We start from the raw sequence: 66,759 nt of genomic DNA, 5'->3' as shown, positions 1-66,759 counted from the left end.
TCCTTGGAACCATCTGTAAATAAGGGTTTCTAATTGCTATATATATTTTTTAATCGATTATATTCTTGTTTATATTGTAATTCATTAGTTTCTGATTTTTAAATAAGTTAAAGTTCGGTCGCCTTGTGGCCTAACCAGTTGCCAAGGAGGAGAAGAAAGAAGACGGGAAAGCGATATACTTTCCAGCTCAATGCCAGCAGAAGAAATAAATGGTTTAATTCTGTGCCCTAGAGACGGAACAAGAGAAGATGTTTTGTTATACAAATTCTCGTAAAGGGGATTGAAACCACAGTTATAGGCAGGGATAGATTAATGAGAATATAATTTAGTAAGGTACTGTAAAGACAATTTTATACGAGATGGTTTATCGGCCTCAACGTAGAGACTGTCGACAGGGGAGATTTTCTCAAGGACCCAAGACAAAGTTTTAAACCTTGGTGGTGGACAGTATCAAGACTGTCGACAGGGGAGATTTTCTCAAGGACCCAAGACAAAGTTTTAAACCTTGGTGGTGGACAGTATCAAGAAGGTTAATGCTGCCTTTACAGGCTCCACCATATACGATGGAGCCATAATCAAGTTTTGAACGGACCAGTGATCGATTTAAGTGTAAGAGGGTAGGCTGATCCCCTCCCCACTTTGAGTTGGACACAACTTTCAACAAATCTAGTGCCTTCAGGCATTTAGCTTTAGGGGATTAAATGTGCAGCAAGAAGGTTAAATGAGAATCGAAAATTAGTCCCACGAACTTGGCCTCCTTTACAACTTTGATGGGAGTGCCATTTAAAGATAGTTCAGGGTCCTTATGCGGCTTGTATTTTCCACAAAAGTGTATACAATTAGTTAGTTAGAAAATTTAAAGTCGTTTACAAGACACCATTTATTTATTTTGTTTAAAGACAACTGCAGTTGTCTTTCAGTAGTATGCATATTTTTACCGCGACAAGATATATTAAAATCATCCACAAAAAGTGATCCATCAATGGAATCGTTTAAAACCTTGGATAAACTGTTTATCGTAATACTAAATAATGTGCCAGACAAAATACTGCCTTGTGGAACACCCTGATCCTGATTATAATGGTCAGACAGGGTTGAACCCACTTGGACTTGAAACTGTCTATCGGTTAAAAACTGTGATATAAAATGAGGTAAACGACCTCTGAACCCAAATCATGTAAATCCTATTAAATGCCATGCTTCCAGGTGGTATCGTACGCTTTTGCGAGATCAAAGAAAATTGATACAGCATGTTGTTTATTTACTATAGCATTTTTGACAAAGGACATGGACAGTTGGATGACGGCGAAAATAATGTTCTGCCTTTTCCTTGCTTTTCTGGCCTGTGTACAATCTGCATTTTCGTACATGTGGAGTCGTAGAGGACTTTGGTATACATTCATCAGCCATTTCATTTAAAATGTCAGCAAAAGTTTGAATTGGATGAGTTATATCACTGAAACATTCAGGTCGCAGTTGTGATTCACACATAGTTTGATATAAAGACCAAAAGTTCCATCTTGTAAACGATGCAGAATCAGATGGAGTAATTCCTGAGAGATAAATCCAGAGAAGAATAAGTGACGGTTGCAGGATGCAGATAGGTGCTTGAATCATCATTAAATACGCACAGGTCATTATTTCAAATCTTCAAGTATTTTGCCTTTAGTATTAGTGTTAGTACTGCCCCAGAGTGGGTTGTGACCGTTAAGGTCACCCACAATAACACATGTTTTGGGGAGTTGGCCATGGGTGATTGAAGGTCAGTATGTTCAAGTGTTGAAGAAGGCGGAATATACAGAGAACATAATGTAAATGCTACACCCAGAGTCGGTCGCACTGCAACAACTTGGAGATTAGTGTTTAGTATAACAGGGCTATGAATAACATCTTGCCATGTAAGAACAATAGAACCTCCAGTGGCCCAATCACCCGGAGGGTAAAGAGAATGATAGGTGTTAAGCTGGCGTAAGTTAAAATTATCTGTCTGTTTCAGGCGTGTTTCATTCAAACCGAATGCAGATGGTGTGAGATCCTGGACTAAAAGCTGTAGTTCATTGAAATTAGTTCTTAGACCTCTACAATTTCATTATACGATATTAGTTAAATTACCTATCTTCTAGGTGGATGGATAGGGGATCTACCCCTTGCTTTCTTTGAGGGCGACAAGCTATGTGCCCTGGGATGGATGTTTTCTGACACATCCATGTGCTCCAATGAACCATATTTGTTAAATAATTGAAGACGGTTCTCCGAACCTTTAGAAGCTCTGACACCTTTTTTTCACTGTTTCCGCCCTAGTCTTGACTGTATTGGTAACTGCTTTCTTTGAACTTGTTTCTGGACGAGTCTTCCGAGTGGACTGAGGCAATAACTGTGCTTCATCCTGAACTTGGATCTGACTGTTTATACATGACTCCGAAGCCTGAGTAGACTGTTCTTCAGGTATAACAAGGTGAGGGGTGCCGGCTGTTACCCAAGTCAATTCTGTATGACACTCTGTGGAAAACTAGTGACTGCCGAATTTACTCTTGACAAACTTTCAGACGGGGTCTTAATGACTGATGCATATGAAACATTGGGTACTGTTGATTCAACAATCTTTTTAGCATCAGCGAAGCTAATGTTTTGAGTAAATTCAACGTTGTTCCTTTTGTTTTTTCCATACTGTACAGTCTTTGGAAAAGGATGAATGAATACCGGTAGAGTTTGTGCATTTTTTTATCGTTAGGCTTTCGAGAATTTATATTGGACACACAATTTTTCCAAGACTGGCGTTTATTCTGTTTAAATGTACGCTGAGTTTTAGCATTTAAAAGTTTAATTTTTTTTTAAAATTATGCACCATAGGATGGCGACGGAAATAATGCTCAGCTTTCTTACGTGCCTTCCTTGGCTGTTTGCATTCATCAGTGAACAATTGTTTTCGTATGTGTGGAACTGCAGAAGACATTGGGATACACTCGTAATATCATTGCAAAACATTTATTGTATCTGAAAAACATTTATTAGAATCAGGAACAGTACTAAAACGTTCGGGATTAAGTTTGCCAATACAGAGAGATGCATATAGAGTCCATTAGGCCTTTTCAAAATTCCATCGGTGGGGGTTTGGGGGGTGACTGGACTTTTTCGGTGGGCGACAAGCTGTATGCCCTACATCGGACGTTTTCGGATACGTCCATATCCTGAAGAGATCTGTTGAACAACTGAATTCACCTTTTTACTTTCGGTTACCTTAACAAAATCTTGATGTGACTTTGTTGATGACTGAGAAGAGAGGTCGTGATCACGGGATTTCTCTGATTGTATTCCAGATGGGAGTCACCTGTTTGATTAGATGTAGTGGTCGAGAAAAGTGCAAGAGCATCTGTTTCGATCCACGTCAGATTTGTCTGACAAATTGCTGAAACTTTAGTTATGCTAGATGTTGCATCAGCCATTGGTTTGGCAATGGAAGCATAGCTTGCTGTCTGGTCTGAGCTGTGGACTAGCTTCTTGGCCTCTGCAAAACTAATGTTTTGCGTGAATTTTATTTTATTGATTGGCATTTGCTTTTTCCATACGGGGCAGTCCTTAGAGTAAGATGGGTGATTCCCTGCGTGGTTTGTGCATTTTTTGACATTACTGTGTTTAGACGGTCTGACAATGTGTTTAGACGGTCTGAGGTCATCAACAGGGTCATTTTCAAGAGGGCATTTGCTCATTTTAGTGGGGGTTTCGTGAGCCATGGTGAGTTATTTAGGTTTCATCGTCCGAGCTCCCCACCTAGCACGGAGCATCACAAAGGACAATGCTAAAGCAAGCGGGCCTCCAGCTTGCAGCACCAAGAATACCCGGATGATATACTCCAGCAGAAGAATTATAAATAATTAATCCACCAGATTGGCCCTTGAGCCACCATCTTCTGGGCATAAGACTCTATAGTTCAGAACCTCAAAAATACATTCAATTCCAAAACCAGAAAAATCGATGAATAATTCGGGCAAGACCGAAATTGAAAGTCCAAATAAAATTTGTGCAATGGCATATATATATATATATATATATATATATATATCTGTGTGTGTGTATATATTTGTGTGTGTGTGTATATATACATATATGTGTGTGTGTGTGTGTATATATATATATATATATGCCATTGCAAAAATTTATATATATATATATGTGTATATATATGTGTGTGTGTGTGTGTGTGTGTTGTGTGTGTGTGTGTGTGTGTGTGTGTGTGTGTGTGTGTGTGTGTGTGTGTGTGTGTGTATATATATATATATATATATATTCCATGCACAGAGTTTGGCATGACCAGCCGATTGGTTGAATCGGGCACATTCAACCACCTGTCTAGGTGAAGTAAGGGCCGAAGTGGTTTGTTAGGCAAACAGAACATGGTTAAAGGTCCAGTTGCCCTCAACCACCAGGATCCCGTCCTGCACCGACACGGGACGCAATCCACGGCAAACAGGTTGTCCAATTCGGACGCTCCTTGCGACCAGCAATGGACCGTGCTGACCCGGGTCCTCACGGGGGTTGGCGAGCTCATAGCGTTACCCAGCACTCACCACGAGGAGGTGACTCACCACGGGTATCGCGTGAAGTAGTGACACATCTAGGATATATTAATTATCATTAGTCAATGTGTTACTGTTAGTTTGACCATTTACGAAAAGGGAACGACTGATGCAGAACCACCTCATTTGAGTGAGTGAGTTATTATTTAGCGTTACATCGGCAATATTTCATCCATATCGTGACGAGAACAATCTACTTGATATCGATCTGAAAATCAATAAAGATACAACATAAAAACATGTCCACAATATTTGCAAACAAAAGCACTTTTATCATCGCTTGCGATTGGACACGCCTTAATTGAGTGAAAATAATTGGTGCAACGTTTATTCACGTGCACAGGAGATATGGGCTCCATGTACTATAACATTTTGAAGTACAAACATGTCGACACGACTGACCTATGTTTCACTATGAAACATTTGGGGTAAACAACCCGTATTTTCGAATTTACTCGCCCCATTGTAAATACCAAGCATATATAAACTGACCACGCAAACTTACCAAACGTTTTTAATGACACTGTTCATGAACACATATATTAGTTTTTAGAAGGGACGGTGGGTAGCCTAACGATTCAAACATTCACTTCGAAGCCATGGGTCCGATTCGCTACATATGTATGTGTGCGATAGACACATTACTAGTATCCCCTGTCGTGATGTAATACGTCTTTAATATTGCATAAAGTATGTTAAAATCACACTCATTCATAGTTTTTGCGGCATGTGTCTTCCGTATTATGGGATATGTTCCATTTATGTACTTCAACATATTTATTTTAAGATAATTTTTCTTTGAGGAAGTTGCCTTTATAAACGTATAATTATATGCGTGAAGTAATACACCGAAAATCAGAGTTGCGACTTTCTTTTCAATGTTTTACCTCCACGAATGTGTCCAAAGCAGTAATTCAAGCAGTTTCTTCATGTGATCAGGGTACTTAGTGCAGTGTAAAGTAGTTGATCTCGAGAAGGAAACAACAGTCGTTACACACCTTCTTTCAAAGTAGGCACACAGTAATATATCCATCACGTCCGGGGTCCCATGAAACTTTACCGTCGACCCGTTAAGGTACACGCTGCATTGTTTGCACAGGGTGTAAATAATCTCAACAGATCCTTTTCCTGTCACACACTCGGTGCACTGGCATAAAAGTCTCATACAGTCTTATAACACCTTAGCTTGGATCATGAATTTCGACAGCTTTGTATTGTGCTGAGTGTAACTTATTTCTCAGGCGAGGTTATCCTATCATATATAACATTGCAACTGCATTGGGATATTTTCATTGTTAATCATATTCTTTATCAAAAAATCTCCCCGTGACCTTGATGTCCTGCTTGACATGTCCGCACAACGTTGTGGTGGTATACATTCTACTTGTCACCGAGAGTAAGTCCTCATACATTACGAATCACAGTGAGGTCGCCTTTCAGTATTTGCTATATATGAATGCCCCTGTGTTCCTGTTCTTCCGAAGAGACGCGAACTATAGGAATTACTTCCAGATGTCAACATCTAATATATCTGGAGTAATAGTCAACATAACGCAACAAACCTTCCTGTATTACTCACTCACAATATATAAGAAGGTACATGCTTTGTGAAAACGGGATCGTTACTAACTTGTTGCTACATATGTATGTTTACAACTGATCCTAACCTACAAAATAACCATTTATCAATACCTATAGTCGTCTCCAGTAAACAAAATAATTACCACCATTTTAAGGCATGCTGCACAACGGACCACACGTTGTTAACTAACTGGCCTCAAGGCCCGCACAGGGATACAACACGAAGTCACTGCGACCGCAGTACATTATTACATAACGTTAACAGGACATAAACGGTAATCGACACATCATAAACAGGAAACGGCGACCTTTCCAGGACCCAGAGCACCCATGCTGGAGTCACCTAAATCGTGTGCTCTCGAAACAGATTAGATAAACGACAGTTCTTATTGGTGTCCCTCAGAACAACACTTGGTTCAACTCATATCTGCGCTGCACACAAGTGCTGCTGGTATCGTAACATGTTGCTGTGGACTTTGTCTGACCCAGACATGTCTCAACAAATCTGACCAGCATTGTATATGGGACAAACTTTCCAAAAATGAACGCGTGTGACTGCATAAACAGAATAAATACACGTAGTGTCAATACTTATGGCTAGACGTGGTGATAAGTCTTTATTTTTAGGAAGTAAACACTGCGTATATTTGTGTCTGTAAATAATTCAGTTATGCTAAATATTATAACTCCCTTTGAACTGTCCTCTTACATGAACTTATACTCTTCACGAAAAATTGTGTTTCACATATACTAAACTCATAGGATCCTCCCTGCTGCATCCCTTGTGATGAAATAATCACAGTCAAGCATGTCTTGCTTGACTGTGCTGAATATTCCATCACAAGGGACAATTATTTCAAATCGAGATCTGTGAAGGGCCTTTTTAGTAACGTAAGTTCTCATTTAATTATCGCATTTTAAAAGAATTAGATTTGTTGTCTGACTTGTAAATAAATAAGTATTTTGTGATTGGAAGTTGATTTAGAAACTGAGATTGTTAGTGGCTGTATCCTAGAGGGGGTTTGAAGTACCGTAAAATTATTGTCCTCCTGAGAGGGTACGTAAGTTCAAAAACATTTGAAGTCAAATTTAATCTTCCATTTTGTCTAGCCGTAGTGTTTCTGTCATTTTAATTTGTGGCTAATTTTGAATACAATCACCAGCAGCTGACGGGATGGTGTAAATCCAGGTAGGGACCATGTAGGTAGCAGAAGTACTGTAAGTCCCCATGGTCCCTAGTATGGTGATCTACCTTTAGTTGTTGGTCATCTATGGCCTGTTTTCATATTGTATTATCTGAATAGTGTTATTAGTTTTAACTTTTCATCTGGTTTTATTTCTTATTGTGATATTCTACTTGCTTTACTGTCCTTTGTCGATAGTTTTTTTTAACCAGTATACATAAATTCTTTTTCAAGAATGTTCTCGTCACGATATGCCGGCAATACTGCCGATGTGACGTTAAATATTAACTCACTCACTCACTAAACTCAGAGGCAAAAGAAAGTGAACACTCTTTGTTTTGAAATTTTTGCAAAGTTGTTCAAGTTAGTAAAATCCGTTTAAGCTGTTGCATACTAGCATGATGGCCGTGTAGAAGCACGTGAAATTGCCAAACAAATGGCAAAACGCACAGCTTTTGCAAAGTTCTTGTCAAAAACTGGCATACAAAAAGGCAGCGACTCGGTCTCCATACACCTCAGCTGACAGAAAACTACTGAAATTTGTCACGCCTATCAGCGCAAGAGAGTGTTAGAGCCATAGGTATGAGGCAGATGGGCACCAAGAACAGCCATAATGCAAGGGCCCTGAACTGTACACGTGGTACCATCATCAGACTGTTCCTGGTAGACTGACAGCACCCAAACCACGATCCGGCAGAACTCGTGTGACGACCCCACGGGAAGATCTGCGTACTGTGACACCTGTAGGACATGTCGTCAGTCAACGTACCATGTTACGACGTTTACATGCAGCAAGTATCAGAGCTCGACGTCCTCTGCGTGGAATGGCATTGACCCAGGAGCATTATGGTCGTAGGTTACAGTGGTCAAGGACTGCACGTTGCTGGCTGGTATAAACTTGGCGCCGAGTCGATTCACCTTGTTCCACTACGATTGACAGGTGCAAATATACCGTTGGAGGAGAGAAAGACTAGTGCCGAACTACCTGCAAGTAGTGCATCCTGTTGGAGGCAGTGTGATGGTGTAGGGAAGAATTTGTGCGAATTAGCGCACACGACTGGTCGTAATACGTAGAAACTTGAACGCTCAGAGATACAGAACTGACATTCTTCAACCCGTGTCAGTACCATTTCTCCGCCAGTAACAACAAGGGAACACTTATGCAGCACGAACTGTCCAGAATTTCTGACTGCCCAGAACAAGTTCTTCCATGGCAAGCATATTCACCGAACTCCACGACATTCCCCGACTGACTCTTGTTGTGTCTGTGAACTCTACTATTCCCAGCCCTCTACATGACACGTGGCCTTCATCTGTTTGTCATAGACACTGTTAGTGCTTTGTCCCGAATTCTGGCTTCATTAAATGCACTATCACTCAACACTGTATGTTTTGATTTGATTTTATCGATCATTAATAAGGTTTTCACTTTCTTTTGCTCCCACTAGTTTCTCTGAAATCAGGTACCCATATACGAAACATAACTCCAGTGGCAGTGACACAGAACAACTAACTGCATGCTCAACAGGAAAATGAGAAGTCACCAGAATGACGTTTCGTTAAAAGGCAAGATATGTCGTGAGAGACTTCTGCAAATTACCCTTGTCAAGCATTCATGCTGTGACTTTAGTAGGTAGGATGTAAAGGTAAATGTGAACAGACCACTTCTACTGACGATTGGCGAATCTGACGGAAAAACAAAGGGACAATGTCATTGACACATGGGCAGCGGGTGTCTATCACTGCCGAAAGGAATGTTACGCCACAACGTAACGGTGCCACAAATTAAGTGGACAAAACGTAAGAGCGTGAGGAAGTAATTCTATGATGACAGCATTGCTGCCATCCCACTGACGCTAACAACCTCTTGATTGTTCGATTTTGGAGATGAACAATGTCAAATTATTAACACAATACCACCTATTTTCACCACTTATCATGTCTTTATTGTATTTTGTGTAATGCATACTGTTTATTTTTTTTTTATCCTCGTTAATTACGAGTGTCTTAGGCCTTGAGGTGTGTTTTATGCCACTCATTAACGTCTCTCCCGGTCACAATCTCTCTGCCTTGTGTGTATACACACTGAAACACGAATATTTCATATTTATTTACTAACTCCCATAATGGTAAATCTTGATTTGTAACGGTGCCTACTATTCCCAAAGTATTCCCTTACAGTGTTTTTAAGGCTTTTGCTATATCAATCGTGAAAACTCATCTAATGCCAATATGCAGTTGAAGCACATTAGCCACGACTAGTACTGTATCTTAAAACACTAACTTAATGCTGCTGACCATATAAAACGATAAAACCTTTTAAAGATTCTACAATGGCATGAAGGTAAATACCAGGAGCAGTAAGATTTGGCTATTTGGCCTCGCACGCCAGCACATTCAGCACAGCATCATAAGCGGACTTCAAAATGTTCAAGAACACCGTCAAACCGACAGGGTAAAGGGCTCACGAAAGCCAGATAAACCACGAAAGACGTCTCAAGTTAGGGATCGGAATTTAGCAAGCCGTGTGGTACCTCAGCCGTTCACTGCAAATGACGTCCTAGAGCACCTATAGCTTCCCACAGACATCTGTTCAATAGGACTGTAAAATGCATAAAAACACCTGAGATGAGGGTAAGAAGGGTGATCAAGCGTCCAGCCTTTACAAGAGGTTCATTTGCAGCAGTGTTTACTCCAACGTTTTGATATTTTACGTCGTGGACGTGAGTTCAATGGTCACTTTTTATTGCGGACAGGTGCCAGTGAGTCTAGAGGACCAAGAACGCTTCCCATGAGCATAAGAACGTCAGAACATCAGTTCCTTGTGGTGGTATATCTGTGAGGATCTGAGGTTGTCTCTCTGACGATTGTAAACGTGGTCTTTGTAACCGTTCCAGGAAAAATCAATGGCGTCCACGGCATCCGTGACATCCTGGTTCCTGTTCTTCGGCCACACGTATATTTCCACCCATTAGCCACTAGCCCTGTATTTATGGATGACAACGCCCGACCACGTCTTTCCCAACTTGACTCAGTTTGGCTCCAACAATGACTTGCTATGAGCCCGGGGGCCTGTCTGAGGCATTCTTGGATGCCGGATGCAAGCACTGGATCCACTTGTTCGGAATCGCTGGGAGAGGCAGTAGAAATCTGTGGAGCGAGTCCAGAGAGTCACGGCAAGCATGAAGAGAAGCATCATCCGTGCACAATGTGGATTTGCATGGTATTACCCTTTTTCATATGCTTGTCGTAAGAGGCGACTAACGGGATCGGGTGGTCAGACTCGCTGACTGGGTTGACACGGTTCCCAATTGCACAGGTTGATGGTCATGCTGTTGTTCAATAGATTGTCTGGTCCACACTCGTTTAGTTACAGACCGTCGCCAATTAGCTGGAATATTGCTGAGTATGGCGTAAAACTAAACTCACTCACTCACATTCTTTAAATGAATCATGTTCAAGTACAAACAATTGGAGGATGCGACATGTAGATTGCGTGAGAAGTTGTTATTGTTTTAAGAGAAATTCAGCAATTGTTATCTAAGTTTTGAGAGAACACAAATACAACAACACAATAATCAAGAGAATGCATAAGCACAGAAAGCGTTATACTGATCCTGACATCGGTTCCCACCAGACCCGTGAAGGTCCCGGGGTAGAGTAGGCCTTCAGCAACCCATGCATGTCGTAAGAGGCGACTAACGGGATCGGGTGGTCAGGCGTGCTGACTTGGTTGACACATGTCATCGGTTCCCAGTTGCGCAGATCGATGCTCAAGGTGCTGGTCACTGGATTGTCTGGTCCAGACTGGATGATTTACAGACCACCGCCATATTGCTGGAATATTGCTCAGTGCGGCGTAAACCTAAACTCACTCACTCGGATCCCACCTGGTTAGAGATAACATGTTTTTCCCATGTTTGTTTGGGTTTTTTTTGGCGGGGGAGGGGGTTGCATACTAAGTTGCACGTTTGAATTCTTGATATGGTAAATGTTTGTGCTAGGCTCATTTGGAAACTCAAAGGTGTATGGGGGACACTGGACTAAATACATTAATACATTTAATTCCGAATCAAAGGTTGTTTAAATGTATTGAACTATTTGTTCACTTTTTCAGCGTAATATTCAAACTTACTTATTAATCAATCGGGCGTAGTTTCAGCCATTGAAAATGTAGATCGGTCAGTCTTAAACTCACTGGGTGAAATCAAATATGTGTAAGCATCTCATCTCAAACGAGACAACTGCCATTTTATGGAACGCGTTCACATTGATTCCAGCTTGCAACATGTATTTCTTCCTAATATATTTCACAACGATGTTACTTTGATAAAGCCAGCTGCCGTGCCTGGGGGCGGAATCTGTTTTATTCATTAATACTTCAGGCATCCTGAAATGTCTGTATAACCTAAAGATGTACTTCTCATTTGTTTCGAGAACCTCTTGGGTGTTTGCCAGGAGACATGTGACGAAAGTCCACAAAATATTGTTACAGTACAGTGTTACACTCCAACTCTGCGACAATGTATTGGGAACTTGGAGAACAGTTGAAAGCATCATCATTTTAAAAGAAAATAACTCTCAAAACTATTTTACTTGCAAGATCATATTCATCAGATTCCTAGCTAGTCTTTTAATCAACTTTACTATCACTGTACAGTTGCCCTAATCTACTTGCACAAAGTCAATCTTTGCTCGATTTTAAGATATCATGGATTTAAGACTGCGATGTTAGCATAGATCGAATTTTTCAACAGTGGAGGTACAAACTAGACTCCTGTCTACAAGTGCAGAACTGGTCACTGCACAGAACACACCTGTGAAGGCCCGTTTTAGAATAAATGCCTTCACTGATGCTCGCTGACTTGACTGACATATGTCATCGGTTCCCCATTGAGCGGATTGTTGATCACTGTATTGTCTGGTCCAGACTCGATTATTTACAGACCGCCACCACATAACTGGAATATTGCTGAGTGCGGAGTAATACTAAAGTCACTCACGCAATCGGTCATGAAACACATTCACACAAACCGTGGAAGAAAACGATTACGTGGACGATAATCTGGTTCTTTTTCTATTTATCATTTATGATCTAAGACTGTAATATTGCAACCAGAGAATTACTTTTCATGTCTTCATGAAAAACTTCTTTCATAAATCTGGGCCCTGATTTAGTGATTTAATAATCATGTAAATTTGAAAAATGAAACCAACAATATTTCTGTATAATATAGTACTTAAATGCATTATTTGCAACCAAATCTCCAATATACCCTGCAAGTATTTATTTTGTTAAAATAAGAAATGTGATATAGCTGTTAGATTGTTGTGGAATATCCACTGCAGGGAAGTACTAATGAAAAATAATATTTCATGTATGTAGTGTGTGTTGATAAATACTCATTCACAATATCTTAATTATTTAACCCCATGTCCATGCAGGTAGCAAAGGTACTGTAAGTCCCTGTGGTCCCTAGTATGGTGATCTACCTTCAGTTTTTAGCAATCTTTGGTCCGTGTTTTATAATGTATTGTCTTCTTTAATTACAATGTTTTAGTTTTTCATGCTAGTTTTATATATCTGTGATGTTCTAGTATTTTGCTGTCCATCGTCGACAGGTTTTTATAGTGTACATATATTCCATTTCAGGGTTCAATGTTCTCGTCACGATATGGCTGAAATATTGCCGATGCGATGTTGAATTTTAACTCACTCAGTCACTCTAACCATTTAGGTTTCTATTTCAGTTCAGGTGGAAAGAACCAGTGAGTGAGTTGAGCTGTACGCCGCTTTTAGCAATAGTCCAGTAACATTAAAACTCACTCAGTTAGTCACTATTTAAGTCCATGAAAGATTTAAAAACCCTTGTCTCTCTTTCGACTCAACTAATATAATTAAGAATGAGAAAGAAACTTGACTTTGCACGTTATGTAATTGTAGATTATTTAACCATAAGTGAAGACTAAAAATGTGACCGAAATGAAATATATGTGGAGCTTTTCAATGTTACAACATTAAATACCTTTGGGCATGTCAGATTCGACGGCAACGTCAGAATATGTAAAGGGAGGCCACTCCCGTCTGGCGTAAAAATTAAGATTAGCTGTCCTTGAATTATTGAAAAGGTCACGGCCATTACTAATCGAATGCAGACTTCTTTCGTTACTATCCTTTCTCTGATTATCAAAAAGGTATGTTGTTTCACACTTCTTCCACCACTGAATCGAGCGAGGATAACAGAATATGATATCGACTTGTCTGGTTCATTACCGCAAATAACGATGTTTCTGACGTTAAATCGGGGGTGCATTCTCCATGTTGTTGAAGTGTGGAGGCGACTCATACAATTTTATGCAGTATGAAAGCAATCTCCAAAACGTAAAGCTGATTATTTGCGTGAAACAGACACTAACCTCAACGCCATTTTGTCACAGGCTACAGTGATCACAGCTCTTTACAACTGGTCCGGACCAGTTGAAAATTTCGCTTTGTGCAAGGTGGTGTTGAGATCCCCATTTGCAATAACTGTAGCCCTAAGATCGTTGCCAGTGGAATGACACGTGTATTCGTCTATGGCTTGATGTCACAACACCAAAGACCAATGGGAGTCTCACAGGGCAGCTTAGTTGCCATTTTTGCCCCTCGGTACAATTTCATGTTGGCATGCTCATATCTGATTGACGCGTGAACGTGACATGCTCAAACAAGATTGTTGTTTTCATTAGTTCATGCGCATGTGCGATTTCCTGATGCAAGATTTCACGAACATGCTCTAATATTATTGGTTATAGGTACAGAGGCGTAGCAAGCCCCACCCCAAAATCAAAGAGAGATATGGAGACCTAAGTGTATCGTCCTGCTGTTATGTTGGGGCCATGTGACACAACATTACGGCACTATGGAAACCGGGGTTACAAATGGAGGGACGCACTGATCACCGTCACAGTGCCTCTTCGTCCAGACGCAAACACTGTGCTAGTGACAACATCCGAAATAATGCTTCAGTTTGGTTTGACAGTTCTTCTTCTAGGTAAGTTGTTAAAGTTTATGACATTTGCGTGAAACAAATAAAATTAGTTAATGTGTAACTTTTATACCGGGAATCATACCCGATAGAGACATAATGATATCCGTACATAGTTGACGTGTGATAACTTGCACCAGATGAATGAATGCACCGCAGTAGCTTGTGCCACTGTTACTGGATCTAGAGCAGCAACTTCTAGATAGCCCGATAGCAGATCTATGTCACAGCTGAAGCTAACTCCATATTAATGTCTCTTAAATATATTCAAATATACCTTAAACATTAACAGTAAACAATCTATTCAGCCTCTCTTTCTTGCCTTCAGGCTATTAAAATATTTCTTGCAAACATCCACTTTTAATTGACATTACTGAATTGTATAATGATCTTACTATTGGCAATACGACATCGTCTTCTGTTGGTTACCAAGCCACGTGGGCATTTCTGGTAACACAATGGCCGATCTTGCTGCTAAGGCAGCACTCAACAAATCTGTGACACCACTTCTCAATCCATACACTGATAATATAGCCACCATTAGATATTATATCCGTGATCTTAGGCAGAGGAAGTGGTACACCCAAGTTGGCATTAATATATTACATGCAAGAAAACCTTATGCTGGTTATTCCTACTTTGGTTATAAGTCCAGATTTGAAGAGGTCATTATGCGGCGATGTTGTATTTGCCAAGAGAGATATACTCATGAATACCTATTGGAAAGTTAGGATCCTCCTTTTTGCATCCCTTGCGATGAAATAATCACGGTGAAGCATGTTTTGCTTGACTGTGTCGAATATTCCGTCTCAAGGGATAAATATTTCAAATTACGAGCTTTGAAGGATCTTTTTAGTAACATAAGTTCTCGTTTAATTATTGCATTTTTAAAAGATTTAATAACACACTTGTAAATAGATAAATATCTTATAATTGGAAGTTTAATATAGTCAGATATCTGAATAATGTACTAATGGTTTTACTGTTCTTCGTCAAGAACAATGGTTTTCGTTTCTTATATTCTTGATCTACATTGTCATTATTACTTGTTCTCGTCACGATATTGCTGATATATTGCCGATGTTACGATAAATGTTAGCTCAGTCACTCACTACTAGGTAGGAAAATTGATTGAATACATTTTGCAGTGCAGTGCATGTAGTCTCACATTTTTGTAAAATATATTTTATATGAAATTATGGTTTGTCTTTTCTATTAGACACGGACACATATACATCTGGCATATAGACAGTCGTGTGAATATGATTCCTGCTATGGGATAAAACGAGGTGTAAAGCGTTTTTGACACACATTAATTTCATGATACATAATACAATTCATAATACATATTATGTTTTGGGTAGAGAATTCCTGTAAACATGTTCACATGCTTACTCTTGATTGCAGAAATTATACGAAATGCACCGTAATCAAATCCCGTTTAATCGAGTACATTCCTAACAAAAGGGTCATTCTATGACGTTGCATTGTTATAAAGGCGGTTCTTTTTGTGTTACTTGTGTGATAATTGCCCTAGATTACAATCAGTTCGTATTTATAACGTTTGATTTCCTTAGATTTTACATTAAATTCACCATTCAGTTACATTGTGAAAAATGTCCTTCTATAATGCTGTGTATAGATGTGTGATAATTAATAGGCATGAGTGGTAGATTAGAAAACGACTTTTAGTACCTTTGTATTAATACACCGTTAATTATTTCCACAATTAATCTGTAATTACAAATACGTAGTACCTTTTAAAAAACTAGCAATTCTGTTACATTGTACATAGCTCTAAGTCATTTTATGCTAGATACGTTTTATGTACAGGTACTCGCGTACAAGAGTTCATGAGTACAAAATACAGAGACAAGCCATAGGTTTTATAACTGTAAAATTATCTTTAAGAAATAGTAGTATATAGTTTGAGTGGGTGATTGAGATTATGCCGCCTAGTATTCGTGTCCTCTAGCACATTAGACTGTTCTCACTGCAATCAACGGTAATTTTGTTTTGTTTTGGGTTTTTTCCGGGTTTTTAATGTTCTTCTTTTTAATATTGTTCCCAGCTTATCTCCCAACAACTGTGGCGACATCATGTGATGCTTGTAAAGCTACCTATGCTACAGATAAGGGCACTGCCGCAGACAATCCAGCAAAATGCGTGTATGTATATGAACACTTCATAATACTTCCTGTATAGCATATTTGTGGAGACAAACCTGCTGCATGTTCAAGTTTGAAGTTTCAAACATAGAAATGTGTAGAAGCCCACTTAAAGAGAAAGCAGATATAATATCCGTCATCCGTAACCAGTCACGAGTGTCTATTTACTCGGATCTGTATCAAACAGAACTTCAAGTGATATCATATTCTGTTGTACACACGCTAGACAGCATATATCATACAACCAAGGCTATTGATTTTATCTGCATTCCAGTGTGCCCGAGGCAAGGGTCGACTAAATGGATTAGTGATCGAGTCATTGTGACACACTGTACCTTAACAGCGCAGAACGTTACTCAAAATTGCAATCATTGTACTGTATAATCTTGACGAATGCTTGTTTCCGATTTCACAACACCTAGTACCACTTTCAAAATGAAACATTTTCTTTCACACATCGTGTGTATAACTATCGATGGTCTACGTGTATGTACTATAAGAACGGCACCAGATAAACTAGCAGATTATTGTGAGTGTAACAACTAATGAATGTGATAATTGTTTTCAGAGCACACCCTTACCACCGTGGTAAAGTCAGGGCTTAACTCCCGTGTCTTTGGATCGTTGACAACTAAAGTCTAGTCAGGTCGAATTTCAGAATAGAGAGAATGAATTTTTTGACCATTATATTCCCTATTTATACAGCTTGTGAACTCATAAACTCCCGTTCAAAAGAAAGTACACGCCCATATATTTGGTCACTATACATTTACTTCGTTCTAATTGATACCTATTTTCACGAAAAACATGTCTAAAGAAAACAACTAGCGGAATACATTCTCCGAAACCCAACCTCAACCATTTTGCGCACTTTGCACGAGATTTTGCGTAAATCGTGTCTTTTTTTACTCTTGCACGTGCAATCAATATGAATAATGGCTCTAAAAGACGTTGTCGTATTGTCACGGAGGAATACGACAAAAATAACACTAAGAAAATGCCGAGACTAACGCGGGAACACAGAGAGAGATCTAGAGGCATCGGAATGTCGCAAATGAGAGGTTCTAACGGTCATATTGCCAGGACGTTCGACTGCACTAGAAGACCATCATCAGACTGTTTAGACGGGTTCAGCAGACAGGCCAGACAGCTGATCGACCCAGAAGCGGCCGTCCGAGGGTGCCCACACCGCAAGAAGATCGGCGCCTACGGGTTTTGCATCTCCGGAACCAGATGTTTACTGTGACGTCATCAGCTGCAACAGCATTTGGGGCACCGCATCAGCAGGTTCACGGTGATGAGGAGCCTTCGCGCAGCTGGCATCCGGGCATATCGTCCTTTCCGCGGGATGGCCTTGACCTTCCAACATCGCAGGAACCGGTTACAGTAGACCAGGACGGTATGTCGCTGGCAACGTTGCAACTGGGCTCGTGTACACTTCAGTGATGAAAACAAGTTCACTCTATTTCATTTGGATGGCAGGACGAGGGTCTACAGGCGTAGAGGAGAACGTTTGGCGCAAACTGCATACAAGTTCATCCTTTTGGTGGAGAAGGTGTGATGGTTTGGGGAGCCATTTGCAACGACCAGAAGACTCGTCTAGTGACTATTCGAGCGCAGAGATACAGGGATGAGGTGTTGGGACCTGTGTTATTGCCCTTCGTACAACAGCACCAAGGAACGCTATTCCAACATGACAACGCGCGAAAGCACTCCGCCAGACTTACCACAGACTTTCTCAACCGCCAAAATGTCGATGTTTTGCCATGGCCATCTCGTTCACCTGACCTCAACTCCATCGAACATTTGTGGGATCACCTCGGGAGGCTACTTCGACGTCGAAAACGGCAACCACACAACGTTCAACAACTGGAACAGGTTCTCCATGACGAATGGGCCAGAATTCCTGATTACGTCATCAGGCGGCTTACATCTTTCATGCGGACACGTGTCCTGGCGTGTATTGATGCCAGTGGGGGCCACACAAGATATTGAGTGTGTTACCTATTGTTAGGACTTCATGTCGTCTGTTTTGTTGACAATGACTTTCTCATCAGCAGTTTTGAAAAGTGTCATTTTGACCCCATGCATGCTTGTTTGACTTAACGTCACTGGAACAATTTCGGTTCTAAATGGTTTATTCTTATGTCAATATGTCTGTTTGAAATTGCGCTTCAATACACATTTTCAATTATGTCACAGCGTCGTGTTGTTTGTCTGCTATTTCAAGTTTTCTTGCCTGTGTACTTTCTTTTGAACGGGAGTTTATATTGATTGAGGAGTGTTAGGGTTCTTTTTATGTGTCAGCTAAAACTGCCGGAGAGGAGAATGCAATAAACTTCACGTATGTCCATAAAGACAAGGACCTTCATACGCTTACGTATGACCTTTTTCGAAGATACTCCTAATGTTTGTATAACGTGTAGGTTGCACACGTAGATAGGAAGTATATACATAGCTGTGAAGTCACATGTCATAGGTCTTCAGGGTGAAAGGGTTATGTCCCTTGACAGTGTTGATTGACAGTGTTCGTCTGGCATAATAATGATATGTTGTGTATCATTTTACGAATACCTTTCAAATGTAGAATTTGACACCTACACATTTACGAGGGTAAATGCAAAAAGAAAATGGAAAAAAATAAATTTTAATACTTCTGGCACTATGTAACAACTTTGACACGCTTTTATAATGTAGCATTCCAAACAATATTTCGGATATCGAAGGCGGACATGTTAAGTCTTCAAATATCTTGCGGCATTCCTTAACTGCAGCAATATCAATAAATCTTTAGAATGGTTAAATGTATTTACGTATGGAATGTTTGGGTTTTTTACCCAAAAGGGACAATTATCACAAAATCCTATCGTAACTGCTCATCCTCCTGTTTGGGAATTCGATGCAATAATGCTCTGAATAAACACTTATTTTTATTCTTAATTACATGGTCTTAGTTATACCACTTCCTGACTTTCACTCACCGTCTTTGCATCATAAACTCCAGAATCAAACTGAATAGTATTGTACTTTACGGTGAGAGTGAGTGATCATTTAACGTGACATCGGCAATAATTCAGCCATATCGTGACGTGTTATTGAAATAGAATATGTGTGCAATATAAAAACATGTCAGCAACAGTAAAACAACTAAGATATCACGGTTAAACTTAAAACTAATATGGAAAGTTAAAACAACTTTATTTGGTATGTCGATTACGCGAATACCAACTTAATAGCATCACTGCACATGAGTATCGCAATCAAAGTTCAGTCGAACGATGAACGATTCGGTCGCAAATGTTTGGATATCTCCGTACAATTATGTGGACTGACTAATCTAATAAGCACAAAGAAAGACGTCTTACCTCTTTGACTCTACGACGAGTGATCACACGTTCAACTTGAAAAAGTCCAGGTAGAGCTGATCTTGATCGCGATCGGGGCGAAGTGTATTGGTGATCCTTCGTGTATGCGCTTCCAATTTGTGGTCCCTCGTGTACGAAGATTCATCTTCTTATACAATCAATTGTTAATCGCAAACAAGGGAAAGGTATTATCCACACTGATATGTACTTCAGTTAAATACACTTCGTAGTTGGCCTTATAAGCACTTTGACAGAGCTGATTCGCGGCAGAGAGTTGATAGGTGACAATGAGTAGAAAGAGGTGTCGCCCTGTTTGTGTCTGTTGGCAGATTTCTACACATTGCTATCGCTACTCAAGCAAATATGTGTTTATCCTAAGGTAGGGCGAGAATATGTTTCTTTTATTCAAAAAAAACCTGAAAATCATTTGAGTTTTAAAAGTCAGTTCATAGTATTGCTTCCAACTGAGCCCCACGAGGATGCATATGCATGCATACCAAATACGAATCTGCGTAGATTCAAATGGGCGCTAACCCAAGGGATACAACTCTGTCAGACCGGTAATGAGACGGTTTTGTATTCGGAGACGCGAATTTTTAGGTTCAAAGTGCAGCATTTAATATCTTGCTGTGGGGGTACTCTTTTACAGACAGGGGTCCATGTGATAAGACTCCAAGTTGTGAAGCTACGGAATGATGTATCTAATTTGGTACTTGTGTCAAAGTAGCCAAAAATGCATGATTTCCGTGTGTAAATGCCTTTCACTGGACATGCAAAGTCATGTATCTGCAATGCAAACGTACAGGGTATTCAGGTATGACAAAATTATGTAAAATATATAATTTAAAAGAACATATAAATGTGAATACGAGATAAAGCTACGTATTATTGTACTAGAATTAAAAATATTGGTTTTAGGGAGGTTTTCTAAAAGTTCTTCTGTGTGACCTGAGAGGACACAACCCCATTGGAGGCCTAGTAGTCATGATTCCTGCACATGAGTAGCACTGTTTGGACAGCACAATGTAAAAACTGGCTATAGATCGCATACTCTTCAATGGCTTTATTTTCTCCAGTGTCCTTATTCGTCTTTAGGGCACATGTATGTTGTAAATGGATAATAATGTTGACTCCCAGTTAAACCGAAAGGGCAAATAGCACTTTTGCAAAGATCATACATATCAAACATAGCTTGTTAGTGACGTTTCCGCAAGCAATTTGCAAACTTCAAACATTTGTCTTCAGCAAAGTTTTCATATCTGTATTGCCACTATATGTCTCTTGCATAGTGTTCTCGCAGCGTATCTGACTTGCCTGGAGACTTCCGGGAAGACTGACGCCGGATGTCCGCTTGCAACTGCTGATGCTGCCGCTATTGAGACTGACTATACTGCCCTTAGTTGCAGTGGAGGTATGTAGACAGCTCACAAGCGGCAAATCATTGCTTGTTCCTTAACCAGTTAGAAACAAATGTTTTCATGTAAGATTTGTATACTACTGTGTATATTCTTTTTGTATAGAATCAGTATTCACGGCAACCTGCAAATGTCAAAAGGATTTCTGGAAGACGGACCAAAGTGCTGATACTGCAGCTGTCTGCAGGTAATAAGCTGTGGAATGAAATAACCTTCTGCTTAACACAATGTATACTGTACAATTAAATAGTGTTCAAACTGGATATTTTCGCAGATTGCACCCGCCCCAAATGCATGCATTGTCATGCGCGTTCGAGGATGTGGCTTAATAAATAAGGATTTGATATAAATTGGACAAAAATAGTTAGATATGTTGATTTTGAAATTGTGTACAATATTCTATTTATTCATTCACATACTAATGAAATATCAGTCATGAAAATATCATTATATCTAAGTAATTTTGTCCAGTATATGTTAATCGAATCATTGTTCATAGTCTATTTGCATTCATTATCCCGAAAAAAAATGTGGCGTCACGTACCATTCTTATATCAACAGTGCCGCCAAGGCTTACATACTGTGTCTGAAGGGGGAAACAGCTGTAGCCTGTGACACGAAAAATACTGTGATAGGTCTGGCAACTGGTGTGGAGACCAGGATGACAGGTCTGGGGACAACAGACTGTGGTATGTTAAGTATCTTTATTTTGGGGGGCTGCTCACATCATATACCATATAGTTGCACAATTTCAGTAACTGTTAAACACAATGGTGAAGGTGCAGTGTCAAACGATGACACTAACTTATTTGTAACAGTCCTTATTAACGCAATGCTAATTGTGACAAATAAGAAGTAATTAACACAAATACGTTTGAGCTATATACGTTTAACCTGTACGATTCTTGACAGTAACATAAATCATAATTCAAACTTAAAAGCCATTGAATAAGACTCGACCTATCGCACCAAAGTAGAGCAGAAAAGCACATTAGGCACACATATTTTTCAATCGCGTCTGGGTAATTACTCGTACATTGTAGTGAGTTATTATTTAGCACTGCATCGGCAATCTCGTACATTGTAAACAGACAACATCCAAACTATGAAGGACACGTAACACCTTATCTGACACGAAAAATCAATGGTGACATCTAACCATTTACACTGTCAATGGATCCAGAACAATATCTTCTAGATTACCGGATAACAGCTCTATTTTTACAGCTGAAGCAAACGCTATATTAACAGCTCTTAAATATATTCAAAGACACCCTAAACGTAAACATTATATAATCTATTCAGACTCTCTTTTTTGTCTTCAGGCGATTAAAACTTTATCATGTAAACATCTACTCTTATTAGAAATTATATAATGATCTTGGAATATTCAACAGTGAAGCAAGACGTGATTGACCGTGATTCTTTCATCACATGGGATACATAACGGAGGATCCTCACCTTTACGCAAATATCCATGTCACAGTGTATAATGTGTGTAGCCAATGCGACTTCGTCTTTTGTGGGTTACCCGGCCAAGTTGGTATTTCTGGAAATACGATGGCCGATCTTGCAGCAAAAGCAGCACTCAACAAATCTCGGACACCACTTCTTATTCCATATTCAGATTACAAAACTTGCATTAGAATGTATATCCGTGATCTGATGCAGAAGAAGTGGGACACTCAAGTAGGTATCAGTAAATTACATGTTATAAAGCCCTATATTGATCACACCTGCTTGGGTTGCCAGTCCAGATTTGAGGAGGCCATCATGCGACAATGTCGCATTGGCCACACAGGATATACACATAAAATTGTGTAAAGGTGAGGATCCTCCGTTTTGTATCCCATGTGATGAAAGAATCACGTTCAAGCATGTCTCCCTCAAAGTGGTTTAAAGCATTGTAAAACATTGTCCTCCTGAGAGTTACGTAAATCCCGAAACAGTCAAAGTATGTTCAAACTTACCGGGCTTTTGAAACGTAGTATTCTTGTTGTTTAAATATTGGCTGACATTTCCCACAATCGCCAGCAACTGATATGATGGTGTAAATCCCGCTAGGGTCCATGCAGGTAGCAGAGGTATTGTGAATCCCCATGGTCCCTAGAATGGTGTTCTACCTTCCGTTGTTGGCGATCTATAGCCCGTGTTTTATATTGTCTTGTCTTCTTTAACTACGTTTTAGTTTTTCATGCTAGTGTTATGTTTATATCTGTAATAATCTAGCATTTTTATTGTCCATCGCTGGCAGGTTTTCATAATGTACATATATTCCTTCCCAATGTTTAATGTTCTTGTCACGATATGGCTGGAATATTGCCGATGTGACGTTAAATTATAACTCACTCACTCACTCACTCGAACCATTTAGGTTTCCATTGCAGTTCAGGTGGAAAGAACTAGTGAGTGAGTGAGTCATCATCATCATCATCATCATCATCATCATCATTATATTGTTGTTTTTAATGTTCAGCTATCTCCGACTCCTGTCAGTGTCAGATCAATACTGCTAAAGCGACTATTGATTCGAATGCCAATAAGTGCACGTGAGTTCACTAGTTTTATGACCTCTTGATAGAAAGACCCAAATTCACCCATTGATATACATGTACAAATTTGCAGATGTACGCATTCTCTTAAATTGTTCTGCAAATACCTTGACTGCACTTTCACTTTTCAGTTTTAAAGAAATATGCAATTATTTAAACATAATGTTTACACAGGTAGTTTTATGTGAAATTGCTGTGTGTACGTGTTTTTATCATTATATATTATATCGTTATAGTGCCTATGATAATGAACTGAGCTGCCTGAGAACCGCGCAAGCTGCAGGCTGTGACGGCAGCACCACAAAGAGTGCCGTTGCAACCGCTACTGACACCGCAAGAGATGGGCTACCAAGTGGTGACTGTGCAGGTAATCAATCACTTCCAAAACATATAGTATGTGACAAGTCCATGTTATATATAACTCATAAACCTTAGACGAAAGGAGCGAATTTACACTTCTGTTCCAACTTACATCTGTGTTGTTGATAGAAGGCCAAGTTAGTAAAATACGTCTACAGGGATCAACGGAAATGGCCTGTATACCTCTTCAGTGTGTGTAAATATGAATAATTATATGACGTAGGAGAAATGAAAAGTAATCGCAAAGCCATCAAATGGTTTGTTTTCAGTTTAAAGTTTTCAATCCATCATGTCTGAAGTATATGTTCAGTGCCTGGTTAATTGACCCAATTGTTGTGCAGACTGACGGATTGTTCAATGGGGATTATTGAAAAGACATGATGAGCATTTGGTTATTTTTTTCTGTGAACATGCTAATTTTGTCTTCTCAACATCCCTGTTCACCAATCAGTCCATATGTAAAATAATTAGGTGTATTTAACAGGCAATGTACACAGTACGTAGAAATTTTAGACAATGCACACAATAACTCTGTGAATCCGGTGATGTGCACAGTGACGGGGTTTGTTTTCCGTCATTGTACACATTGCCTGATTGTAGACATTGACGCTAACATAAATATGTTAATTGTATAACGAGACACCATGGTTAGATGAAATGAATCTTTTCTAAGTCTAAAACTTGTTTAAGCTCCAACTGCTACCTGCCAGTGTGAGATCAACGCCGCAAAAGGAGACGCATCCTCTACTACAAGCTACTGCACGTGAGTGTTTGAACCTCGTAGCTGTTGTATTATCAATATTCATCAACACAACCTGCATTTGACGGGTTTCGAATATGTCTTTCAGCTACTAGTTGAAAAAGGCAAACCGGAAGAGGTAGCGTGATGCTTAAAGGGTTCGCTCGCCATGCTGAAGACGAGAGTTCTATTCCCGTCTTCAGAACAGTCTGAGAAGCCCATTTTTGGTCTCTCCTGTCGTGATATTTCTTGAATATCGTTTAAAGCGGTGTAAAAGTAAAATCATTCACTCACACAATATGGTTTACTGGAAGCTTTAAAATACACAACCCTTTATTCGTGGACTGAAATGGCCACACAAATGTGATCACTAGTAGATAGATGAGACAGTGTGAAACCTACGTTTCTGTTTCCATCGTGCACAATGTTTTCTATTCTGGCAGTGTTCTATCTACACTGAAGACCTGCCTCTCTGCTGTCGCCACCGGTACCGAGGCAGGGTGTACCACCGGCTCCACCCAGGCCGCTCTTGTGACTGACACCAAAGCAAAAACAGCCACTGCCAAATGTAAGTACATGTATCATTTTACTGAGCACGTGCTTCAGAACATAATTACAGATACAATGTTGATGTTTGTTATTGCAGAATATGTGTTCTTTCAATTCATGGAACCTGTGAAGGTTCCGGGGTAGAATAGGCCTTGCGACTAATGGGATTGGGTGGTCAGGCTCGCTGACTTGGTTGACACATGTCATCGGTTCCCACTTGCGCAGATCGATGCTCATGTTATTGATCACTGAACTGTCTGGTTCAGACTCGATTATTTACAGAACTGGAATATTGCTGAGTACGGCGTAAAACTAAACTCACTCACTTACTCAATTCATGGCTACATATGTCATACTCGTCAAGTACTTTAGGATGATGTAAATCCAGCTGGCGTCCACGCAAGTAGCACAAATACTGCACGGCCGCTTGTATGCTAATCTTATTTTGGTAGCGATCTGTATAGCTCGTTTGGCTCAAAGGCGGACGGATAAATTGCAGTCTAACTCGAAAACTAGCAAATATAAAACACTCGATGACAGAATCGAATTCAAAACGTCATAACAAATCTGTGAGTTTTATGCAGAATTTTGATCCTTAAAATTGAACAGGTTCTTTCATTGAGTATTTTATGTTTATTAGTTTTCGAGTTAGATTGCAGTTTATCGGTCCGCTTTTCGACCAAATGGAATGTAGTCGATATTTTATTGTAAAACAACGTTTTGAGGTAATTATAACATGGCAGTTTTAAGTATAAATCTGTGAAAGCAGGGTTATTTTACTGTCTTTGTTGCTGAACTTTGTATTAATGCATAACTCTCTCGTCATCACCTGAATTACAACTCACTGTTAATACTACTATTCCTGAGACAAACGGACATCACATCTGTCACAGCGTCCATTGGGCATATGTTGGGCAATGTATAAATTTTGTAGAAAAAATAAACTTCACAGCTTTTAATTCTTACATCCTTAGTGTTAACATCCCAAGATGATGTTTTAAGTCATAATTACATACTTAAACATGAAAGAGTCCTTTGATCGGCGTAAAGCACGTAAAGCAAGTTGTTCCAAAATGTGCTCTATTTCGTTTCAGGTGGGAATGCTGCTGATCGCATGACGTTTGCTCTGGCTTCACTGATCGTTTCGGTTCTGATGCACCTGTTCCTGTAACGCCTGTCAATCCGACCCTTTCACGCTCCTGTTTGTTCGAAATTCTCAATATGTATGCCGTGCTGTATCAGCGTGTTCCTTTTACACTCGCAATTCTCATAATTTACCCTCTGTGATTTGGCTGTTTGACATTCGTGTTTGTTCGAAGATCTCATAACGAATCTCTGTTGTGATTCATCAATTTGGCACTCCTGTGCATTCTGCATTCTTGTAAGTGTATCTCCTTTGACCTCGTGTGACATAAGACATATGCTATTTAAAATTTGTATTTTCGATCACTCTTTTCCAATTTGTATTATCAACAATATGTTTCCAACGTTCGTGTTCAATTTTCATTGTACAGCGGTTTGAATGATTTGAGTATCGACCTGTGATTATCGAGACTTTCCAAAATAATCAGAAAAGATTGTATGACTGCTATGTATGACGTGGACTATATATCCCATATGTAACCACTGACCAACATTATGGCGTCATACAATTACTGTGATTTCAGAAGAAGCATTTTTGGTCAGGCTTGTAAACTAAGCATCCTGTTTGCTGTTGTTGGATCCTCATAATCTGGTTGATGCTCAAATGACTCAACCCATGTATTCTTCCCCACTACAGATGTGTCGAGAAAACCCTTGATGGTTGTTCCACTGAAATAAAAGGTATAGTTCACGAAAAGTTTCTGGGTGTTTATTTTTTCCTTTTTATATTAAATTTGCGTTTGGTAAATAATGCTGTACAGTAATATAAAAGAACACTTATTCTACGATTAAAAACCTGGAAAACTTAAAGTTACATCAAATGTTTTGGGACTTATGTACCCTCTCAGGAGGACAATAATTGTACAGTACTTCAGCTCCCTTTAAGGTTGGGCAGCCGCTAACGATTTGAGTTACTAATGTAATCTTCCAATTATAAAATATTGATCTAGTTACAATTCATTTAACAAATCTAATTCCTTTCAAAGTGCAATAATTAAACGAGGACTAATATTCCTGAAAAGATTCTTCATAGTTCGTGAATTAAAATACTGATACCTTGTGATGGAATACTCAACACAATATGAAAACTACAGAGGAGAATGCATTGTTCTTGTCTTGCATGTGAAATGTCTACGTACTTTTCAAATATTTTGTAGTTTAATGTGAGGTAATTATCACACGTGACATTGCAACAGTGTTACATCCAGCACGGGACGGGCGCAAAAGGTTTCTCCATGGACCGTAGTATGGTGATCTACCTTCAGTTGTTGGTGGTCTATAGCCCGTGTTTTATATCGTATTGTCCTCTTTAATTACAATGTATTATCGTTCAATGCTAGTTTTATGATCATATATGTGATAGCCTAGTGTTTTTACTGTCCTTAACTGACAGGCTTTACGTTTTCATCTAAATGATTTTAACATTGATCTAAATTAAATTGTTCTCGTCACGATATGGCTGCAATATTGTCGATGTGACGATAAATTCTAACACATTCACTCACTCACCAAAGTCTTCGAATCATCTGTCTTGACACACATTGTCTACTCTTCTAGCCTTGTGACAGAAACTGTGAACTCATGATGAAGGAAAAGAAAACAAATATATTACGAGAGCTTCAAACGCTGAAAAGTTAGATGGCCACAGATGAGTGTCATAAAATCCGATCCGATATTTACGTGGAAGGTTTGGAATGATTGGTCATTTTGATTGCTGTGACGTTTTCACTCCCAAGTTGAACTTAGACGATAGTCCAATAATAACACCCTAAAACCACTAGTCATTGCATAATCACAGAGATATGGTTCTGGATCCAGTACGGCTAGCGCTAGCATTTTAGTTTCCATCCTAGATACATCAGTAGATATAGACTTGGTAACCGATCATACTCTTACTTGAACAGAAGTTGTTTCTACTATCTTCAGTTATGTTACTGAAAACTACAAATGTACACATGGGATGAGAGTATGGTTAGGAGAAATGTTATTCACGTCAGTTTTGCTGTGGACCTATTCTATCTTGGACTTGTTCTATCCAAGATTCAATAAATACATCATAAAACAGCCCGTCGTCAATTAAGACGGTGAGTACACATACAGAGTCCTCTCAGGCGATAATATTGAACATATTTACTTATTCAAACAGTCTCTGGAATAGACACTGACATGATCTCAGCTTCACAGATAAAACAGGGCTTTGAGTTTCTAAGGACTGATGCGTTTTGCTCTAATGTCAATAAATACAGCCCACTCATTCAGTGACATGTTTTTAATGAGTGCTGTGATTCCACCTGAAAGTGTAATCTTGAGTTCATCATCATCAAAATTGTATATAACTTTCAATGGTCATTTTGTCATGAGTGTGAGTCTATCGATTGTTATATGCATTGAGCAGTTGCTGAAGTTGATGACCGTTTATGGATGTTGAGAGCAAAACGAACAAATAACCGTTGAACTCGCTTTATGATGCTCTATTCTTTTCCCGTGATGTTTGGCTTTTGCACACGAATAAGGGATCCAGCACATATAGTATTACTCACTGTCGGAAGAACACTTTCACGAAGTCTAAAACACATGCTTTGTCAAAGAATGACCTCCTTCGAATATCATCACACAACTTTTAACTGTATGTATATATGTATGCAGCGACGTTAAAAATACTACAATCTAATGGAAATCCAGATGTAAATATACAGCAATCGATAAGAGCATGCCATTTGATAAAATACGCTGTGCTCTCAATTCACCTGCCCCAAAGGCCTTCAAACACCTAACTCCCTCCATCAGCCCTTGCCAGACAGAAATCGCTTTCATCAGTGAAGACGTCACGTCACGTACAGTCACGTTGCTGCTACAATGATGGTGCACACTCAATCACCAAAGCATCACTGTCAAGAATCGATTCCGGAGATGCGAAGTACACAAATACCAGTTCACAGTGAGCAGAGTTACACCGAATCTACCTGTTCATAGTGTGTCCACGTCTGTCTAGTCTGTGTATAACGTATAAATCAGGTAAGATACCACTCCATGTGAGCAAACCAGGCGTTCCAGAACAGCGAACGTGGAATGGGTAGATTCCATCTGTATCTTACCCACTTATTATGAATGCTAGCCATTTAATATATCATTTTATTCTTATTTCCGCCCAGGTGGACACAAAACCCTTTCCACAAACAGTAGAAGTCTTTTGCAAAAGCAGAGTTGATTCTACTGTTGCTACAGCATTATAATAAACGATTTCAGTCAGCAGTAGCTCTACGATGTTTGTAAACAGTTTGGGTCAGACAATCCAGTGAATGACAAAATGCGACACCATGACACCCAATGTGTCTGTGAGTCACTATCACATAGTGATAACACCAGGTATCAGATATAAGCGTTTCCTTGAATACAGATCAAATGATCATCTTAGCGTGAAGTAGTGAGTGAGTGAGTTAATATTTAACGTCACATCGAACATACGAGCCATAAAAAGGAATATATATGCATATTATGAAGAACCTGTCGACGAAGGATATTAAAACAACTAGACTATCACAGTTAGTATTTAAAACTAGCTTGGAAGCTTAAAAACTAATATTATCACCATTTGGACAATAGGCACTCGTGGCGAGCCACCTCCTCGTGGTGACTGCTGGGTAACGCTCATTGCTCGCAAAAAAACCCCGTTGTGGACCCGGGTGAATATTTGTTCCCCCAACCCGTTAGCCGTGGGTTGCGGCCCTGTGTCGGTGGAGGAAGGGACCATGGTCGTTGAGGGTAACAGGGGCCAGTGACCGTGTTCCCGTTGCTCAACACACCACATTGGCCCTGACTTCACCTAGACGGGAGGTTGAATGGGCCCGATTCAATCAATGAGTGAGTGAGTAAGGTAATGTTTAACGTTGCATCGGCAATATTTCAGCCATATCGTCCGATTCAATCAGTCGGCTGGTCACGCCATGCCCTGTGCATAGAAACTGCTTACATTTTGCACTCACATTTTTGGGTATTGGTCATTTTAAAATCCAGTATACAAATTATTGATACATTTACTTACGTAGAGTCCTATGCCAGAAGGTGGTGGCTCATGGGTCAATCTGGTTATATAGACCTCTGAATTCCGTGTTGTAAGAACAGTGTCATGGACCGAACCAGTCTGACACTTATTCTTTAAGATACCATGGCTTTTCAAGTCTATATTTTCTGGAGTATAACATCCCTGTAACCCTGGTGTTGCAGTCTGGTTTCCACTGCAGTATCCGGTGAAGATATATCTACTTTCAAAACTGATTCCTGGCCAAGGTTTTTGGTCATTGAAAGTTCTGATGGCCATCCTTTAAATACCAATCCTTTTCCCGTTTCCAAGGGCATGCAAGGCATCTGTGGAGAGGTAAAAAACGTCACACGTTTACGAAATGGTTCTCTTTTAATTGAATGTTTACGTAGGCAACAACCTGTCAATCTGTTGGGAGTAATGCAGTTTGTAAACAGTCGGGTTGTTGTTTCTGTTCACAAAACTCTCAACACTTGTAGAGGTCGATTGTACTGTTATTACAGCATCATGATAAACGATTTCAGTCAACAGTTTTACAGCTCTACGATGTTGTTTGTAAACAGTTTGGGTCACACAATCCTGTGATTGACAAAATGCGACACCATGACACCCAATCTATCTGTGAGTCACTATGAAATAGCGATAACACACGGGTATCGGATATAAACTTGTTTCATTTGATACAAGTCAAATGATCATCTAAGCGTGAAGTAGTGACACATCCAGGATATATTAATTATCATTAGTCAATGTATTACTGTTAGTTTGACCAATTACGACAAGGGAACGGCTGATACGGAACCACACCATTTGAGTGAGTGAGTTATTATTTAGCTTTACATCGGCAATATTTCAGCCATATCGTGACGAGAACAATCTAATTGTTATCGATCTGAAAAATCAATAAAGATAGAACATAAAAACCTGTCCACAATATTTGAAAACAAAAGCACATTTATCATCGCGTGCGATTGAACACGCCTTAATTGAGTTAAGTAATTGGTGCAACGTTTCAACACATGAAAATGAACGCCAGATATGGGCCCCATGTACTATAACCACTCTGAAGTACAAACGTGTCGACATTTCAATCACGACTGACTTATGTTTCGCTATGAAACATTTGGGGTAAACAACCCGTATTTTCGAATTTACTCGCCCCATTGTAAATACCACGCATTTAAACTGACCTCGTAACATGACCAAACGTTTTTAATGCCACTGTTTATGAACAACATATAATTATATGAGAGACTTCTTTCTTAGAAGGGACGGTGGGCATCCTAATTTATAACGGTCAAAACATTCACTTCGAAGACACAGGTCCTGTTCGCTACATATGTATGTGTGCGATGGACACATTACTAGGATCCCCCGTCGTGATGTAATACCTCTGTAATATTGCATATAGCGTGTTAAAATCACACTCATTCATACTTTTTGAGGCGTCAGTCTTCCCTATTATGGGATATGTTGCATTAATGTATCTAAACATTACTTCAAGATATTTTTTCTCTGAGGAAGTTGCATTTAAAAACGTATAATTATACGCGTGAAGTAATACTTAAGACCGAAAATCAGAGTTGCGACTTCCTTTTCAATGTTTTACCTCCACGAATGTGTTCAAAGCAGTAATTCAAGCGGTTTCTTCATGTGATCAGGGTACTTAGTGCAGTGTAAAGGAATTCTCTTGACTAGGAAACCTCAACCGTTACACACCTTCTTTCAAAGTAGGCACACAGTAATATATCCATCACGTCCAGAGTCCCATGAAACTTCACCGTCGACCCGTTAAGGTACACGCTGCATTGTTTGCACAGGGTGTAAATAATCTCAACAGATCCTTTTCCTGTCGCACACTCGGTGCATCGGCATAAAAATCTCATACCGTCTTAAAACACCTTCACTTGAATCATGAATTTCGACAGCTGAGTGTAAATTATTTCTCAGGCGAGGTTATCCTATCATATATAATCTTTCAACTGCACTGGGATATTTTTCTGGTTAATCTTATTCTTTATCAAAAATCTCCCCGTGACCTTAATGTCCTGCTTGACATGTCCGCACAACGTTGTGGTGGTATACATTCTACTTGTCACCGAGAGTAAGTCCTCATACATTACGAATCACAGTGGGGTCGCCTTTCAGTATTTGCTATATATGAATGACCCTGTGTTCCTGTTCTTCAGAAGAGACGCGAACTATAGGAATTACTTCCAGATGTCAGCATCTAATATATCTGGAGTAATAGTCAAAATTATGCAACAAACCTTCCTGTATTACTTACATACTCACTCACAATATATAAGAATGTGCATGCTTTGTGATTCTTTTCTGTGATATTCTAGCTGTTTCAGTGTCCTTTGTCGACATGTTTTTATAATGTATACATATTTCATTTCAATATCAAAATGTTCTCGTCACGATATGGCAGAAATATTGCCGATGTGACGTTAAATATTAACTTACTCACATGCTTTGTGAAAACAGGATCGTTACTAACTTGTTGCTACATAGTATGTTTACAACAGTTCTTAACCTACAAAATAACCATTTATCAATACCTATAGTCGTCTCCAGTAAACAAAATAATTACCACCTTTTTAAGGCATGCTGCACAACGGACCACACGTTGTTAACACGAAGTCACTGCGACCGCAGTACATTATTACATAACGTTAACAGGACATAAACGGTAATCGACACATCATAAACAGTTAGAAAACCAGGAAACGGCGACCTTTCCAGGACCCAGAACTCCCATGCTGGAGTCACCTAAATCGTGTGCTCTCGACACAGATTAGATAAACGACAGTTCTTATTGGTGTCCCATAGAACAACACTTGGTTAAACTCATATCTGCGCTGCACACAAGTGCTACTGGTATCGTAACATGTTGCTGTGGACTTTGTCTGAACTAGAGATATCTCAACAACTCGGACAAACATTATATATATGGGACCAACTTTCCAAAAAATGAACGCTTGTGACTGCATAAACAGAAAACATACACGCAGTGTCAATAATTATGGCTATACGTGGTGATAAGTCTTTATTTTTCGGGAGTAAACACTGTGTATATTTGTGTCTGTAAAGAATGCAGTTATGCTAAATATTATGATTCCTTGTGAACTGTCCTCTTACATGAATTTATACTCTTCACGAAAAAATCTGTTACACACATACTAAACTCATAGGCAAAAGAAAGTGAACACTCTTTGTTTTGAATTTTTTGCAAAGTTGTTCAAGTTAGTAAAATCCGTTTCGGCTGTTGCATGCTAGGATGGTTACCGTGGAGAAGCACGTGAAATTGCCAAACAAATGGCAAAACGTACATCTCGGAGCTTTTGCAAAATTCTTGTCGACTTACTGGCAAATAAAGGCATTAAATCGTCGGCCATACACCTCAGCTAACAGAAAACTACTGAAATTTCGCCACCACTATCAGCGCAAGAGACAGTTAGGGCCACAGGTACGAAGCCAAAGGGCACCAACTACAGTCATATTGCGAGGGCCTTGAACTGCACACGTGGTACCATCATCAGACTGTTCCTGGTAGACTGGCAGCATCCAAACCACGATCCGGCAGAACTCGTGTGACGACCCCACGGGAACATCACCGTACTGGAACAGCTCTAGGACATGTCATCAGTCAACGTACCATGCTACGACGTTTACATGCAGCAAGTATCAGAGCTCGACGTCCTCTGCGTGGAATGGCATTGACCCAGGAGCATTATGGTCGTAGGTTACAGTGGTCAAGGACTGCATGATGCTGGCTGGTATAAACTTGGCGACGAGTCGACTCACCTTGATAGCCAGGTGCAAGTATGGCCAGGTGCAAGTATACCATTGCAGGAGAGAAAGACTAGTGGCGAACCATCGGCATGTATTCCATCCCATTGGAGGCAGTGTGATGGTTCAGGGAGGAAATTGTGGGAATTAGAGCACAAGATCGGTCGTAATACGTTGAAAATTGAACGCTGAGAAATACTATAAACGACATTCTTCAACCCGTGTCAATACCATTTCTCCGCCAGTAACAACAAGGCAGCACGACAACGCCAGTCTCCACACAGCGCGAACTGTCCAGAATTTCTGACTGCCCAGAACAAGTTCTTCCATGGCAAACATATTCGAAGGCCTCCACGACATTCCACGATTGACTCTTGTTGTGTCTGTGAACTCTTGTCCATTACATGATACGTGCCCTTCATATGTTTCTCATAGACACTGTTGGTGCTTTGTCCCAAATTCTGGCTTCATTAAATGTACTATCAATTAACATTGTATGTTTTGGTTTGATTTTATCGATCATTAATAAGATTTTTCACTTTCCTTTGCTCCCTCTAGTTTCACTGAATCAGGCACTAATATACGAAACATAACGCCAGTGTAGTGAACAACTACTTCCATCCTCACTGTGATGGAACAGGAAAATGGGACAAACAAAGTCACCAGAATGACTTTTCGTAAGAAGGCACGTTATGTCGGAAAAGACTTCTTCACATTACCATTGTCAAGTATGCATGCTGTGACTTTAGTAGGTAGGATTTAAAGCTGAGAGTTAACAGACCACGTCTACTGCCGATTGGCGAATCTGACAGAAAAAGAAAGGGACAATGTTATTGAACGTTTGCAAACGGGTGCTTGTGGGATTCACAGTGAAGACGGACAACACAGGGACAGCGGGTGTCTGACACCGCCGAAAGGAATGTTACACCACAACGTAACGGTGCCACACATTTCGTGGACAAAACGTTGCGGAGTAATTCTATGATGACAGCATTGCTGCCATCCCACTGACGCTAACATCCCACTACGCTTCACGGTCGAGACTCTGTTCACGTCACGTTTTGCCGTTAATAGATTTTCCAGCACAATAACGCCTGGCCTCACACTGTCTGTGCGTGCCAGGACTTTCGATGACAGAAATCACCGTGGTTGTGCTGCCATAACCTGTCTGGTCACAGGATTACCTTGTTGGCATCGCTACATGGCTGTATTGTCGCCGATGCGATGGAAACTTTTAACTCACTCACCTCACTATTCACCGGAAGTGTCCCCGATTGAACATGTGTGGGATGTCTTGGGTCGATGTACCCACAGTAGGAATCCACCTCCGCATACGCAATAGAAAACATCCCACAACAAACTATCAACTGATCACTCGATACATACATACGCACTCAGACAGAAAGACAGGCACACACACATTCACACACTCATGGCAAAGCTGAAATCTCCGCATTAGTGTTCAAAAGTTATTAGATATTAGTTTCTGATTACAGGTTATTGTATGTATGCATGCATAACTATACATACCAATATTTCTGTTTTATCATCAATGATTACCTGCGAGCGCCTGCAACAATCCGTTAGGCCTTGAGGTGTGTTACATGTCACTCAGTGCCAGACTTGTTTAAGTACATTAAAGTATTCCCCCTTCTCAGTGTCTCTGCCTTGCATATATGCACACTGATCTCCGAAATATATTTTGTTTTACTGACTTACCAAATGGCAAACCAGGAATTCTAAAGATGACTACTATTCGAAATGTATTGTAAATTTTCCTATCCATGTTGATTTCCTATATCAGTCGCCAAAACACCTGCCATGCCAATATGCATTTGAAGCACACTACCAACGACTGTCTAAAAAATACTGTTAACCTAATTCGCTCACCGTATAAAACGCCAAAACATTTTAAAAAATTTAGCAGTGTCTGTTACAATAGCATGAAGGTAAGTACCAGAAGCAAGAAGATTGCAAATTATTGGAATGTAGGAATATTTGGCCTCAGCACGCCAGCACATTCAGCACATCGTCATAAGTCGACTTCAAAACCAGCAGGGTAAAGGGCTGACGAAAGCCAGATCAACCACGAAAGACGTCTCAAGTTAAGGATCGGAATTTAACAAGCCTTGTGGTATGTCAGCCTTTCAACTTTCGCTTCCCAAATGACGTCTGTGAAATGGGACTGTATAAATACATAAAAGCACATGAGATGAGAGCAAGAAGGGTGATCAAGCGTCCAGCCTTGACAAGAGAGCTCATTTGGAGTGGTATTTACAGCGACTTCATTTATATTTTACGTCATCGAGGAAGCTACAATGGTCGCATGAGAGACACCTTTTATTGCAAGGTAAGGAGAGGTGGTAGTGAGTCTAGAAGACTAGGAGCAGTGCCTGTGAGCATAAAAAGTGTCAGTTTCTTTTCGTGGTGGATCTGTCATGGGTAGTCTCTATCACGATTGTAAATGTGTTTTTTGTATCTGTTCGATGAAAACTTAATGGCGACCAGGACACTCGGGATCCTGTTCTTCTGCCACATTTTTATTTCCACCCATTAGCCACTCGCCCTGAATTTATGGATGACAACGTCCAACCACAACCTTCCGAATGCAAGCTGGTACAAAATCCGCTTGTACAAAATGTGACATGTTCAGAAGCAACTTTGCGCTGGGAGTGCCAGCAGCTGCCTTTTGAGCGAGCCCACAGTCTCACAATAAGCATGACGAAAAGCATCATCCATGTACAATGTGGATTCGCACATTGTTACCTCTATTTCATATACGTGTCGTAAGAGACGACCAACGGAATCGGATGGTCAGACTCGCTGAATGGTTGACACATACCATCAGTTCTTATTTATGCAAATCGATCCTTATGCTATTAATCACTGGATTGTCTGGTCCAGACTCGATTTGTTATAGACTGTCGCCATAGAGCTGGAATGTGGCGTAAAACTAGACTCGCTCACATACTTTAAATGAAGCACTTTCAAGTAAAAACAAACAATCGACGGATGGGACATGTAGATTTGCGTCAAAAGTTGAACTGTTCTTATTTTCGAGAAATTCAGGTAAATTTATCTAAGTTACGCGAGAACATGAAACAATAATAAAAAGAATGCATAAGCACGGAAGGGGTGATATTGATTAAGCTTTTGGAAAGCGTTCAGATTGATTCTAGCTTGCATCATGTATTTGTTCCCAATTTATTTCACAACGAGATTATTTTGTTAAAAGCAGCTGCCTTCCCTGTCTCATTTGTCTCTCGGGTGTTTGCCATGAGACGTGTGACAAAAGTCACAAATGTTACAGTACAAACACCAAATCTACGACAATGTATTGGTCACTTGGAGAATTATGGAATGCATCATCATTATATACGCAATATCTGAAAAGAAAAACTCTCAAAATATTTCATTTATACGATCATGTTCATCAGACTCCCAGTTAATTTTTATCAAAAAGTCCATGCATTAGCAGTTCGGTTCAGTTTCAACATGTCCCCGTGTTAAATCTGTAATATGTCTGTAACGAGACAAATATATTTGGACATCTGCCAGTTGACTGTCTCATATGATTCGTCTATGGGTTGATTTTGCGTTCCCATATTATTGGTTACAGGTGTAAAGGAGTAGCAAGCCCCGCCCCCAAAATCAAACAGTGATATTGAGACGTAAATGTGTAGACCTTTAGGGCCATGTGACACAACATTCCGGTGCTATGGAGACGGGCGTTACAAATAGAGGGGCGCACTGATCACCGTCGCAGTGCCTCTACGTCCAGACGCAGGAACGGTGCTAGTGACAACATCCAAAATAATGTTGCAATTTTTTGTAGCCGCTCTTCTTCTTTTAGGTAAGTTGCTGAAGTTTATGACATTTGCGTGAGATAAGTAAACTTAGTTTTATTCATATGTAATACAATAATATAACATTATTTTATACTTTAACGTTTTATACAGTGAATCATTATTTTACAAATAGATAAATTATGATATTCATACAAGTTGACATGTGATAATGGGCACAAGATTAATTATTTTTTTCTGGAGTATTTCTCAAAGAGTAGATATCCGCTGTACCTGTATATTTCAGTTAAAATGGATCGTTATTCACCTAGCACGCAATACGTGTTCATATGATACATTGAAAGTGTATTCATCATTTGTGTTAAACACAAAACATGGGAATTAGCCAGCTAAGTTTACTCTAACTATCAGGTAAATCAGTAAGCTATTGTCAATAAGTAAAGGAAAAGGAAGAACGAATTCATTGTAAATAACTATTTGAGAATCTGTGTTTTTCCATGCTTTTAGTGTGATTGAGACGTATCCTGTCGTTTCGTCATAGTTCTGTCACATTTTCATTTATGTCTAATATCAACACAGGGTGATGACGATTTATCAGCTCAAACTTGTGACAAAGTAGACACTGTAGTATGATAACGGTAATGAAATGACGTCACCGTGGCTACTGAAACTCGTAAATGGTCCATGCATTTGTGGAAACGTCATATATTTCATCTGAACAATTACCGACACGTGTAAATAACGTCAGGTTGTCGTCTTGTTAGATGTGTTGCCTCGTTTGCATGGTTTAAAGACTCTAAAGGTTTCACAAACGAAGATGTAAAGCTATTGAAGCTGGTCCATGTTTTGTGTTTGGTAATACTGTTATTACTAGACATGCACGTTTGGTTGCCGCCATCTTTTTCCTTTTCTTCCATAACGAAATAGTACTGACTAGCGACCAGTTATCGCCATATTTTAGCGGTCTTTCGCGATTTCCCCAGTAATTCCTCAACCAAATGAAATAAAAGTTTTCATGGTGATAGATTAGCTTTTCATCGATGTATCCTGCTTGTTTGCCTATCGCGTTTTTTCTATGACGCGCGGTAGTACAGGAACAGTTACCGCCACTTTCGAATAGTTCATGTTATGCGCCAAATATTACATAAAATTCGTAAATAAATTATTGTCTTTCGAACTTTGACATGAGCACATTTCATAAATGGTATTTTATTTTCAAAATGAAGTTTGAAAGAGTAAAGCCTACTCTCATTTTAAATATACACGAATGCTGATATGAGCTGATTTTGTGAACGTTTTATTCACCTCATTGTTTCTAATCGTCATATCGAACTGAAATTTTATTTGTGGATATGTGTTAGTGAAAGGAAACCAAACTGTAAATCACGCCAGATTATTTAAGGTTCAAGTATGCAACTTAACTGATATTCCGATCTTGGACCAACAGATGTATTTTCTCTTTATATTAACTTGTATTGGCTGTTGGTGAATTGCGTAGACAAAACACGTACGTATTCCAAAAGATTCGTGGGCGTTTGTAAAATAAATAAAAGGAATACAGTTGATAGTATCATTTCTGTTAATAAGATTTGTATCTGTTTGATGTTATTTAAAACTAAAACAAATAATAGATTTTAAGGGGTTCGTTGTATGTTGTTGTGGTCGATGTTATTCCAAAGTTTAAATGAAATAACCGGATGATTGTTATGGAGTTTGATTTAGTCTGAGTCTTTTGAAACAATATGCAAATCTGGTAACTGTTTTTGTTAAACTTCACACTACGCAAGTACATCACAAACTCAACTGACAAGGACTGAAATCTGCGCAGATTAGCAGATGTCGGATGTCAGTAAAACAGGAGAAATAGGCAGACAAAAACGTGGATATGTTCAAGTGGAGCTGTGTTTATCTTTTGTGTGAAATGTTATGCAAAACCATATCGGAAAATGTTGCTTTGTAACTGGCCATGGAACCACAAGTTATATGTTGGTGAAACCTCTTCAGATTTTCTTTTTAAGTTACACCCCCACCCTATCGACCAAGTGACATCCTCGCGACCCCGCTATTGCAATTTTAGAGAAAAACAAACTTTTCTATTGGTTTGAATATTTGTGTACAAACCATGGAAACATGCTTTATGTATACTCTCTGTTCTTATTATGTGATAATTAACACTGAGTTATTTTAAAATTATTACGATCTATGGAAAGTACAAGACATAGTTTCTGATGCAGTGAGAAAGGAAATAACATATTTCAAATCTCAACACAAATGCAACACGTGAAAATGTCAAGTCAAACCGAAAGGGTTTATATGTTCATAAAATAATTTTCATTTGATCCGTCAAAAGAACAAATCAACTTGAAAATATACAGTGGGAGAAAATATAAACATTGTGGACGAGGATACATACTGCATAAGTACAGTATGTGCATAAGCATACGTTTGTCTACTCGGTTGACCTACTAGGATGTGTGTTACATCTTATAACACTCCAGAGCATTGGCCGTACCCACATGCATTCAACTACAGTTTTGGTTTTCAGTTTACCTCCCAGCAACTGTGGCGAAATCATGTGAGGATTGTAAATCTGATTATACTACAGCGAAGGGTTCTGCCGCGGACGATACAGCGAAATGCGCGTATGTTTACTTCATATAAACGAGACTACAACATACACTTTCATTCATAGATTATATTGGAGATACCCCTACTGTATGTTTGCCTTTGGGGTTTCAAACGTAGGAGTAGAATATACCTGTGATACGCAATTTTGCAGTTTTTCCATCTTGTATTAAATGCAGAACCTATCCACTAAAGTATTACTGAGGTAACCATAAATTTCAACTCGCTTACTCACTCAATAACTTCACGTACACAGCTTGCTCTTGAACTTTCTACTAGCAAGGTTCAAACCCAAATTTCTTGAACATAGCCTTTGACTTGTGTTGGGTATTGTGTGGCTCTTTCACAGTGCACTTGCGACGTATGTTACTTGTCTGGAGACTTCGGTGAAGACTGACGCCGGATGTCCGCTTGCAGCTGCTGATGCTGCAGCTATTGAGACTGACTATAGTGACGCTACTTGTAGTACAGGTATGTTGACATAATTGTATATGTATAAAACACTGACGTATTTTATTACAAACAAAAATATTATGTATAGATGACGAATCTAATGTTGTAATATCAACACGAGATTCCCCCCACCAATCACAACGCAACCCTACAGATTATGGGCACAAAATATCAAAATGTCAAGACATTGTTAAAGTTGGTATCACTTTGTAGTAAAAGCTGTTCCGAATCTAGTTAGTTAATATAATTCGCGTGTCACCAGCGCGTGTATTTTAGAAGAGGCGCCCCCTTCTGGCATCGGTTATATAAGGCAATGTCATTAACGGTTCTCTTAAAAGTAAATTGTATACGTTTATTATTCATTATGTGTTTTTATAAAGATATTTCAGTACTGAATATAAAAATAAAACATGAAAGTCAAGTTTCATGGCAGTATGTAGGGTTTGACATATTAATTAGGTCCTTAAAGACAGGAAAAATACATCTATGAAAAAATATTTTCTTTTATTAAAACAGGCAGTTTTAAATAATGAACTTTTATGCAGTAAATTCACACTAGATTAATATTTAAAAATACCCCAAAAATACGTTACGAGGGGCTATGAACATCACCTCCGTTTATTGAATACCCAAATTAAATTCGATAGGGAAGATATTTTTGCCCAAGACTACCTGGGGTTGGAGAGTTAAGCGACAGCGAAAGTAATATTACAGAGCTCCAGATAATTTTTCAAGCAGTTGGGTATTTACTCCCATGTCTGTTTATGTATGAGTACTTGTTTGGGGTTTTTGGGAGTAACTAGCATTCTGAGTACTCCCACTAGTTTAAAGAATTGAGTACTTTTACACAGTTTGTCCTTATTGGGTGATTAACACTTCTAAATATGTAAATACAAATGTTTGTCAATGGACCTAAACTGTTAGTACTTCGTACATTGTCAAATAATCAGCACATATTTTGTAATTGTAAATCAGACAATCCCTAAAGTTTAATATGCAGATCACATGCACATACTATGGAAAATAAAACAATTTACAGTCATAACTCCTGTGTATTTTGAAAGACAGGCAGACAGTTTATTTGTACATGTGGCCCTAAGGCCGATATGTGAAAAATCTTAACAATGTATATACGCGCTACCTGTAATTTCGTATGTTGCAGTTACATGATAAATCTATAGACACTCATTTGTAATTTACATAATTACTTTCTCTGAACCTATGTATGTGGTTCAACTCCAATTTATATCAAAACAATCCACGTTAAAGACAGTTTGAACTTGTCTTCATTATTCTGAAATATGGAAAGCCTTCAGATAAGTCTCTAGTAACATGTCAACAATGTGTTTGCTTATTCAGCTTCTTTAATTTTGCAGGTCTTGTTTTGAATTCAGTGCTCATTCTAACCTTTCTTCTTCTTTTACTTCTATGCCAGTGCTGGACTGCTTGTGTACAATTGAATTGGTGCACATTTGGCCCAAGCATTTTTATCTTAAGCAAGATAGCAAGAGTTTTGGATGTAAGGGAGGATCTGAACGTATTTTTTTCAAACGGTTTTGAGCACTGAATGACCGTTCGCATTCAACATTGATGTACACTTATCATCTTCAGTGGCGCAAACTGTAACATGTTCGAGTACCTTGCTAAATTCATTAAACATCTGCATGCATTTTTCCTTGAACCTCCCTCGTATGTTTTTACAAAAAAATTTCAGATATTCATTTCTTAGATTTGTGAATTCTGCATCCATTGTTCTCTTGTAGGCTACCATTTTACCGCAGTACTTGACAATCAGTGCATCATCAATTTCTTCGATGGCAATTTCTGTCTTCACATCAGTCAGGGCCTGACTATCACTGCTTTGCATACACTCCAGCTTGCTCAAATGCCATCAAGCAAAGGTTGCAACTCACCGAACAAAATGTTCTCTTTCTGCAATTCACAACTTAAAACAGTCAGTTCTGAATGAACATCCAAGAACATAAAAGCAGCTGTCAAGGCCACTTTGTACTTATGCAGTCCCTTTGCAGAATAAACATTCTTTCCGCAAATTGAGAGAGTGTTGTCAGAATGGATGAGTGACAATGATACACTGCCTCAGCTGCAGATTCCAGACCAAGCCATCTGATGAAGAATGGCTCTTTCACTGACACTTCTGGTTCCTCTAATAAGGTCTGTCTTTGCTTTAATACCCGCGTCCTTTTACTCGAAGCAAAGATAAACACTTGTAAATTTGAATTTAACCAAATAATCAATCTTTTTTAGTGAATCCACACATGCTAAATTCAACCTGTGTGCCACATAGTGTGTCTGAGTACAAAATGGAGAATATTTTGCCTTCCTTTGTGTCCAAACACCTGTGCGTTTGCCTATCATGATTGCTGCACCACCAGTTGTAAGAAGTGCATCTTGACATGTCTATTCCAAGCTTCTCAAACTGAGGGACCACACAGTTTACCACTGTAGTTGCGCAGCCAGCATCTAAATGTGTGTTCAATAAGACTCTTATAACGCCTTCTCCATCACGTCAAACACAGATTGATAAACGTTTCCAAGCTAACAAAAGTACATTTTGAGGACGTTGTCTAAACGTTACGTTTACGTCCCCAGAACGTCAGCATATAATGTTCCCATTACGTCTTTTTTGTTGAGTCGAAAACACGTCCTCACAACGTTATAATATATTTTCTACGTTCATACGACCCAAAAATAACGTCCCCGTGACGTCATAAACATAACGTTATCACGACGTTATTTATAGTTTTTTTGGGTATATACGTACTCAGAACTTACAGTAGTCTTAGGATAAATATCTGTGTGAGGTTTCTGGGTTGTTGTCACCATGATCATAACAATATCCAGGGCTAAAAGTCATAGTTTCCATTGTCTTTTTGTTAGATTCAAAAATGCTGAAAAAGGGTCAAGTGATCAACTGTTTGAAACCTTATTTCGGCAGTTATAAATGTGTGGTTAGGACTTTTCGAAACTGGGCACCCGTGGCGAGCCACCTCCTCGTGGTGGGTGCTGGGTAACGCCAAGAGCTCGCCGACACCCCCGTTGTGGACCCGGGGGGATATTTGGTCCACCAACCCGTTTGCCGTGGGTTGCGTCCCGTGGTGGTTGAGGGCAGCAGGAGCCTGGAACCGCGCTCCTGTTGCTCAACACACCACTTCGGCCCTTACTTCACCTAGACGGGTGGTAGAATCGGCCCGATTCTATCAATCGGCTGGTCACGCCAAGCCCTGTGCATGGTGACTGTATTTTGCACATTTAACTATTATTGGGCATTGGCCGTTTCTATGTCAAATATATACACTATTTATTGATTGAACTGCTTAGAGTCTTATGCCAGAAGGCGGTGGCTCATGGGCCAATCTGGCACTATTGACCTCCAGGTTCAAATTGTCATCAAATAAATGTAGGGTCTGAACCAACCTAACTTGTATTCTGTTTGGCAATATTTGCTACCTGTGTTGATATTGCTTGAGTATTACCTTCAACATGGACTCCCCACAAATCACTGGTTCTCGGTACTCAACTAAAAGACGTCATATTGATATAGACACTATTTCGTCTTCTGATGATGAAAGTTCTGTTTTAAATGTAGAGTCATGGCCACGATTTCTGGTTGTGGAAGGTGCTAAGGGTCTCCCGCTTAAGATAATCCCTTTTGTTGTCTCTAAGGCTGTGGAAGGAATATGTGGCACTGTGCAAAATATTACTCGTCTCCGTTCTGGCTCTTTGTTGATTGAATGTGCTAAAAGGCAGCAGTCTCTAAATTTGCTCAAAGCAAACCATTTTGCTGATACTGAGATTGTTGTATCTGTCCACAAGACATTAAATTCGTGTCGAGGCATTGTTCGAGATCGTTCAAAATGTCTGACATGTCAGAAGAGGAGATTGAGGCAGAACTCAAGACTCAAGGGGTGACATCCGTGAAACGTTTCACTAGGAAAGTTAATGACAGGGTTATCCCTACTACCACCTATCTGTTTACCTTTGCGCGAGCCAAACTACCAAAATCCATCAAAGCTGGATATCTTAACATCGGTGTGGATACATATATCCCAAATCCACTCCGTCGTTTTAAATGTCAGCATTTTGGTCATGGGGCAAGTTCTTGTAACAACTCCCCAATTTGTTCCCGCTGCAGTGGAAATCACGAGAACACTGAATGTACAAATGCCATAAAATGTGCAAACTGTAGTAGTGAGCATATGTCTTACTCTAAGCAATGTCCAGTGTTTGAGAAAGAATCTAGAATTATTAAAATCAAATATTCAAACAACATTTCTTTCTGGGACGCCAAAAAATTAGTTGCCGACCAGACACAAAACAACAATTTAACAAAGCCATATTCTGTCGCAGTTTCTTCTTCTATCCAAAAAGTGGATAGTGTGTGCCAGACAGCCATTAGCTGGGTCACCGATCAGCAAACACTCCTCTACTCGCTCAGTGCAGTAACTTCAACATCTGACACGCAGACTGATGTACCATCTACCCCCCAGTCTCAAACAGTTGATCGTAGACCAGAATCTGTGCCAGAACCCCATACTGGGAAAAAACTGAACCAAACATAACTGTCTTTTCCAAAGCAGAAAGAAAACAACATAAAAGAAAAGAAGCAAAAGCTCTTAAGCACATTGACGTATCTTTGAACAATGCTGTCGAGGTTCGTAACAGCTTTGAACCTCTAGATATGGAAACCTCTCCATTACAGTGCAGAGGACCTTCCCCTCATTCACGATCTCCTGTTAAACCACCATGACTTCCTCCACCTGTTTATTACAATGGAATGTTAGAGGACTTCGGAACAATTATAATGACCTCCAGCTATTAATCCAGGCTTACAAACCATCAGCTTTTTGTTTACAAGAAACCTTCCTCGAAACAACTGATACATTAAATTTAAGACAGTACGACTCGTACCATTACTTTTCACCTGCAGGTGACAAAGCAACCGGAGGTGCCTCTGTTCTGGTACGACAGGGGGTAATTCACAGTCCAGTTTCTCTGAACACCCCTCTCCAAGCTGTTGCAGTACGTTTGACACTGAATATTGTTTTCACCTTGTGTTCTTTGTATATCCCACCGTCCTATTCTCTTCACCAGTCTGATCTTCAGGCACTTTATGACCAACTTCCCAAACCCTGTGTAATAATGGGTGATTTAAACGGTCATAACCCACTTTGGGGCGGTAATGACACTAACGCAAAAGGAAAATTACTTGAAGATTTTTTCTCAAATAACAATTTATGCCTTTTTAACGATGGTACTAAAACCTATCTACACCCTGGAACTGGCTCGTATTCCTGCTTGGACCTATCAGCTGTTGATTCCAATTTACTCAATGAATTCGAATGGTCAGTTCATGATGACCTCTGTGGTAGCGATCATTTTCCTACTGTATTAAAGTCAATTACACCATCTGATGTTCCTCCGTCTTCGAGATGGAATTTTGCTAAAGCAGACTGGGCTCGATATGAAACTCTTTGTTCAGAAAAGCTAACACCAGATGATTTCATTGATGTTCCCGACTCGATAGAGCTCTTTTCCGATAGGCTTCACAAAATAGCTGATGAATGTATTCCGAAATCCTCTATCATTCCCCACATACGTAAACCTTGGTTTACTGCAGACAAGCTAGGAAGGCACGGAAGAAGGCTGAGCAATATTTCCGTCGTCATCCAATGGTCCATAATTTGAATAAATTTAAAATACTCAATGCAAAAACCCGGCGTACTTTTAAGCCAAACAAGCGCCAATCATGGCGAAATTATGTCTCGAAGATAAATTCACGAACGCCAATGTCAAAGGTATGGAATATGATCCAGAAATTTAAAGGTAAGGGTAGCAAATCAAGCATACACCATCTCAAATGCGGAGATGAACTGCTGACGGATAAATCTGATATCGCAAATAAACTGGGTGAAACACTTGCGAAACATTCTTCCTCAGCTAACTATGTTCCTCAATTTCAAACATACCAGAAACAGCAGGAAAAGACAATTCTCAATTTTCATTCAGATAACGGGGAAGATTATAACGAAATCTTTTCTATTCATGAGCTTCATACTGCTCTCGACCAATCCCATAATACTGCTACAGGAACTGATGGTATACATTATCAGCTCCTAAAACACTTACCAGAATGCTGTTTAGAGACACTATTGAATATTTTCGATGACATTTGGACATCAGGTAAATTTCCTCCATCCTGGCGCGATGCCATAGTTATACCTATTCCCAAACCTGGACGTGACCATACCGATCCATCAAATTTTAGGCCCATTTCTTTGACTAGCTGTGTTTGCAAAACCATGGAACGCATGGTCAATAACAGATTAACTTGGTACCTGGAATCTAATAATTTAATCACAAATATCCAATGTGGTTTTCGTAAAAATCGCAGTACCGTTGACCATTTAGTTCGACTGGAGTCATTTGTCAAGAATGCCTTTATCAGCAAGCAACATGCAGTGTCGATCTTTTTCGATTTAGAAAAGGCTTATGATACCACCTGGAAGCACGGCATCTTAAACGACTTACATGACTTTGGTTTATAGTGGCTTTATAGTGGCTAGTTTATAGTGGCTAGTGACTTTGGCCGTATGCCTCAGTTTATATCACAGTTTTTAACTGACAGGCAGTTTCAAGTCCGTGTGGATTCTACCCTATCTGATCATTACCATCAGGATCAGGGTGTCCCACAAGGCAGTATTTTGTCTGTCACTTTATTTAGTATCAAGATCAATAGTTTAGCTAAAGTTGTAAATGATTCAGTTGATGGTTCACTTTTTGTGGATGATTTTAATATTTCTTGTCGTGGGAAAAATATGCATACTATTGAACGGCAATTGCAACTGTGCTTAAACAAAATAAACAAATGGTGTCTTGAAAACGGCTTTAAATTTTCTAAATCAAAAACCAATTGTATACATTTCTGCCGCAAATATAAACCACACAAGGACCCAGAACTCTTCTTAAATGGCACTCCCATCAAAATTGTCAAGAAGGCCAAGTTCTTAGGTCTGACTTTCGACTCACATTTAACTTTTCTGCCGCATATCAAATCTTAAGAGCCATTAAGATGGCGTTAGCTTCAGCAGTAAAAATAGAGCTGTTATCTGGCAATCTAGAAGATATTGTTCTGGGTCCAGTGACAGTGGCACAAGCAACTGCGCCACCGTCTGATGCATAAACAGTATATAATCTATTCAGATTCTCTTTCTTGCCTTAAGGCTCTTCAAAATATTTGTTGCAAACATCCACTTGTAATTGAAATTATTGAATTGCATAATGATCTTGCTACTGGCCAATACGACATCGTCTTTTGTTGGTTACCCAGCCACGTAGGCATTTCCGGGAACACAATGGCTGATCTTGCTGCCAAGGCAGCTCTCAACAAATCTGTGACACCACTTCTTATTCCATACACTGATTATAAAGCTTCCATTAGATTTTATATCCATGATCTGATGCAGAAGAAGTGGGACACCCAGGTGGGCGTTAATAAATTACATGCAAATAAAACCTTCTATTGGTTATACCTATTTGGGTTGCCAGTCAAGATTTGAAGAGGTCATCCTGCGGCGATGTCGTATTGGCCATACGAGATATACACATGAATATTTATTGAAAGGTGAGGATCCTCCATTTTGTATCCCTTGTGATGAAATAATCACAGTCAAGCATGTCTTGCTTGACTGTGTCGAATATTCCATCACAAGGGATAAATATTTCAAATCACCAACTATGAAAGATCTTTTTAGTAACATAAGTTCTCGTTTAATTTTTGCATTTTAAAAACAATTGGATTTGCTAACGGATTTGTAAATAGATAAATATTTTATGATCGGAGGTTTAAATTGATAGCAAAGATTGTTAGTGGCTCTATCTTCGAGGGGGGTTAAAGTAGTGTAAAGTTATTGTCCTCCTGAGAGGGTACGTAAGTCCACAAACATTCCAAGTAAATTCAAACTCTCTGATATTTTAATCGTAATATGTGTGTCCTTTTAAATGCATGGCTAGACGTGCCTAAATTGCTAACAACTGAGGGGATGGTGTAAATCTAGCTAGGAACCATGCAGGTAGCTAAAGTAATGTAAGTCCCCATGGCCCCTAGTGTGGTGATCTACCTTCAGTTGTTGGCAATCTATAGTCCATTTTTATGTTGTATTGTCCTCTATAATTAAACTGTTTTATAACTAGTTACTATTCTTAGATGGATATCTGTGATATATACTAGTGGTTTTACTGTTCTCCGTCAACAGGGTTTTAGTTTCGTATATTCTTTCATTCTACAATGTCATTCTTACTTGTTCCCGTCACGATATGGCTGCAATATTGCCGATGTGACGATAAAATTTAACTCACTCACTCACTTTTCGAAACTGTCTACTTTGAGCCCTAATAACAAATAACAGAGATGCTTCTTTTGTTTACACTGAACCATTTATTCCAGTATAATACATTGCTAAGAAACGTTTCATTCTAGACTTGCACTTCCTCATCTTCCCAGCGGCAGCGTGCATCTGATAAAAAGAATAGTTTACCTAAGACCTAATATTATTCAAAAGCACAAGATTAGAACATGCCGATACATTTTTGACACCCTGAATGCCGAGGAGTTTTTTTGTTTGTTTGTTATTGTGTTGTTTTGTAATTGTGTTGTTTTTCAGGTGCACATTTTCGGAAGATTTGAAAAGTGACGGTTGTCACTCGCGTGATCCTGGATCTTCGTGCGGCTATAAAATTACACAGAAAATGTACATATCATTTTCATTAATATTGTCAGTTTTACTTATAAGTTTGAATCAAATCGCCATTTATTAGCCTGTTCATATGAAACTGCAATATTTGTCCCAGCATATTGAATATTGTACATCACGGGAACTAAAGCACATGTTGCAGTAATGGCTACGTGTGATCCTCTAACAGTTGTGTATAGGCTTAAACTGTGATAGATCCTGCAGTACACTTACTGAGTCAATTTCCCGTGTAAATATTCAAACAATCAAAAGCTTTCAATGAATGAAAACGCATCCCCTATATCCACATATGATATGATGTTGAACAAGGATATATGTAGTTACTGAAATTAGTTTCATGAAAAAGTATCTGAACGAAAAATATAAATCATAATGCTGAAAGTGCAGTCGGAATGATATGGCCATTGTGTTTACTCTTGTTTAACCGAGCTTCACCTCCAAGAAATTGCCTAACATGTGCAACGATGTTTACGTGTGACATCACTATCGAGGGCCGATTTCTTTCAAAATGGCTGCCTCGCTGACATGGCTACACAGGATTTTGAGAGCACTCTTTCCTTGATTTAGGGATGTTTTGTACATAAAAGTGAGATGTAAGTAATCAGAAATATTCTGACTATCTGTGTATTTCTATGTTTTTTATCGTTTACATTGTAAATGGCGAAAGAAGCCAGAAATGCCGATAATTACCGCTGTCGTTCAGCGTGATTTTGCGTCACGCTGCGCTGACACGACAGTTTTTTTTATGAATTATCAAATTATTGCATCGTATCTATTTTTAATTTGCTATTTCCTGCTACGATACTCTTCCCCTGAATATATTAAGCGTAATGAGCCATTGTAAGCAATGATTAGACGGCTAGATGTTTGAAAATTTCCGAAAATGTTACTTCATGTAAAATCGGAATTTTCGTTTGTTTTCATTTCAAACAAGCAGAGTCTTTCGAGCACAGCGTTCGTTTTCATGCCCAAAATCTTTCGTTTCGTTTTATTCAGACCCTTGGTACTGGTGACAAAGCCCAGCTGTAATTTGATTCTAAGATATATGGGGAAATCAATGATGCATTTGTTGCAGCTGACAATGGAATATACATGATGAAATAGTAAATTTTCGGCCATCTATGGCAAGAGAAGCGTATGAGAAAAGATAACCACGTGGGTTGGGAGAGGGAGTGGAATGGTATTTCACAAGGCAGACGTCCTCTTATCTAGAATTGCCTCTTTGAAGGATAGATTTACATACATGGGCCTAGCCCTCCGTACAGCCTTGGGGCATGCGACAGTTATGCCTACGTTTAATAACACTTGTGCAACAAGTAACGGTTTCAAATGTGCTATACTACATTCAATATGACAACATTTATGTAAATATTATTCAAACAAACAGAAACACTCAAAGAATAAAATCGCTTACCCTGAATCCACGTACGATATGGTATGTAAACACTACTCAGCATCCAAAATGGCGGAAATTTTAAACGCACTTAGTGTTAGCATGTATTTTCGAAAACATCCCAGCAGAGTCTAGGTTCATCGGGAAAGTTTCAGAATTATCATTGGTGATTTCACGAAATACTGATGTCAGTGATCATTAATATGCTATTTAGAAATTCAGAACTCCGAGTAATTTTCCGATTTTTACAGTTCAAAACACATATCAAATGACGCTTTGAATTTCGGATTTGTGTAAAAAAGTAGGACAAGTAAATAGATCTAATCATGAGTCTATTTCATTATTCTCAATGAGTACGTTTTGAATTAATACATATACTTTACCAATCTATAGAAAATACACAAAATACTCACTGTTATGGCGATGGGCCCCTTTTAAAAGTGAGGAACAGACAGAACCCTGTAGGACTGGAAACAAAAATAAAGTAAATGCTATGAATAAACTTCATTACATACTGAAGAGCTAAATCTATATGGTAATTTTAAAAATATATATATCACATGCTTCGACCCTGTTAAATATGATATTCCATCAAGTAAGCTCCGGGATGAGGAGAATAAAATGTAACGGTTTTCCAATGGGTCAGTGCTGGCATGCCGTGGACAGAACGTCCTTATAACGTTATACGAACGTTGCAGCTTGGTCTGAAATACATGCTGTTACGACGTCCTGGTTACGTAAAGTGTAACGTTGTGACAACGTCTGTAAATGACATTCTCATAACCTTCAAACATGAAGTTATACATTTTCCTCGGCTGAACGCATTTAACAAAGCAAACAAAACAAATCTATTCAAAAGTTGTTCTAGATTCATTATCGTCTTAATAACTAATTAGATGGTCAACTGCAAATGCAAACATCTTCTAATAGGTCAAGTAAACAAAATATATAAAACGAACGTCCTCACAACGTTACGAGTACGTTACACCAAAGTATGAAAAATACGTTGCAAGGACGTAGCGAGAACGTAATGTGTAACGTTGCGGCAAGGTTCTAATAACGTCCTAATAACGTCATTTCCCGACGTAACCAAATCCTGACGTAAACATAACGTTGTGGGAACGTCGCGTGTTAGCTGGGTTATCAACAGTATTGTCAGTACTTTTATCAAGCATCAAACTTGGTTTGGGGACATGATCACAGATGTGTCGTGTTCTCTTTGCTACTACATTCACCGTGTCAATCAGGTTAGATATAATGTCTGCACATAACCATTGAGCCACATGGAATATATCAATAATGTCACTGATTATGTCTTGAGCATAACAATTGGCTTCACTGGGTTTATTTGCCTCGAAATTGTCTACAATTTTGTTTTTCTTATGAGTCACACACACACTTATGAGACTCACACTCGTTTTCCTGTCTCGCGCAGCCCTTTTCAAAACATTCAACATTGAAGTCATGTGACTACGACAGTAAACTCAGGACAGTGGTTACGGTTTCAATAGCATATTTATATAAAGACATCACTTAACCTTTGCTAACGCTATTGCAGGGTTCAGGCGCCACGGGCGAATTATCATACACAATCCAATTTAGTTCAATGAGTAAAGTACGTAAAGTGAGTGAGTTTAGTTTTACGTCGCACTAAGCACTATTCAAGTTATATGGCGGCAGTCTCTGGACCAGACAAACCAGTGATCAACAACATGAGCATCGATCTGCGCAATTGGGAACCAATGACATATGTCAACCAAGTCAGCGAGCCTGACCACCCGATCCCGTTAGTCGCCTCTTACGACAAGCTTAGTCACCTTTTATGGCAAGCATGGGTAGTACGTTAAGTAGTAGAGACCTATTGGGTGTTAGGTGATTTTGTTTTCTCCCAGATTTATAATTAATTGAGTAAATATGATTTGTAATTGTGTAAAATACGCAAATACGCGCCTTATCTGGAACTCTGGATTAGAGGCAAAGTGAAAGGAACTTAACATAATAGGCACTCCTACTATCACATCCAGTCGCGTACGGTATGGTATGCGCACAAATATAGGTATCCCTATAAGGTCTGATCAGGATTTGTACCGTGTTTCTTCTTGTTGCATAGATTCAAAATTTACGGCAACCTGCATTTGTCAGAAGGATTTCTGGAAGACGGACCAAAGTACTGGTGCAACAGCTGTATGCAGGTAATAAATACAACTGTGTAGAATAAAAAAAAAAAACCTTTCTAATTAACACAGTGTGCACTGCAGAATCTAGACTGACAACTAGTCTCTGAAATAAACATATGTTACTGAAAGAGTTCATAGTTAAAAAGTAATGATAGGCCTGAGACGCTCTTCATTTCCTGAAGCTTGGGGAATGTAGACTTGCCACATTTTCTAGAGTTGCACGGGTTTTTTAGGATATATTTGCTTCATGGTCTGTACGGCAGACTATGTAGAGTCACATAGTATTCAAACTACGTAAAATTGTAAAGGTTAGTGGGCCCTATTTTACTAGTGGCACCAGTTCCTCTGAAAAGTAAATGAAGCATATTCGTATTCATTACCCGAATGAAAATATATCTTGCCACGATAATAGTGTTATATTTACAGCGCCGCCAAGGCTTACATACTCTGTCTGAAGGGGAAGACAGCTGCCGCTTGTGATATGTCCGCAAGTGTGGTAGATCTAGCAACTGGCGTAGAGGCTAGAATGACAGGTTTGGGGACAACAGACTGTGGTATGTTGCATTTATACTTTATCTGGGGCTCCTCAAATTACAACAATTGCACAATAAACAATCATACCATAAGTTACAACATACAGTAATGAAAATATCGACTTGATGTCTAACATTGTTGAGCACGGAAAACAATGGCGGCTGGTAGTATGGGCAGAGGTCAACGTCGAATGTCGTCACTCTGAATAGTGGCCTCATCTGTATTGTTTCATGACGTGTCTTTATTTGGAAAATGTGTGTCAGTGATCTCCGTTTGTTGTTAGCAGTAAATGCCTCTAAATCAATGTCGTTGTTTTCATTCTTAATTCATTAAACTGCTATTCATTTTAGCTATAATAACGGAAACGCTATTTTTCAGGGCAACATCATTTGCAGGAGTCCGCTGTCTTTTGAACTACCCTCCTTCTGCAAATGATAATGCCCTGAAAAATAGCGTTACTCTTATATGGTTTAAGTTTAAGCTGTACGGTTATAGAGAATTAAATTTAAATCAACAAAATTAAATGTTTGCTGAATGTTACTTACTGAATGAGACACATAAGACCAACGTTTAGCCTTACGTTTTCGTAACACCCACGGGTCACGTTTTATGTTATACATACAACACCACATTTAACTTGAAAGCTCACTGGTGACTTGTAATCATTTAGGTTTGTATTGCATTTAAGATGGAAAGAAACAGCGATCTGGTTTGGATGGAAACTCTGTTGTGTTTACTGAATAACGTCAACATGAATAACTTAGACCATCTGATATTTAAAGAATCATGTCATCATCATCATCATTTTAATTTTAATTTTATTTCATGTTCAGCTATCTCCGACTCCTGTCAGTGTCAGATCAATACTGCTAAAGCCACTATTGATTCGAATGCCAACAAGTGCACGTGAGTTCACTCGTAATTTGATTAAAATATCAGTAAAGATATATATTCTTAAGAATCACTTTAGTTTAGATACTAATGAAAACCCCAAACGCATCTTTAGGGCAATCTTTTCAAAATAATACAAATGTCATAAATATCAACAACAACATGGATGTTGTATAATGAGGTTTTGCACTGACATGACTCTTTGCCGAAAATTCTTGAACGTTTTTTTTCTATACCCTATTGCCATCATGAACTATTAAACTACTCATTCTCGTATTTCTACGGCCTGTCAGAGTTCTGGAGTCAAAGTAATCACAGTTTGTCATTTTGGAGGTCTGCCATAGAACAAATGCTCTTGATAGAAAGACTCAAATGCAACACCTTGATATACATGTACAAATTTCGAGATGTGCGCAGTCCCTGAAATATTTCTGAAAATACCTTGACTTCTCTTTCATTTTTTTAGTTTTATAGGCATATACAATATAAACATAAACTTTATAGAGGTAGTTTGATTTGATTCTGATGTGTACGTGTTTTTATCATAGCGCTTACAACACTGAACTGAGCTGCCTGAGAACCGCGCAAGCTGCAGGCTGTGACGGCAGCACCACAAAGAGAGCCGTTGCAACCGCTACTGATACCGCAAGAGCTGGGCTACCAAGTGGTGACTGTGCAGGTAATCAATCACTTTCAAAACATATACGTATGTGACAAGTCCATAATATATATAACTCATAAACCTTAGACGAAAGGAGCGAATTTACACTTCTGTTCCAACTTACATCTGCGTTGTTGATAGAAGGCCAAGTTAGTAAAATACGTCTACAGGGATCAACGGAAATGGCCTGTAAACCTCTTCAGTGTATGTAAATATGAATAATTATATGACTTACGAGAAATAAAAAATAATCGCAAAGCCATCAAAAGGTAAGTTTTTATTCTAAAATGTCTGAAAGACGTTTATTTCACTTGTCTTCGTTTTCAATCCATCATATCTGAAGTATATGCACATTCCTGGTTAACGGACCCAATTATTCAATAGGGATTATTGAAAAGACAAGATAAGCATTTGTTTCTTTCCGTGAACATGCTAATTTTGTCTTCTCAATAATCCCTCTTCACCAATTAGTCAATCTGTAAAATAATTAGATTTATTTATCAGGCAATGTACACAATACGTGGAAGGTTTAGACAACGCACACAATGACTCTGTGAATCCGGCGATGTGTACAGTGACTGGGGTTTGTTTTCCGTCATTGTACACATTGCCTGATCGTAGACACTGACATATATATGTTAATTGTATATTAAGACACCATGATTAGGTGAAGCCATTATCTTATAAATCTAAAACTTGTTTCAGCTCCAACTGCTACCTGCCAATGTGAGATCAACGCCGCAAAAGGAGACGCAGCCTCTGCTACAAGCTACTGCACGTGAGTGCCAATATGTCTCTCAGCTATTAGTTGAACAAGGCAGAGCGGAAGGGATAGCGTAATACTTAAAGGTTCGCTCGCCATGCTAAGACGAGAGTTCGATTAACGTCATCAGTACAATTTGAGAAGCCCATTGGTGGTCTCTCCTGTCATGATACTGAATGAATATCGTTTAACGTGGTGTAAATTTAATTCATTCACTCACACAATATGGTTTACTGGAGGCGTCAAAAGTCAAAATACACAACTGATTTGTGTACTGATTTGGTGAGACACGTGTGATCGTACGTTGGGACAGAGCTAGCAGGTAGATGTGACTGGGTTGAATCAGTTTTCATCATGCTCAATGTTATCTATTCTGACAGTGTTCTGTCTACACTGAAGACCTGCCTCTCTGCTATCACCACCGGTACCGAGGCAGGGTGTACCACCGGCTCCACCCAGGCTGCTCTTGTGACTGACACCGAAGCAAAAACAGCCACTGCCAAATGTAAGTATCATTGTATTGAGCATATGTTTCAGAACGTACTTACGCATGCAATGCTGTTGTTTGTTATTGCAGAATATGTGGGTTTTTTTCAATTCATGGCTACATATTTTATACGCATCAATTACTGTAGGGATGATTTATATCCAGCTGGAGTCCACGCCTGTAGCACAAATATTGCATCGTCTTTTTATGATAATCTTAATTTGTTAGCGATCTGTATAGCTCGTTTGTCTCAAAGGTGGACGGATGAATTGCAGTCTAACACGAAAACTAGCAAACATGAAACACTCGATGACAGGATCAAATCCACAACATCATACCAATGCTTGAGTTTTATGCAGAATTTTCATCCTAAAAATAAACAGGTTGTTTCAATGAGTATTTCATGTTTATTAGTTTTCGAGTTAGATTGCAGTTCATTGGTCCGCTTTTCGACCAAATGGACTACAGTCGACTTTTTATTGCAAAAACAACGTTTTGAGGTAAAATACCTGTTTTAAGTATAAGTCTGTAAAAGCAAGGTTATTGTACTGTCCTTGTCAACAGGTGTTTATGTTGCTTAAGTATGCATTGAAGCATAACTCTCTCATCACCACCTCACTGATTTGCTACAGCTGTGACTTTCAATTACAACTCACTGTTACTACTACTCACTGTTAATACTACTGTTCCGGAGACAATGCATTTCCCACAGCTGTCACAGCGTCTATTGGGCAAATGTTCGGCAAAGTATCAATTATTGTAGAAAACAAACTTCTCAGCTCTTTATTGTTACATCCTTAGTGTTAACATCCCTAGATGATGTTAAAAGTCATAATGACATACTTAGACATAGAAGCGTCTTTTCATTGGCGTAAAACACATAAAGCAAGTTGTTCCAAAATGTGTTTAACTTATATTTCGTTTCAGGTGGGAATGCTGCTGACCACGTGACGTTTGCGCTGACTTCACTGATCGTTTCGGTTCTGATGCACGTGTTCCTGTAACGCCTGTCAATCCGACCTTTTCACGCTCCAGTTTGTTCGAAGTTCTCATTATGTATGCTGTGATTTACCAACTTGTTCCTTTGACACTCCTACCTACTAATTCTCATGATTTACCCTCTGTGATTTGGCTGCTTGACATTCGTGTTTGTTCGAAGATCTCATAACCCATCTCTGCCGTGATTGATCAATTTGGCGCTCCTGTGCATTCTGCATTCTTGCAAATATATCTCGTGTGACATAAGACATATGCTATTTAAAATTTATATTTTCGATCACTCGTTTGCAGTTTGTATTATTAATAGCATGTTTCCAATGTTCGTGTTCAGTTTTCATTGAGTGGTTTGAGTATCGATCTGCAATTATTTTCAAAAAGACTTTCCAAAATAATCAGAAAAGATTGTATGACTGCTATGTATGACGTGGACTATATATCCTATATGTAACCACTGACCAACATTATGGCGTCAAACAATTACTGTGAAAAGCATCTTTCGGTCAGGTTTGTAATCTAAGCATCCTGTTTGCTGTTGTTGGGTCCTCATGATCTGGTCGATGCTCAAATGACTCAACCTACGTGTTTTAACCCCCAGAGATGTGTTGAGATAACCCTTGATGGTTGTTCCACTGAAATAAAAGGTAGAGTTCACTGAAAGTTCCCGGGTGTTTATTTTTCCTTTTTATAATATATTTGCGTTTGTTAAATGATGTAAGTAATGTACACAGCACGGCAACATACAATTTGAATTGTGATATGAAAGGGGATTAGAACACTAGAATTAGATTAGTTTGCGCCTACTAGGATGGCTAAACGTTTTTTCCACATGTTGATGACACTAACATATGTGGCGATTTTCACCAAACATTCTGATAATGTCATTCGTATGAAAACTAGAGAGGACAATGGAATGTTCTTGTCTTGCATGTGAAATGTCTACGAACTTTTTCAAATATTTTGTAGTTAAGTGTGAGGTAATTGTAATCAACACTGACATTGCAACGGCAAAGAGAGTTGCACTCAGCACGGGACGTTAACAGTTGGGTCTGCTCAAAATGTGTCTCCTAAAGCACAAAAAAAGCTTCGCCATGGACCCTAGTATGGCTATCTACCTTCAGTTGCTGGCGGTCTATGGTTCGTTTTTTATATCACATTGTTCTCTTTAATTACAATATTTTAGCTTTCAATGCTAGTTTTATGTTCATGTCTGTCATAGTCTAGTGTTTTCACTGTCCTTAACTGTCAGTTTTTTACCTTTTCAATTTAATTATTTTAACATTGCTCTAAATTAAATTGTTTTCGTCACGATATGGCTACAATATTGTCGATGTGACGATAAATTCTAACCCATTCACTCGCTCACAAAAGGCTTCGAATTATCTGTCTTCACACACATTGTCTACTCTTGTAACATTGAGACAGAAACTGTGAAAACAGGACAAAGGAAAACAAAGCAAATATATTACGAGAGCTTCGAACGCTGAAAAGTTAGATGGCCAGAGATATCAGTGTCATAAAATCCGATATATGGGAAATTGAACAGGAGCCTGAGTACGAGGTGGACGTACATAAAATCAAAAGCCAGTAGTAACCATTTTACTTTGTCGTTTTGATGTTTAACGCCGCAATCGGCAATATTCCAGCTATTTTGGCGGTGGTCTGTAAATAAACGAGTCAATCCAGTGGTCAACAGCACAAGCATCAAGCCTGGATACGATGACTTGCTTCAACCAAGTCTGACCACCTGATTCCGTTAGTCGCCTCTTGTGACAAGGATGGGTTGCTGAGGACTAATTTTAACCGGTGTCTACATGGATACCAATATTTAAGGGGTAGTTAAAGATGCAAGACGTTGGAGGCAGCATCCTATATTGAATTGCAGGGAAGAAAGATGAACGCCCAGTTGACAGAAAGGAATATTCCTATTTTACAATATTTCCTATTCATTATCAGTGTCCATTTCCTTTTTCACTCTACAGCCACAGACACACAGATTGAAGCCATTAAAACCGAAAAGGCAAATAGCCAATCTGTCTATAATTACCTCAGTTCCGCTCACTTAATATCGAGTGACAGAATATTTACGTTGGAAGGTTTGGATGACTATTCATTTTGATTGCTGTCACGTTTTGATTCACAAGTTGAACTTAAACGATAGTCCAATAAAGAGTCCAATAATAACACCCTAAAACCAATAGTCACTGAATAATCACAGTGATATGGTTCTGGTTCCAGTACGGGTAGTGCTAGCATTTTAGTTTCCATCCTTGATATATCAGTAGATATAGACTTTGTAACTGATCATATTCTTGCTGTAACAGAAGTTGTTTCCAGTGTCTTCAGTTATGTTCATGAAAACTACAAATGTACACATGGGATGAGAGTATGGGTAGGAAAAATTTTATTCAGGTTAGTTTTGCTGTGGACCTATTCTATCTCGGGTTCCATAAATATATCACAAAATAACCCATAACTACCTGTTTGTTTACAAATCACTGTCATTTACTGAATCTCACCTGGAACCACATCGAAAAATGTCATTGGTGTGCAGAAATATTGAATGTCTACGAAATTCTGTATCACCATCTAATGACTCTTTCTTTATTGCTAAAGATACTGCTGAACGTTACTTCCTATGCTGTCTCATCTCCCGAATAATTCTGTCATTATCACTAACTACAGTTTCTATGTCCAAATGGTCGATCACACTTTCTCAAGTTCCTCCAATTCTAATACCTTGTGAACGATGGGTCCCATCCAGGATTCGAAACTGCATCACCAGCACACACTTATGGCTTTCAAAAAAAGTGAAGATACTTTGTAACTGATCATATTCTTGCTGTAACAGAAGTTGTTTCCAGTGTCTTCAATTATATCAATGAAAACTACAAATGTACACATGGGATGAGAGTATGGGTAGGAGAAATGTTATTCACGTCAGTTTTGCTGTGGACCTTTTCTATCTGGGACTTGTCCTATCCCAGGTTCAATAAATACATCACAAAACAGCCCGTAAGTGCCTATTTCTTTACAAGTCACTGTCATTTACTGGATCTCACCTGGAACCACATCGAAAAATGTCATTGGTGTGCAGAAATATTGAATGTCTACGAAATTCCCGACCACCATCTACTGTTTTGGACAGACTTTCTCTTTGTTGCTATAGATACTGCTGAACGTTACTTCCTATACTGGTTTATCCCCGAGTATTTCTGTCATTATCTCTATATGCAAATTCTTTACCCAAATGCTCCACCACACTTTTTTAATTTCTCCAATTCTAATATCTTGTGAACGAGGAGTCCAGTCCAGAATTCGAAACCACAGTCTGAAACTAAGTACTTTGTATATCCTTCAGAATAGAAAGACAACAGTTCAGTGTGTCACTGGACGGGTGATGATTGCTCAAGGCTTCATTAAGTAACGGTCCAGACAGACAAGGGCAAAATTTATATAATCGGAGAGTGAGTGAGTTAACATTTGAAGTCACATCGGCAGTATTTTAGTCATATCGTGACCAAAACAGTACAGTCAGGGAACATTGCCATCGTGTCAACGCGTATTCGGTTTAGCCTATCCTTACTATGCAGTGCATATTAGAACATTTCACATGTCCACTTGGTTGTCACTGAGTCCAACACGGCAACATGTGGACATGTACATTTTACATGTATTCAAAAGGAGGAAATATCAAGTGAGGCTCGTTCTTGTTTAGTCGAAATATTACTATTTGATATTTGAAATGACTTTTGCCTACGTTCCACATTTGCATTCTTTATTCATGTCTCGAATCATTGATTGAGTTGATACGTTATGTTATTATCCGTGGGGGATCTGTTTAGCGGGGACATACAAGACTTTAACTGGCCCATTTCTTTCAGGCATACTAAACGGTATAATGTTTCGGATACATACGTCTGGGCAATGGTTTCAGCAGTCTGTTTGTCCCCAAAGGAAAATGAGGAATTGTGAAACATCTTGTGATAACAGTGCAAAGAATGGCAGCATGGGTGGAGTGTTCTCGTGATAATTATTGACACAGTTTGGTGCGATCATGCCATCACATCCCTCGTCTGAGCCCAACACTAAAGATGCGACTCCTGCTAACTGGCGTCCATCACGTGACCACCCAAGTGTTTCTTGTTCAGATCCCTCTGATAACGCATTTTTTTTCTACCAGCTTTTGCCAGCTTTTCAATATCCCACAATTTACACTCGTTAGCAGAACGCCATCATTAACGATACCCTCTAACGTAAATATACAGCAACATATAAGGGCATGCCATTCGATAAAATGTTATCTATTGTGTGCTGTGATTTCCATTTACCTGCCCCCTGTGACCTCCACACAACTGCCACACGGACATTCACGTCACTACTACGACGATGGTTCACTGTCGGTAACTGCCACCTGTGAAGTCTGTAATCCTTACTACCCTCGCCCCAGAGTCGCCTTGCCAGTGTCGGTGGACTGACTATATTCACCAAAGCATCACTGTCAAGAATCGATTCCCTACAAACACCCCCGGGGTAGAATAGGCCTTCAGCAACCCATGCTTGCCGTAAAAGGCGACTATGCTTGTCGTAAGAGGCGACTAACGGGATCGGGTGGTCAGCTCGCTGACTTGGTTGACACATGTCATCGGTTCCCAATTGCGCAGATCGATGCTCATATTGTTGATCACTGGATTGTCTGGTCCAGACTCGATTATTTACAGACCGCCGCCATATAGCTGGAATATTGCTGAGTGTGGCGTAAAACTAAACTCACTCACTCACTCCCTACATACACAAATACCAGCAGAGTTACACCGAATCTATCTGTTCCTAGTGTGCCCTATGTCTGCCCAGTCTGTGTATAACTTATAAATCAGGTAAGATGCCATTCCATGTGAGCAAACAGTCATTCCAGAACAGCTAAGGTTGAATGGGCAGCTCCCATCTCTGTATCTTTCCCACTTATTATGGATGCCAACAATACAATCTTTCATTTTAATCTCATTACCGCAAAGAACGCGGTGGACACATAGACGCGACAAAACCCCTTTCCACATCAGAAGAAATCTTCTAAAAGCAGAATCGATTGTACAATTGTTATAATATCATGATAATATATTTGTGGCAGCAGTATTACACCTGTCAAAATGCGATACCTTGACACGTAATGTGTTTATGAATCACTATTAAATAGTGATAATACCAGGTGTTAGATTTACGTTCCTTTCAGCTGAAATCAAATGATCATCTTAGCGCGAAATAACGAGACATCCTGGTTATATTAATCATTATTACTAAATATGTTACCACACCATTTGAGTGAGTGTCGACGCTTCAATCACGACTGACATATTCACCTTGAAACATTCGGAGTAAACAAATTTCGAATTTACCCTCCCGAGTGTAAAAGACAGTCATATTTAAACTGACCTCGTATGCATTAGCGGTTTTCATTATATTTTGCACAATATACCACCAAACGCTGTTAATGTCACTATTGTACTGCTCATGAACAACAACATATATTATATGCAGGACTTATTTCTGAGACTCGACGCTGGGGTAGCCTAGCGGTTAAATCACTCCCTTCAAAGATCCGGGTCCGATTCGATTTGCTACATTTGCAAGTGTGCGGTGAACACATTTCTAGTAATAATACTGCTTTGATCTTGCTTATTGCGTGTTAAAACCAGGCATTCATTCTTTTAAAGGCGTATGTGTCCCCTATTTCAAATAGGGATATGTTGCATTTTTATAATTTAACACTAATTAAAGATAATTTCTCCTTAAGGCAGCTGACTTTATATACGTATAATGATATGTGTGAGGAAGACGGAAAATTATACAACAAACCTTCCTCTCTTACGTACATACTCACTCACAATATATAAGAATATACATACTCTGTTCGTTACTAACTTGTTGCAACATAATAGTGTTTAAAACTGTTCCTAACCTACAAAATAACCATTTATCAATATCTATAGTGGTCTGCAGTAGACAAGATAATAACCATCCTTTTAAGGCATGCTGCACAATGGGCTACACGTTGTTAACCAACTGGCCTCAAGGTACGCACTGCGACACAACACGAAGTCACTGTGAGCGCAGTACAGTATTACATAACGTTAACAGGACATAAACGGTAATTGACACATCATAAACAGCTAGACAACCAGGAAACGGCGACCTTTCCAGGACCCAGAACTCCCATGCTGGAGTCACCTAAATTGTGTGCTCTCGTCACAGATTAGATAAACAACAGGTCTTATTGGTGTCCTTAGAGCAACACTTGGTTCAACTCATATCTGCGCTGCACAACAAGTGTTGCTTGTATCGTAATATCTTGCTGTGGACTATGTCTGAACCAGAGATATCTCAACAACTCTGGTGAGCATTATAAATGGGACAGACTTTCCAAAAATGAACACGTATGACTGCATAAACAGAAAAAAACACACATGGTGTCAGTAATTATGGCTAGACGTGGTGATAAGTGTATATTTTTCGGGAGTAAACACTGCGTATATTTGTGTAATTCAGTTATGCTAAATATTTTAACTCCCTTTGAACTGTTCTATTACATGAATTTATACTCTTTACGAAAACTTCTGTTACACACATACTCAACACCGCAAGTAACAACAAGGGAACACTTATGCAGCATGACAACGCCAGTCTCCACACAGTGCGAATTGTCCAGAATTTCTGACTGTCCAGAACAAGTTCTTCCATGCCTCGCATACTCACCGGACTCCACGACATTCCACGAATGACTCTTCTTGTATCTGTGAACTCTGCTATTCCCAACCCTCTGTCCATTACATGGCACGTGTCTGTTCCTCATAGACACTGTTGATGCCAAATTCTGGCTTCATTAAATGTAATATCACTTAACATTGTATGTTTTGTTTTGATTTTATCGATCATTAATAAGGTTTTTCACTTTCTTTGCTGCCTCTAGTTTCACTGATATCAGTTACCAATATACGAAACATAACTCCTGTAGCCTTGATACAGAACTAATGCATGCTCAATATGATGGAACATGAAAACGAGACAAAGTCACCAGAAAGACGTTTCGTAAAAGCAAGATATGTCGGGAGAGACTTCTGAAAATTACCATTGTCAAGCATGCATGCTTTGACTGTAGTAGGTATTATTTAAAGGTAAGGGTGAACAGACCACTTCTACTGACGATTGGCGAATCTGACGGAAAGTTAAAGGGACAATGTTATTGAACGTTTGCAAACGGGTGCTTGCGGGATTCACAGTGGAGACGTACAACACAGGGACAGCGGGTGTCTAACACCGCCGAAAGGAATGTTACACCACAACGTAACGGTGCCACAAATTTGGTGGACTAAACGTAAGTGCATGGGGAAGTAATTTTATGATGACAGCATCACTGCCTTTCCACTGATGCTAACAGCCTTACTCTTCACGGTGAGACTCTGTCGAAGTGACGTTTTGCCGTTAATAGATTTTCCAGCACAATAACGCCTGCCCTCACACTCTCTGTGCGTGCCAGGACTTCCGATGACACAAATCACCGTGGTTGTGCTGCCATAACCTGTTTTCATCGCTATATGCCGATGCGATGGAAACTTTTAACTCACTCGCTGTTCACCGGAAGTGTCCCCGATTGAACATGCGTGGGACGTCTTGGGTTGATGTACCCACAGTAGGAATCCACCTCCGCATACGCAATACTTAACATCCAACAACAAACCATCCACACACATGTGGCCTCTGTGCACCATTGTCAATGCTAATCATAGATAGAACTGTCATTGGCAATTTCTGATCGAGGAAAAAAGGCGTAAATCATCCTTCACGTTGATTCTTGATTGTTCGATTTTGGAGACGAACGATGTCATGAGTGATTATAATAACACTATACGACTTTTTTCACTACTTTTTGCCTCGCTTCTGTATACTTCAGTTATCAACTGCTAATAATTGATTTACAGATACGTTATTCTATATATGCATACATAAGTATACATACCTTTATTTCTGTTTTATTATCAATGATTACCTGCAATTGCCTGCAACAATCCGTTAGGCCTTGAGGCGTGTTACATGTACCCGACTTCTTTAAGTACATTAAGGTATCTCCCCTTTTCAATCTCCCTGGCTTGTATATATGCACACTGATCTCCGAAATATATTTTGTTTTACTGACTTACCAAATGGTAAACCTTGAATTCTAAGGATGACTACTATCCGAAATGTATTCCCTTTCCATGTCGTTTTGCTATATCAGTCGTCAAAACACATTCCGTGCCAATATGCAGTTGAGGCACACTACCAACGACTGTCTAAACAATTTTATTAACCTAATGCGGCTAACCATATAAACTATTTTAATAATTTTAGCTGTGTCTGTTACAATGGCATGAAGGTAAGTACCAGAAGCAAGAAGATTCCAAATTATTGGAATGTAATACTATTTGGCCTCAGCACGCCAGAACCTTCTGCACATCGTCATAAGTCGACTTCAAAATGTTCAAGAACACCGTCAAACCAAACGGATAAAGGACTGACGAAAGCCAGATCAACCACGAAAGTTTTAGCAAACCTTGTGTTACGTCAGCCTTTCACTGCAAATGACGTCCTGGAGCACCTATCGCTTCCCAAAAGAAATAGGACCGTAAAAATGCATAAAAGCACATGAGATGAGGGCACGAAGGGTGATGAAGCGTCC

The 66,759-nt window shown here is 39.3% G+C and overlaps 2 protein-coding genes across 2 annotated transcripts; both read left to right on the top strand.

Annotated features, from left to right (window-relative positions):
* The first annotated feature begins 14,290 nt into the window (after window positions 1-14,290).
* On the top strand, window positions 14,291-27,358 carry LOC137261599 (antifreeze protein Maxi-like). Its single transcript, XM_067799377.1, has 10 exons — window positions 14,291-14,373; window positions 16,439-16,535; window positions 21,190-21,311; window positions 21,421-21,502; window positions 21,877-22,004; window positions 23,792-23,864; window positions 24,104-24,234; window positions 24,918-24,990; window positions 25,410-25,534; window positions 26,610-27,358. The coding sequence occupies exons 1-10, from the start codon at window positions 14,340-14,342 to the stop codon at window positions 26,684-26,686; spliced, it is 942 nt and encodes a 313-aa protein (XP_067655478.1). The 5' UTR covers window positions 14,291-14,339; the 3' UTR covers window positions 26,687-27,358.
* A 12,776-nt stretch (window positions 27,359-40,134) lies between these two features.
* Window positions 40,135-58,057, top strand: LOC137260712 (prophage side tail fiber protein homolog StfR-like). The gene is made up of 10 exons (XM_067798296.1): window positions 40,135-40,147; window positions 40,844-40,940; window positions 41,273-41,394; window positions 53,651-53,732; window positions 54,144-54,271; window positions 55,085-55,157; window positions 55,691-55,821; window positions 56,509-56,581; window positions 56,947-57,071; window positions 57,981-58,057. Exons 1-10 carry the CDS (start codon window positions 40,135-40,137, stop codon window positions 58,055-58,057), a joined length of 921 nt encoding a protein of 306 aa, XP_067654397.1.
* The last annotated feature ends 8,702 nt before the right edge of the window (window positions 58,058-66,759 follow it).

This window comes from Haliotis asinina, chromosome 14 (assembly GCF_037392515.1).
Source record: "Haliotis asinina isolate JCU_RB_2024 chromosome 14, JCU_Hal_asi_v2, whole genome shotgun sequence".
Lineage (NCBI taxonomy): Eukaryota > Metazoa > Mollusca > Gastropoda > Lepetellida > Haliotidae > Haliotis > Haliotis asinina.
The sequence above is the reverse complement of the archived record's forward strand: the minus strand, read 5'-3'. Positions and strand labels throughout refer to the sequence as shown.

Bases quoted from the DNA above. Each gene is read 5' to 3' on its own strand.
- LOC137261599 (XM_067799377.1), top strand. From the start codon at position 14,340: ATGCTTCAGTTTGGTTTGACAGTTCTTCTTCTAG. The intron at 21,503-21,876 runs GTAATAAGCTGT...TTATATCAACAG, and splicing joins GATACTGCAGCTGTCTGCAG to TGCCGCCAAGGCTTACATAC. The intron at 23,865-24,103 runs GTGAGTTCACTA...ATATCGTTATAG, and splicing joins TCGAATGCCAATAAGTGCAC to TGCCTATGATAATGAACTGA.
- LOC137260712 (XM_067798296.1), top strand. The intron at 41,395-53,650 runs GTATGTTGACAT...CTTGTTGCATAG, and splicing joins TGACGCTACTTGTAGTACAG to ATTCAAAATTTACGGCAACC. The intron at 54,272-55,084 runs GTATGTTGCATT...TTTCATGTTCAG, and splicing joins TTTGGGGACAACAGACTGTG to CTATCTCCGACTCCTGTCAG.